Genomic DNA, 60,948 nt, shown 5'->3' on the forward strand with positions numbered 1-60,948 from the left:
AGAAGCAGAGCTCTGGATGACCACGCAGTAACAAAGTATGGAGAAAAGTGAAGAGAACACACACACCATCCCAGGTGGCATGTCAACTGTTCTGAGAACAAAGAGGAAAAAAAGTAAATGAAAAAAAAAATTTTATGTGAAAATTACATTATAACAATAACCCCAATTATTTAAACATCAGTGTAAATATTGTAAATGTTATTAAAATAACATATCCCATTAACACAAATCAAATAAATTATGTCACAAATGTCATATCACAACATGTTACAATAAGACGTCTGAAAAAAACTGTTCTAGTTTACTGTAATCAGAGAAAGAAAACACTTCTTACCAGGGTTTGATCTGCAGGGGCGACATGCATACACACAAAACAGTCAAATACACGTCCCCATCAGCTAAACCTAGAACGCATACAGAAAGAGAGGGAATTTTGTTTAAAAATTACAAAAATTTAACATTCACAGCACTTTAGAGTGTTTGCATTTGGCAGGAGTATCTTGAGGAGGTTTAACATTGTGAGAAAATTACAAAATGTTACAATTGGAATTAGCCTTTTTCACACTTTCATGTTTCTGGCTTCCGGATTGGCACTTGCAGGGTAAACATTTTTCCGGTGACAGCAGTGGCCGTACTTAAGAATAGTAAGTTTGGGAATCAAAGTATATTTTTACAAAATAGATACTATGTTACTATGATGTATGCCAGTGTTTTACTCTACAAAAAGCAAACATTTCTTCAAAAACTTTTTGGGTCAGTTTTGGGTCATCACAAATACTATGTTTATTTAATTCTGAATGTTGGCACTTATAATTCAGTACATTTTTGAGTTTTGCCATTCTGTCTATTTAGTGCTGGCTGTGCATTGACTCTTCACGTGAAATTTTTTCACGATTATTATTATTATTATTAAAAGAATATTGTATTTTGTACTTGCTCTCCTTTGCATTATTAACATGACAGTGTAAATGTACGTTGTATAATGTGCCTAGGGATAAAAAAATAACACATAATACATACATATTAAAATAATACTAAACAAGAGATGACTCAGATTAATGGCTTTATTCCTATTGGATCAGTTTATGCATCAACCGAACTCCGAATTGTTTAATTTATTGGATATAAATCAAATGTCAAATGCTGTCATAATTTATCATGAGGTAGTGATCCATATATACTGGAGATGGAAAACAGAAACTATCCAGTGCTATGTTGAGCATATTATTTTGACGAGTCAGCAGTGGCCATATAAATTACGTAAATTAAGTAAAATGTTGTTTCTTTGTTGATTATATAACAGTTTGGAAAACAGACAAAACAGAAAAGGTACAAAGCATTATTTGAGGCAAGGACATACTAATATAATAGGTGCAGACCTGTAGCAGAACTAACTAAAAGGCTAATTATGTGACTTTGGCTAAGATTCTGCAAAACAGTAAATGGATTGTTGATGTGACATGCCATTTTCACTATCCCACAAGATAAAAACGAATATAATTAATATTGTCGTTATTTAAATACAGTAAATCGTTAAACATTTCTTTGTCCTACATGGCCCTGTTGTTATAAAAGCTGCAGTGTTATTTGATTGAGCAAAATCTCAAAATTGTCCTATGGTGTGACTGTTTCAAGCATGGTTCAATAAATTATTAAATTCTATACCTGGTGTCTTCATAATAAGCTTATTATGTGAATGAATTCACTATTTTTCATTTGTTTCAGTTACCTTTTTCACTTATATGCCATTATTATGACAGTCATTAAGACAAAGTAATGGTGGTTAACATTAACAGAGATACCAAGAAAAAATGGTAATCATTGAATCTTATGCAAACCAGGTACCTAAAGATCTAATGTTAGCACAGACCCTACAAAATCTAAAATTCACAGACCTTAATCCACAATCCTTTCTGTATACCAAACTACCAAAATACTAAACACCAGAACTAAAATCCCACAATCCCAGAAGAGTTACTAGAATATTTTTACAGACATACATAAAGCTAAGACAAAGAACATTTAACTAAATAATGTGCATTTTTATACAAGAAGGAACTTCGAAAAAGAGAACTGGAAATGGGAACCTGATTAAACTTTTTAAACATTTGGCATTACTTGGCAGATGAATACAAAAAAAACTATGATGCCACAATAATAGACCTGCAATAGCCCATTCAAATAGCGGCACAGCAGCCTCTATGAAACACTGTATAAATAATAAAATAAAAAGGTCTTTAAAGATTCAATTCAATGTGCGAGTGAATTGACGGTGAATGAACAATCTATGAGGCTACTTTCAGTACAGTAATGCTCTGAGCTAGGAGTTCTGTAAACACAACATGTCTAAACCTGAGTATTCTGTCTTAAATCTCTAAGAAATATCTGCTAGACACTGGATAGCAGGACAACTATAATAGTTATATCTCTTCCTGCCAGCTAAACATTCCTTAAAGGTCAACATGAAATGATGTTCGCAACACATTTTACTTCCTAACGTGACATATTCCAGACTGAAAAAAAAAGTCAAGAGAAAAAAAAACACTGCAAACTTTAATTTGAGTGGCCTAGCCTCAAATATATATCAAAATATATAATTGATTTGAGGACTGAAACTAACTGTTGTATAAGAGGCATTAAAAAGCACTAGAAAAGTAAAACTAAATGGATTTTATGTTCACTCTAAGACAAAAAGAACACAACACAGCCCACAGCACAGCCCAGTCCTCTAATACTAAGAGCAACTCAAACACAAATTTTTTGATCTTCTGGCCAAAAACATGCACATGCTTGCCCAACACACCTCTAGGGTGACATACACACTTAAGTCCTTCAACCAAAACCTCAATTTTACATTGATTTCCCACTGTCCAATATCCTAAAAATATCTGTGGTGTTGGTGACAGAAGTTTTAGATTGTTTAATTAAATGTTACCAATTTCTAGATTAATAAACTGGTCAATTAAATACAAAAGTATACAAATTTTTAAATACAAATTTGTCCCCAAAATATGAATAAGTAGGTCCACATAGGTAAATATTAACACAGACAAAGGCCAGACTAATGTGTGTGTACCTTTGAACCTGAAACACCCAACTCCTGACTAATGATGTTGTTATATGAAGAAAAAGATCTAAACTATAAACCAAACTACTGTAACACTTTAGAAGACACAGGTTTTATGGACTGATTTTACAATGCTTCTTGCAGCTTTACAGACATCACTATGGTCACTATGAGCTGTCACTGTGTAAAAAAAAAAGTGAGCAGGAACATTGTTCAATGCTTCCCTTTTGTGGTTCACAGAGAGAATATCATCATACAGGTTTGAAAAAAAAAAAATGATCTAGTCTCTCCACTGAGACTCGATTTTGATTATGTTGAACTTTAACTACAAGCTCTACACATACAATTTTGAACTTTTAGACTAAATTTAGCCCAACTGAAAGCATAAGGCGTTGAAATGCAACAAAAAAAGAGCTTGTGGGGAAAAACAATCAGAAGAAGATCTGAATAATATTGTGATGAGGCCACACATGCCCTTACACACTCTCAATTACATGATTAAAATCTCTTACTACAAACAACTTCCACCACATTAAAACAGGCCTGAGTAACTGCACTCCTTAAAAACCCACCACTTAACCCTACCGCAGGAATGAGTACAAATAAAGTGGTAGATTTATGCTTAATCATTGTCATTATGTGTATTCCAACGCAAAAAAACAGCAACCTAACCTAGCACTGAACGATAATTTTATGGCTAAATTATCAGAAAGCAGCACTGTGTTCTCTCTAATCTTCTGAACAGCTTCCTTTGTTTACATTTTCAGAAGCAATAATAGAAGCTAAACCCAATATTCAGTCAGCAATCAAAGAGGCATTCCAGCATCAGGCTGCATATGGAAATCAATCAACAGAAGTTCAGAGTTTTTTTCCCTAAAATAAATATTCTAAATTGTACAAAATGTACTTTTATACAACTTAGTCAAATTGGAAATTGGCAAGTCTATGGACCAGGGAATGCAGCAACTATACTGTCCCAGCAGTAGAGGCAAATTACATAGCCTGGAGACATTATCCGGATATTTTTTAAAAACATATTGCAGCAGTGTGCCATCATCAAAGAGTGTCTTGTCAGTATTACAACTGATAACCCTGCCAACATGGAAAAAGTCATTGCAGTCTGGTATTAGTATGTAACATTTACAGGTACAAAAACTGTTTTTCTATGTTAAGATAAATGTGTTTTTGACATTGAGGCCAGAGTCAACTGCTGAATCAAGGAAGCTTCAAACAACACCACTGTATTAGAGAGTTGCCCAGGCCAAAAAAATGTCCATCCCACTTCTGAGAAAACAGTGAAAAGGCTTGGCCAACATGCTCAAGAAAATCACCTCCACAAGGTGCAGGTGAAGGCAGCAGCTTCCAAGTCAAAGGCTGAATCTGAGGTAAACGTGTACCTTTCTGTGCCAACAATAAAATCAGAAACAATTCCATTGCAGTGGTGGAGTTTGCTTGCTTAGGAATTCTCTCATCTTGCTGCTGTGGCTCAAATGTTTCTCTGCAACAAATGTTCCTTCAGTGAGAATATTTGGTCCCAGGGACACATCCTTTCACCTCACCATTTAAAGCTCAAACCAGAAAAGTAAACATGTTCATATTTATGCACTTGACTAGTCCAGATCAGATGTTCTGATTCTTTATTATTGTTCTATGTGTTCTTTTAAACTATAATTCATTTGAAAAGGACTATGCCAGATTTTTTTAGTTTTAGAAATAATCAAATGGTTTGACTGTTCATAAGTGAAATGTTAATACTTTTTTAAATTTCAAAACACTGACTGACAGTTAAAGCCTATTCACAACAAGGATGAAATCTATAACTATATAAAGACAACAAAATCACAGCTAAAATGTCACAGAAGAACAACATTTTTGGAATCAACAATTTCAAGAACGATAAAAACATAGATATCCAATCAGAATCCAGTCTACTTTAAAAAACTTGAGCATTTAAAGTCGCAGACACAAACTGCAGTGAACTTATAATAAACAAAATATCATTGTGTTTTTTTCTAACGTAATTAAATAACTGAGATTATACCGTATATCAAGATGAAAGGTTCAGAAATTATTGTGACATAAAAATTTGACACAGTGACATGCCTACACTGAAAATTAAATGGGAAGTGCATGTTCATTGTCACATCACATTGTCACATCTATATGTGGAAAAACTGCAGACCCTGGGCTATATGGGTCACCAAAACCATTCAGGCTCGTAGCCAGAACAGTGAGTTCCACCAGTTTGTACCCGAGCCGCAGTTGATTGAACTCTAGTTTCAATGTACATTGGGCTAGAGAGCACCATACTGAGTCTGCATTGTTCGCTGTTGCTTATAACCAAACTATCACCTTTAATATTTAGGATTCTGCATTTTGGTGAACCAGTGCTACTACTGCATAACATAAACCACAATAGACAACAACTATTTTGTCATGTTGTTGCGCATAACCATGTAAATAACTGTAGATTGCTTCACTTAATTTTAACATATCCAACAATCATAAATGGCAGAAAGGAGAATTGTGTGGTCTGAGAAAGAGACCAAATTTTTATCAAAGGGTCAAGAGTTTACAAGTTGAGTCATGTTGTTCACACCTCAGATTTGGCACAAGGCTCAAGAAACGTGCACAGAAAGCTGTGGAAAGGTGGGAGGGAAGAGGAAGAGGGGGAGCATGGGAAGGGAATCAAGCACAACAACGGACCAAAAGCATACTCATTATCGTGATGAATGAACATTAAAATGGGAGTGGAGACAAAGACAAAGGAGTTGAGGCACTTTCCTGTATCGCTTGTAGGACAAATGCATAAACACGTGACAGGACAATAAAACCGTTTGTAAATTGGATTGGATAGCTGGGTCAAATTCGAGAATGCAGTCACTTACAGCACTCCACATTAACAGAACTGGGACATTTGAAATATTTAGAGAGATTTATGAATAATATGCCTTTGGTGCCAAAATAGCTCATCACTATCTAATCTTTAAAGATTAAATCCCAAATGGCTCCCTTATCATAAGAGCCATATAGCCAACAACTATTACAAACACACTCAATTATTAATAAGATATATTTTAACATTTCATTACTTACTAATCTTTAATCAGGAGGAAGAACAAATTTTTTTAAATATTTGCATCACTTTAAACAGCATTACAGGCCCTGAACAAGATACATATCGGTTTAATACATCTTCTATACATTATTTGAATTTTCATTTTTCATCCTTATATTGTGTATGTGTGAATAAATGGCGCTGCTTCATGTTTGAAGCACTAGAATACATCCAGAGAAAGCTTAAACATACTAGCTAGGAATGTTTTAATGTTTTTTTTTTATAGTTGATACCACTTTCTTCATTGATTTCTATTTCTTTTTGACATATTATATTCCTTTATTGCCTTATTTACCAGTATGTGTTAAATCCAAAACCAAAGGATTCTTTTCAATTGACTATGTTGGTCATGTTGTCCATGCCCGCACATGCTTTGACTCTGATTATTGCTGCATGCAGCTGTATTTCACTTTATTGTCCTCAATTGTTGCACACCCTGTTTACCCATGGCACACCCAAAGCCTTGTCCCTGGCTATGCTCCTTTTATGACTTTTTTTTTTTTTTTTTAACTTGACTATGCCTGATGACGGTATGCTTTCAATCATTTAAAAAGAGCAGTGTGAGCTTTTTTAAAATGTTACCCCTTTGTGTTCACAAATAAAAACTCATACACATTCAGAATGGAAAAAAGGTGAGGAAACGATAAAAGAATTCACATTGTCGAGTGAGCTATTCCTCGCTTATCTTCTCTAATCTCTTAATAAGTAATTTAATGAGCCCTTAATCCAGAGGAAAAGGTGAATATAGGTAAAGTGGTAGTAGTTAAAGTCTAGTCAATCAATCATTGTTAATATTCTTCCATTACTAAAAGTCAACTTCAAGTAAATCCTAAAATATTATTTGAGGACACTGATATAAGCATTTGAATCACTTTTTAAAGCAGCAGAAATTATGACAAAGCACTTCAAAAGGTCTCTCTTACTATGCAGTTCGGCAACAACAGAGAAGTGCTTTGCTTTCCTTTGTGTATGCCAGTCCTTAACCAGTATTGTGGCAAGGCATGTTTGATGACACAATCGAATACTATAGATAATGGGCTCTCAAGAAATGAGACAAAGTTGAACTGATTATTTATAAAACTAAAAATAGCCTTTGGCTAAAAGGAGATCCAAACAGTGCAGCAGGAATAGAGGCATTATGGTTAGAGGCCAGACATGCCCTGAGGAAATTATAGACTCAACCAAGCATTCCACAATGTACCAAAGTATTTGAGAATACAAGGCCATCTAAGGGGATCTTGTACAAACACTGAAACAAGTCCACTAAAGAATGTCTAAAGCAACGTGAAATGGTCATTTCATAACCCTCCAAAAGCAAGACCCAGCTTTAAGACAGAAAATTCTATAAGCCTGCACAGTCTGCAGGTTTGTGTTACATGCAACAAATGTATCCTTATGTAACAGCATGTTCCGAGGGAGAGTGTGTGTGTGTGGAGATGGGTGGGGGTTTGTTCCCACTAATTCAGCAAGGGGAAAAAAGAAAAGAGGGGTAGTTCCCAGGACAACCAGAGACCCACCAGAGTTTTCCAACAAGAGGCAAAGAATTGCCAAGGGACTCCACTAACTGTAAGGAGTTCTTCACACATATCCCTAAATGTATGCTTGCTTACACTTACACTTTGAATATGCATTAAATATAGAATGCATCTTTTATAGTTTTTGCCTCCACAACATCAAAGGGACTATTGTAGTATGAACCTATATATATTCCCTACAAACAAAAAAGGCATTTTATATCTGCAATGACAAAGAGCCAACAAAACTCTTGTATTTTTAACAGATCAAGAATGCTTTTACTAGCAGCGCTGCATCAAGGAATAAAAAAGGAGAAAGATCTTTATTAAAGCCCTAAAAGACAAGAAGGTCTGGTCCAACATTCATGTTCTCCTCACCATGGCAACTGCTTTTCCCAGGATAGAGACAATCTCAAGAGTAGGAATGTTTATGAGTGTCCCAGGAAGAGTTTTGAGGAGTTGTGTGTGACTGCATCAGTCAGAAAAAAGAAGAGAAACAAAGCGCAGAAAAGATCGAAATTACCTATTTGTTCAGAGTTAGGTTTATCTTTCTGAATTACTGCTATTAGTGAAGTTAGTATCTGAATTTAGAATACTCTGATACTCTGATGTATACATGTTTGTAAATCCATACAATGCATATAAATTGGATGTTTTTGGTTAACTATTGTCTCCCTGCAATACAAACCAAATGATAAATTATTCTGTCAAGTATACAGTTTAATTAGGTTTTTATTAAAATACTTATGCACACCTTACAAACTCCAGCATGTCTATGCACTCATTCACATATTCAACAGTTACTCACTCACCCCTCCCCTCCATCTGCAACTCTCCCTCTTTCTCCAATTCCCCCTCTTTTCACTGACCTTTTAAATCTCCACTCCAACAAAAGAGACAAAGGGAGCTGGACGGCTTTCTCTCTTTCCCCCCTGCTGAAGGGGAACAAACACACATACACAAGACTACAGGCCGTCATTCCACAGAGACACAGGTCCGAAGTAGATGTACAGATTTGCACCACTATATCACTGTATAATCTAGTTTTTTCATCACTATTGTTGTTTTATAGTAAGAATCCATTTTAGGTGGCAAAATTATACTTTTACAATCAATATCATTAAAAAATAAAAATACTTCTGATAAAGCAATTAATGCTTATAGGACTAAAACGTGTCTGAAAAATGATTGTGAAATATTGAAAATAACATGTTCAACTCTTAAAAGTGGCAGTTCTTCGAAAAGGCCAATAGCCTCAGTTGAGTATGTGTCACTGCAGCTGGTTCATTCACCTTTGTCTACAAGTTTGTTTTTGCATTACAATATTGGGTTGGTATTTAATTCAATGACAAAGACATCTTTCTGTTGTTCCCAACCCATAAGACCTTTGCTCATCTTTAAAACACAGATGGAGATTTTTAATGAGATCCGAGAGATTTGTGTCGACACAACCAAAACTTTTATGGATCAAAAAGTTTCCCGTATGAAAAGGAAAAGTAATCCATATGAAACGAAAGGTTTAACCTAAGTCTTCTGAATAGACATGATATATGATAAACAGAACATGCTTGTGTGACAAGAGTATACTTCATTGGTTCTCTCATGTCACTCTCAAGTAGGGTTGGGTATCGTTTGAATTTTATCGATTCCGATTCCATCGAATCGAAACGAGGAATCGAAATTTTAATTTTATAAAAGAATCAGATTCTTTATCTTAAGTATCCGATTCCAGAATCGGAATCGATTTTCGATTCCCAACCCTACTCTCAAGTACTTTTGAGCTCTAGTTTACTATATATTTTAAATGCTATTGTAATGATCCATATTTATGTGAATATATGCCTACATTAAATCCGTTCTGTCATGACAACTCTTGGAAAAGTTTACCATGGTAATGGATATGACAAAGTTAATGTATTTGGTCTTGGCGGAATAGATCTGCAACGCTGCTGCTGCTGTTGGTAATTGCTGTAGTTGTAGATTATTGCTGCTGTTGCAAGCAAGTACAGAACTTGCTACTGCCAAAGCATATGGTGATACGGTGCTGCGAGTATTAAAGACATACTGCTGCTGCACAAACAGCATAAAATAACTATAGCAGATCTATACAGGTGGAGCTGGGGAAGGTGGAGGGTTTCAGAGGAACTCTAAAAGCGCGCTGCAAAATGCCCAAGTGAATGCTACCAGCCATTTAAATAGCTGCAAGCTCACTGGTTGCGTACGCAAAACATGAACCAATCAGCTTGTGCCAAGTCGTATAACTCTGTGATATCATCAACAACCCGTCAGCCTGCGTCATCTAGAGTTTCATGACAGAAGTAGGTATTTTAACATATGACGCAGGACCACAAAATCGGCCATAAGGGTATATTTTAGGGATGCACCAAATATTCGGCCACCGAAAATAGTCGGCCGAAAATGGCCCAAAAGCGAATTTTCGGCCGAAAGACTTTTATCACCGAAACAACACGGCCGAAACAATACATTGACGCAAACAGAAACCGCAGCCTGCACGTGCTTGTCTGAAGCAACACATCTGCGGTGTGGACGTATATCATATATCCGAGAAAGACCCACGGATAGCGATTTGCAAAACATGTAATGCCGAAATTTCAAGAGGGGGTGTGTCTGCAGTCGTGCGTGCAGCCAGTGATGAGAGCAGAGACAGAGACAGATGTAGCTTTCAGTGAGTGAAAAACAATGGCTTTACGTTGGTGTTACGTCACAATATTTTAAAGATATGTCCTTTCTATATACTGTATTTTTATAAATATTTATGTTTTAAACCATGGAGGTGAGCCAGTGGATATCACACAAGCAACGTGAAAATGCGCAATATGTTAAAGTGAAAGTGAAAACTGACAGTGCTTTCTGCATCTGACGTGCATTCTCTCAGAGACAATAAGAGGCGATTATACTTTATATGCTGATATTAATTTAGTCGCCTAATATTTTTCTTGTGCCCTGAACATGGTGGGAAAAAATAAAAAGAAACGTATTTTGTGTAAGTTTTGTTTTTTTGAAAGACTTAAATAAAGCTCTTAATTTTCATTGATGACTGCAGTTTTATTTAGGGGTTAAAAAAGTCTTAATTATAATTTCAGGTGGTCTTAAATGTGGGGACTGAAAGACAAGAATTGCGATGAAACTTCAAAAGGCTATCCATTGAATAAATATGAGCGCTGCACGTTTCAAAGTCATTTGCTGCGCTGCTTTGTGTAATATTATTCTGAAAGCGCCTCCTGCTGGAAGAGAAACGCATAGAGTTGTAAATGTGAACTGATGGATCCACAAGATAATGTGTTATAAAAATGTAAACAAATAACATATACATATATTTTACTGCCTTTGTTTAAATTAAGTAATATAATATTTGATTGATAACAATTGTTTAAATTAATATAATTGATTTATTCTTTGAAACTTTAATATTAATTTATGCAATTGCAATGCTTTGATTTTAGTAAGATTAGTACACAGTCATAGCCATAAATGCAATGGTACTAATAATTGGCATAATTCTTTCAGTTTTCGGACAAGAATTTTCATTTCGGTGCATCCCTAGTTCAGTGTTAAATATTTTGAAATTGTATTTTTGTTATTTGATTTATTTCTCTGAAAAGCAACACAAAATAGTAAAAAGCTAATTTTTACTATTTAATTATTGTAATGGTGAAAAAATTGGCTAAATAAATGGGAAAAAAAATGCGAAACACCGCGTTCGGTAGTCGGCCTTCGGCCAAGCATTTCATTATTATTCGGCTTCGGCCAAGAACTTCATTTCGGTGCATCCCTAGTAAAAAAATTTTAAATTACGATACATACATCATCTGAATAAATAAGCTTTCCACTGATGTATGGTTTGTTAGGCCAAAACAATATTTGGCCGGGATACAACTATTTGAAAATCTGAAAATCGGCTTTAAAGTTTTCTAAATGAAGTTCTTAGCAATGCTAATGCTATACTATATCAAAAATTAAGTTTAGATATATTTACGGTACGTAAGTTACAAAATATCTTCATGGAACATGATCTTTACTTAACATCTTAATGATTTAAAAGAAAAATGAAAAATCATTTTGACATACAATGTATTTTTGGCTAATTGCTACAAATACACTATGCTACTTAAGGTTTTGTGGTCCAGGGTCACATATTAAGTAATTGTGTTTCTTCAGAAGACTTGAATTAAATGAATAGGGATTACTTTTCCAATGTTTTCATAGGGCTGGACAATATATCGAACGATATTGTGAGGCGCGTTTAGTCAATGAAGCCGGTACTTTGATTAGTATGCGATATTAAGCTCGATATGGCGTAGCTTGTCAGAGATTTACGTCTCTGTGTATTAATTGCCGCTCCAGCGGAACCTGAGCGGAACGCACGTGATGGAGATTTACTACTAATCAAAGTACCGGCTTCATTGACTAAACGCGCCTCACAATATCGTTCGATATATTGTCCAGCCCTATGTTTTCATGTACGTTTTAAGCTTAAAAATGTCCCACACTTTCAATGGATGGACAAAAGATGATAAGAGAATATAAAAAAATATCTTGATTTGTGTTGCTAAATAACTGGCACCTGCAAAATGACTGACAGGCAGAAGGAGCACCAAAATCTGTTTGACTGGCTAAAGAAAGAAGTGGACTGTGACCACTTTTCATTTTATTGTTTACAAAGCCTTGGGGTGCCACAGCGATGGCGTCATATCTCTGGACATTTATTTCCAAGTTATGTTTTAGGGAAGTACGAAAATATTCTATTCCACAAAGACTTGGCAACCCTAAAACACCTAGTAATTGGCTAGAACACCCTAGTAACCAGCTAGAACCCCCTAGTGACGCTTAGCAGCCAGCCAAAACAGCCTAGCAACCAACTATAACACACTGGGAACCAAACAGCAAAACACTTCAGCTATATTTCAGCCAAAAAAAAGAACATACAGACATGGTGCTTAGCTCTCTTGACTTGAGGTTGTGTACTGAAGCTTCATATAGGATTCCTGATGCCATACTGCTACCAGAATGTCACTTGGGCCAGCATACTACAGTGCAGTGTTTTCCAACCTTTTTTCATAGTTTTCATAAGTAAACAAAGATAGAAATAATTTTTTATTTTTTTCCCAATAATTAAACAATGTGTCATCAGAGTTGGTATTTTAAATTTATATATGATCAGGCAATTAACATTTTCTGAAAATCATTTTCAAATTAAGTTAACAAGGTGCATCATTAGAACATCCACATCTGTGCCAGTAAATTAATTGCATTACTTTTTCACCAATTTTTTGTTTATTGTTTCTATTGCACTCACTTTTTCTTGTTGTTTAATACATTTGGCCAAAATCTCATGATATAAAAGATGAACTATGCAGGATATTTAAAACATGCAAAAGCTTACTGGTTACAACTAGACGGTAAATACTAAGACATCTGTCTTCAAACTGTGTGCTGCATCCAATTGTGTTACGAGGTTTAGTCACAAGCTCTATTGAATGCTTTTCAGTGGTTAAATATTTGTAAAATCCACAAACAGGCAGACATGATTTAAAATAAGCTCTGATTTAAAATAATAACGAAATATAAGAAAGACAGGAAGTTTCTGATAATTTTCCATGGCACACCCGACAATCTGTCATGGCACACTAGTGTGTGTGTGTGCCGTGGCACAGTGGTTGGGAAATACTGTACTGGTATACTAGTGCTGTTTTTCAAAACATGATGCACGGTATTTTCATCCAATGTCATGTCACTATATGAAGACACTCCATTAAAAATTTAATGTGATAAAAACTATCAGGTCTTCAAAACGACAAAGGTCTTCAAGACAACCCATCTAATTAAAAGTTTGGATTGACTTGAAGAAATTTTGACAAATCTATTTTTCTGTTGAATATCCTTCTCAGTGTATTGAAGGCACAATAAGTTTTTGCCGTTAGAGGTTGCATATTTAAAACAAACAAATAACCAAAGGTGTAGTTTGATGACGCAGTGATTGAGCGTGGAATCATGGGAGTTGTAGTCTTCATCCCCACAGCCGATGCAATTAGTCGGGATTCGGGCAGAAATCATGTTCATGGATGAGCTAATGTATTAAAGCGATTAGCGATTGCTAATGAAGGCTCGAAAGCAGCAGAGATTTTATTATGCCACAGTCGACCACTTCTGCTCCTTCTGGTCATGCGCATGTAGGAAAAAGCATTGCTGTTTTTTTTGTTTTTTGTTTTTATCATACTAGATAAATTTGAGTCTGTTATAATGCTACTCAGTGTGTTTGTAACCCGTCTAATAAAATGCATAACATATTATGCATATTATAGTTTCTTTGGGGTTTCCATGTTTTCTACAAAAAAAAGCAAAATCAAGGGTGTATGACATCATTTGCAGGCAACGCAATAACACGGTCCGTTACACTAGTTAAAATTGCTCACTTCTGGATTTAAACATTCTTGGAAACATTTAGGATAATGTAAGTACACAAGTCAGCTAAAATATTTAACACTGTTCTAGTGGTTTTTGGATATTTTCATTAAAAAAATTGTACATATTGTGGCTTTAATAACAATTATAATAAAAAATTATAATTCATTTCACTCAAAATATTTTTCTGAATTTAATCGATGAGAACTGCTCAATTAAAGCATTAAAAGGGAATCAATAAAAATGTAAACAGAAATCACTGTATCTGGGGGGAAATGAAATGGTATCGTCAACAGCTATCAGCCAAAATTATTTGAAAATATCGGATATCAGCAAAATCCAAAATCATGCATACCTAAATTTAAACATTGAAATGGAATTCAGAAAAATGATCAAATAGAATCCAGAAAAACCCTTCAAGACCCCATCCTATGCACCACAATATCACAAAGAAATACGGACAAGCTCTTTTGGTTTGGAACAGTGTTCTAAGGCTACAAATGTAACCCATGATGCTGTTGGGAACGTCAAAAAACGTGGGACTGAAATAGTGATGACCAATGTGAGGCCAAGCCATATCTTGGCATCATAAAATTGTCTAACTAAAAGTCCTGTATAAATTTTAAACTAGGCTTTGTTAAGCCTTCATCAACATTTGTCACTGACATACAGTACTTAACTTCTAGTTAACTCTAGTTATTTTAATCAGTATACAGCGACTGAAATTTATTCAAAAACTGTATGCAACTACAGAGAATATGAATGTTTAGACTGCGCTCATGAAACTACATTGATGGGGGGAAAAACCTCTCTGGAAAGAGACTTCTACCTTGAGTATCTCCAGTTACCTCTCGAAATGTTACAAACAGTGATACATAATGTTGCTAATCTCACTACTCACAGGCCACAACAACCTTATTTTGAGGGTCTTGGGCAGCTCTTTTGAACTTGGCATGATGGCCAATCAAATTCCTATGTTGATAATCGACTAGAATAGTTCACCTATGTTCATATAATGTGACCTTCCACTTTAATTTAAAAAATAAATAAATAAATGCTTCTGGTGGCATTATATTAGAAAGTAAAAGACAGTATATTTGGTTGCAATTCATGTTTGGAAACTCCGCATTGCTTCCTCTAAAACGTCCCTTTATTTTGCATAATTTAAACATAAAGGTCTGTGCTTTTGTTTAAAATTACTGCATTTTGCCAGAGTTTATTGCTGATTCTGAATGATATGGTACTCGCTATCAGGTGTCTGTCAGATGAGAGCACTGAAGAAGTGAACTGAATGAAACTCATCAATCACACGCACAGTAACTAGAATTTAAAACCCTGATGAAAAGAACTGGTAAACTGCTGAATACATGCAATACATTAGGTGTTACGCACACACAATATCTCTTCTCTTTGTGCTTTAAACTTTTCATTATGGTGCAAGGGTTCACCTGTGACTCAAGAAAGAGAAGTTGCTGTAAAGCACACCATCATCTGTAAAACACCCAGAATGTGCAAAAAATGCTTTTGCGCCACTCTGCATTGGAATACTATACTGTTTTTGCAATAAAAGATAATTAAAGCTACACTATGTAACTTTTCTGTATGAAAAATATGTAAATATAAAATTTAAATAATGCACAAATCTATCAGCAATTGTTGGGACGGATTTCCTGGGAAACGGCATACTATCATAGTTTGTCTGTGTGTGTTTAACATCATATCACTCCACTTCTTTTTTATTCTTTATTTAAATGGAAGTGAAAATCCAATCCCCCAAAAGAGTAAGCTATTACTTTTGATGAAATTTGCCACAAGCTATTGGATTCATCCACACAGAATAGCAGAGGCAAACCACAACTCACGTAATTACCAAAATAATGTTCCTCAACACGCAACTTGCTTTAACCACAGCCTAAAGTTACATAATGTAGCTTTATTGTTTAGCCTATATAACTGTTTTATTGTATGTATCATGTCTGTTGTATTTTACAATACAAGTTATTTTGTTACATTAAATATTATATATGTAATATTTCATGTATTTTTGTTTTCTCTTCATTTATAACGAAGCAGTGTTTTAGCAAGTTAATAAGATATAGATATGAACTGAAACTGAAAAAACTGAAAAGAAAAAAAACCCCACAATGGATTGGTATTAGCAGATACTCAAGGTTGCAATATCTTTATGCAATATTCATGTTTTGTTACTTTTTTCATTGAAGCTACACAAATCTCTACAATGTGTAGATACATTCTAAGTATCATTTGTCAAATCTTTTTCATATTAGTGTTGGGCGATATGCTCAATTTTCATATCATCCTATCGTCAGCCTCTGAGATCGCCGATACACGATACTATCGTGCTAATTTATTTAATAATATGTGAATGTGTCAATATGTAATAAATTCCTTATTTGTTTTGTAAGGGTAGTGCATGTGACTTGTGACACAGTTGTGCGTGTGTAATTCACGTGCATATGTTTAGCGCCATTTTATTGCATCTTATTCTAGTTAATGCATACAGATGTTACTGAGGTGAATGTTTGTTTACTATATACAGACAGATTCTGATATATCGTATTTATTTCAGCCTAAACCACATTTTACTACCTCTGTTATCCTAATGACTGTCTACACTTAAGTCTACACTTAATCTATGTACACTCACTGTATGATGAATAAATCTCTTACCCATTTTCAATGCACACATCAGCAGCGCTATCTACTCTATGCTTGTGTTTATACCGCGGCAAGTTTCTGAGGCATCCTAGAACTGACTCTCCGCACTGTATCGCCAAAGTTAGGTGCCTTTTTGACGGATAATAATAATAATCATCTTACTATCGTCAAAGGCATCAGCAACAGGCGATATCTCTAACTATCGTCGATACACGATACTATCGTCTATCGGCACAACCCTATTTCATATTGTATAATACTTTGTTTAACAGCATGCACAACACACTCTCTACGTTTACATGTGCACCAATAATGTGATTATTTTCAATAAACAGAGTAAGGGCAAAATCACAGTTGTTTACATGACACGAGCAAACCTCTTCACTCCAGTTTACATTCAATTTTCATTATTCTAATTATTCGCTAAGAAGTATGGATATTTACATACTCCACATGACAAATTATGAACTTGTGCTGTGTTACTGGGCACTTATGTCAAATATAAAATATGACTTTCGACATATTAGAAGGTTATTCGGTGCCGTGATGAACATCACAGTGTCACAGTCTCACAAAGTTCCATTATAATTAATGAATCTATTATTTACATCACTTCTACACTTTGTTTGTTATAATGAGAGGATTTGCGAGCTTGCGTAACTCACAGGGCAACTGTACAGGGGATGCTTGAACTTAAACACCTCTTATTGGCCACTACGTATAGGAAATCAACAGATATGTCTGTGACTGGCTACACTGCACAACACTGCAAAAACTTGTTGTAAAAAGAAACCTTGGAAGCTCTCCTGAATGCAAACAAATACATATTGGAGTGTTTGCCAAATGTGTTTCACCAATATCTTTGCTTTCATTTGAGGGTCCTTAGCTAGACGTGCACTTATTGAGCGTAACAGATCACTGAAAAAAAATTTACAACAGGAATTATTCATTGGTTGCTGACAGGATTTTGAGAGCAGACATTCAAATAAATGCAAACTTGCAGTCAACTGTGGAGGGGCAGGGTTTAAGAGGACAAAATTACTGGAGAAGTCTGGCATACACCACAAGTGAGAAGTCTTTCATTTTCACCATAAGATTGGGTTTAATTTAACATTTTGGTTAAATATTATGAGAACATAAACCATATTAAATGAAAAACATACTTGGATGAATCATTCACAATAAGGTCAATAACATAATTTAACAAATTTAATAGAGTGAATTTTCATTTCATGCCAAATTTAGTTTAAATTGCCTTTAATAATATGATAGAAAGTTTATCTCCCTTTTTGGGTATATATCTAGCCCCCACCCAAAACCGCAAATAGTTCACCCATGCAAGAATGGAAATTCTATTATTTACACACCCTCATGTTGTTCAAAAAGCATGAGAGTTTCTCTTCTAGGGAACAAATTATGGTAATATTTTAAGAATATTGTTATTTATATGTGTTCTTATAACTAAAGTGAAAGTGGACTAGGTCTGACCAAAATTACATAAAATCACAATAAAGACATCATAAATGTGGTCCATATGATTTATGCCCTATATTCCAGGTCAAACACATCTGCCTGTAACTGTCCAGTAATTCTGAAAGCTGGTTTGATTTTTCAGGTATGTTTGATTAGGGATTGAACTAAACTCTGCAGAAGAAACCAGGCAGAACCTGCACACTTACAGTCTCAGGGCCTTTCACACGACTTTGCACTTGACTATGTGTTGTCACAAAATTTATAGGCGTTAGCTTTGTGTGAAAAACAGAATTAAATTTCAGTCATTATTCAGTACTCACAGAATTTTACTAGTGATTAGATCAGCTGAGATGAATGACAGTGCCAAATGTAAAGAGGATGTGTAAGACCACTGTGGTTAAAGGAAGAGTAATAACATTAGTGGATGTAGAGTGGATTTTATCATTAATGCAAACTGTCGCTAGCAGGACAACAACCTCAACAATTCTCTCAATTTTTTTTGTATCATATAATGCTTTAGCACCACCGAATAGACTACTATGTGTAGCAGCAAATATGGCATAAGACAACTTTTCTTCCCTAAGGCGAAGAGGTGCATAGGAATGCATCGTTCTGATTTAAAAGATTATTAGTTTGTAGTAAATATGTTTTAGTTTGTGGTAAATATATCTCATCCTAAACACTAGTGCTAAAAAATAAAATAATAAATACATCTGAAATAAAGTAAATTTATATTATGCATATTTTTGACATCTCAGATCACTTCTTCATTTCCATGCAATATTATATATCTTTGTGGCACACTTCTGAACAAAGTTGCAACTTCAAGAACAACGATATTTAACAAAAAGATAAATTGCAATGTTTCCCAAACAATATTTTGCTTGTATTTTGCATTTTAACCTGTGGCAAACTCATGAACTGCCTTAAGTCTATTTTGAGAAGAGGACAATATGCAATACTTTTAAATCACTATTTGTGCAATCAAAAGGTAAATCATCTACGATTTAAAGTCCTTGAAGAGTCTCATGGGTTCCATTAGACCAGCTACTTTGTTTAAAGCCCATTCACAACCGGAACGAGTAACTCAAAACTTAAAACAAATCACCTTCACTTCAACATGATTATAACGACTCGACATTTCTACACTAGTCTATAGTGTAAAACACTTACATAACTGTTATTATAGCGCATACATGTGTAACTCACTCACCTTCTATCCACGTTACTCCGCTTTTGTGCTTGGAAAAAGTTTATCCAACTTGGAAGATTATGAACAACGCAAATTCGCACGCTGACCACAATGTCCACTGTGTGATTTACTCGGTTTGAGGTACAAAAAAATATATAAAAAATAAAAAGTAAAGCAACAATATTGATGATTATGACATTCCGATTATGTTTGATTGCACAGGTCGGTCGCTTGGTTTGTAGTTAAAAATTATGTCCATTTATAAATTAGTGCTTTGCAATTTACTGGCCCTTTTCACAGTCGGCATATCGCGCTGCAACAGCTTTTCAAAGTGAAAAGGTTTCGTATACAGAAATGAATCACTAGAAGGGAAACTAGCGAACAGCATCGGTTCCATGAGAGGCGACCCGGAAGTAGTTTCTAATTGGTCAAATAAGTTGAGGACGCCATTCTTTTTTTTATTCTTAAAAGTGTACCAATTTTGACAACTCTATTCACTGACCAATGTCTATTCATGTGTATTAGCTTTTTCAAGTAATAATAAAGATAATAAAAAAGAAGACCAATCCTGAATAGAGCTAAGATATCTTTACCTGCTTCTTTTTTTTAAATAATTAATTAATTTACATCGAATAGAAAAAAAAATTCTTAAAGAATTTTCTGCAACAAAGTTGTAAAGGGATAAACGGCAGCAAATTAAATGATTCTAAAATAATTTGTTGTTTATTGTTGCCCCTTAAACTAGCTTGCGTAATTTAATGACAGTATCTTACCCAACTGCACATTTGGTCATCACATTTTGTATTAAAATCTGATAAAATCACATTTATATATCAGAATTCTCCCTAGACAGATACATAAAGCAATCTTCTTACACATGCAAAGTTAATTATTTAGAGTCAGGAATTTTCCTGCTTATTAAAAAAGCACTAATTTTCATTATGCAACGAATAGTTGTTGGAATCTAAGGGCCACTATCATTTATAATTTAGCTCCATCTCTAATCAAACACATCTGCCTGTACCTGTTTAGTAATTCTGAAAACTGGTTTGATTTTTCAAATATGTTTGATTGGGGATTGAACTAAACTGCTGAGCAAACCAGGCAGAACCTGCACACTTTGCACTTGACCGTTTGTTGTCACAAATGTACAGGCGTTAGACAATAGCTCAGGATCAACCTTTATTTGAGGAAGAAGAAGGAATCACAGAGATTAACAAATCACAGAGACAAGAACCAACAATAAGTAAGGAGAACATGATGTATTTCCTGTATTTGGCCCAACTGTAAAGTAAAGTTTATACAGAGCTTTATTTACATATTTTGCACTTTGAACAATAAATTAACTTCCAAATGTCTGATGAGTGATAAAAAGCAGTTTTTAAAATTACACTCATCTCTGCACCAATAAAATGTGCAACATGTTATGTTTTTAATACCAGATTTTTTTTTTATTCTATTTAATTATAATTAAAACCAGACACTATCTAGTAATTGCAGTCAAACTAAATGAATCCAAACTGGGCATCTTGTTTCTGAACAAGAATTTGTTTCAGGTTGCATGTCAAAGGGTGGAGGATTAATGAATATGTGACTGACGACAATTCAGTTCTACTTCCAATTTGTATGCCCTTCTCTCAACAACTTCTTCTTTTCTTTTCTTTTGTTGTAAATAATAACATAATACTAAACTGCCCATGATGTAAACCACAGGGAGATCAAACAGTTGTCGTGTGACTCTCATTCATTCTCATTTACATTCGTTCATTTTTTTATTAGTATCACAATACTACACTGTAAACAAAATCTGTAGAAATTACAGTATTACTGGCAGCTGGTTGCCAGTAACTTACTGTAGATTTAAATTTATGCTATTTACTGGCAACAGTTTGTTCAAAGTTAATTGAACATTAAACATTAACAAGTCTTTATCTTTACAGAATAAAACTAAAATAACAGCCTCATGCAAAGCATTCTGGGAACCAAAATCTGAAGGAAAAAAACAGAAAAAGGTTGATGAAGGTTTCTGGTTCCCAGAATGCTTTGCAGTAGGTTGTTATTTTATAGTTTTATTCTGTAAAGACAAAGACTTGTTAATGTTTAATGTTCATTTAACTTTGAACAAACTGTTGCCAGTAAATAACATAAATTAAAAATCTACAGTAAGTTACTGGCAACCAGCTGCAGAACTACAGCAAATTTTTTACAGTGTACAAATACAACAAATAATAATAATAATAATTGAAGACTGGCAAAAACCAATAAATCCATCTGAGATTTATTTTTTTAATTAGGGTTTTCTCAGGCTACTATGTATAGGTTTAGTCATTTCTCCTTACTGACAACGAAAAGGTTATTAGTCAGTTATCGAGTGCCTTATTTTCAAAAATGTCCAGTGATATTTTCATAGGAGCCTGGTTAAAAAGCTCATTTAAAAAGAAAAATCTCAGACAGATGTTTTTTTGCATTTGAAGTCTTCTATTATACATTACTCTCATGGCAGTAGTAACGGAAAAAATAAGGAAAATATTACAGTGTTACTAGCAATTCACCATATTTGCACCATAACCATAATTGTAGAGACATAATCATACAGATGCTTACATAATCATACAAATCATACTAAAATGTCTTATTCTAACAGGGTCTAGCTTGGAAGCCTCAGAACGACTTTTGGGGGGCCTTCAGGAAGAGTGTCCATACCACTTGACCACTATATCGCTTACGTTGCATGAGTGGCCACTACTGGCGGAACCCATGCAATGATTTAAAAAAGAATGCCCTTGGAGTTTCACTCCTGTTCCTGGAGATCTTCCTGCCTTTCTGCAGTTTAGCTCCAACCCTAGTCAAACACACCTGAACCAGCTAATTAAGATCTTCAGGAGCACTTTATAATTACAGACAGGTGTGTTGAGCAAGTTTGGAATTTAATTCAGCAGGAAGGATGAGCTCCAGGAACAGGATTGAGCACCTCTGCTCTTGGAACCTACTATGGAACTGATTTATTATTTACATTTTTCCCTTCTGAATGAGTTCTATGCACCATTGCAGTGTAGATTAAGTGCAGCTGAGTTGCCACAATCAAGTTGTATAATGGGAGTTGGAACTGACTAAAGCATTTGTGTGGATTCGTTATCTGGTCAAATATCAAGGGGTTGAAGGTCCGTCAGTCAAATCTTGTCTCAGCCTCTAAATTTATAACAGTGGTAGGGATTCCATGAGAGAAAAAGCTTAATGCAATGTAGTAAAATGCATCCAAAACCCCTCATCATTCATTTGAGATGTAGGCTTAAAAGTGTTTGATTAAGCTTTATAATGATTATTTGTGACAATTTGTCAAATTTGACAGCATTGTACTGGAATTATTTATATACGTTTTTACAGTTTATACATTTTCATCTTTTTAGATGAAGGTTTTAAGGCGTATGATTAAGCTTTTAGGTAGTAATTTGTAACTATTTGTATATTATTGTACGAGAGTCATATTGATATTTCTCTTTGTTACAGTTTATGCAGCCATATGATTAAATATGATTTATCATTTGAATTTTATCAGAAAAAAAAAATTCAAATGTCTGTGAGCCCTAGTAGGTTCATGTTAGAGTTGACTAAGAAATTGAAGGATCTAAGTATAACTAGTTTCAGTTTAACAAATCTATTAAGTTGTGCTTCAGAACAGTCAAGAGTGCAAAAAGAAATACTATATTATCTCAAAGTTACAGGATTGGAAGGAAGAATTTAGTTTTTTTGTTGTTGTTGTTGTTGTAACCCCCGTCGAAGCTTCACACTCCAGTCCAGTTGGTGGCGGTAATACACTATAAGTTGGCTTGTCAACCGCCAATAAACGATACAAGAAGAAGAAGAAGGTCCATGTTAGCAGTAGGTGGCGGTAATGCACTATGTCAGTTTGCGATCCGCTGTTTAACGAAACAACAAGAAGAAGAAAGAGGTAACTTCTATTGCTTAATATGTTTCTCGGTATTTCACTATATTGATGGTGTACTGTAACTGTAGAGATCTGTTACTGTAACGACTTATCACTGCTCCGGCCTTCAAATGCTCCCATAGCTTAGCAACAGGCGAACGGAGAACAAGCTTGATTTGGTTAAATTATTAGTAAAAGTCGATGTCTAAAGTACTTCAGGTTTTATAATATTTTTTGAAAAAAAAAAATCCACCAGTAGCAGTGTCGGTTGTATTTGCATTAATTTGCTCTATTGCAGTGTATCTGGGGGTTAATAATGCAGGAGCTTGATCAGACTGTCACAATCGGAGCGACTGTTCCGACAGGATTTGAGCACACTGCAGCGGAGGAGGTCCAGGAGAAACTCGAGGCCACTGCTAGAGTCAGCAAAAACAGAGGAAGAATTTATTTTGACATAACAACAGATAAGCTTTTTAAGGTCAGTGGTCCTCTTGTTTGTTTCACATAAAGACAGTTTAGTTCTGAAATCAGCAAGTGTCTGTTTGAATAGGCTACTAACATTAGTGGCATGTGTATAAAAGTACATGCCGCTAGTGGAACATCCGGTTTTCAGTTAACATGTGCCACTGATAGTGCTGTGGCACTTTTTGGTATTGAATGAGACGCTGTATTTTTCAGCAAGTACGGACAGAAATATTTCAGTAAACATATTTAGTTTGTTTAAAACGTGTATTTTCTTTTTTTCCCCCACAGGGATTAAAAACATTTTGTTAGTTATAAACCATTAACAAACTAACCACCTACGAGGTGAATCACGACATTACAAATATTTGAAGCAAATAAATATAACTTCACAAAAACACAAAGTTAAAAGACTCTGTCCTACCTATGGCCTTCTTTGAAGAAATGAAACATTGCAAGCAACATAATTTTTTGAAAATTCCAAAATTTGTCAATTCCACTGTGGAGACAATTATTTGGATTTTTATGTCTTGAACCTGACTGTTGCAGTCAATTATCTTGAGGGCATGAGTATTAAGCCTTGCACACACACACACACACACACACACACACACACACACACTCACACAACAATAAAGCACTAACAGATTCTCTGTGAAGTGTGTGTAAAATTATTAAAAACTCTATAGGCTGATGTGTTCCTTCCTTTTTTGTTCTTGTTTTTTTTTTTTTTCTTCCCCAGCTTGATTTTATTAAAAACTTTAATGATGCATATGCATCCTTTTAAACTCAAAAGCCTTAGACCATGTTCTTTGTAATTGCATGGTAATAAATGACAATTTTACTTTTTTGTTTCATGAAGAAATCATATTAGTTTGAAACAACATGAGTGAATAAAGCAGCACAGTCTGTTTGTCTGCAAATTGCCATGTGATTTTCATATTTATTGATTTATATCCAAAGGTACATCAGCTGAAGTCTCTAGACAATCTGTTTGTCGTGGTAAAAGAATATGACGATTACCAATTTAAAACCACAAAGGTATGTGCAATATTTTAGTAGCTATTGTCAGTTGTGCCAAATGAATACTTAAGTTTGTATAATACCTCTTTTGCATGCGCTTTTTTTGGTTAGTTTGTTTTTGGGTGATTTTGTTAATAAAACAATGCTTGAAAAAAACTCATGTAAAGTTATGCAAATTTATGTAAAACATTAAGAAGCATGTGGAATGTGCCATTTCATTCACAAGAGGCCTCTAGTTAACTCATAACACAAAGTTCAATGGGGGGGGGGGACTATGCATTTCTCATTTATGTGCTTCCCAGATTCTTTGTAAATTTATCAGATTTACTGTAATTGTTCAGTGGAGATTTGGAAAATTTGTTACTCCAAATATATTATTTTAGCATTTGAAATAATTTACTGTTTAATGCTTATTTAACAGGAGGAAGTGCAATTGGATTGGCAAGAACTGGCTGCAAAGCTGCCTTGGACCAATGCCTTAGAAGTCTGGAAGTTGAACAATTCTATAAAAAAGAAAAGAGGACGTCGGAAAAGGCCTAACCCCACAAAATCTGATCAGTGTGCCAATGTTAGCACCAAGTCTACTGATACTGTCCCATCAGATCCAGAAGAACTCTGGGTAGATCTTGAGGCTCTAGAAGTAAAGGACAACCAAAGAGATGTTTCTTCTCAGCCAGAAAATGACTCGGAGGAAGAAAAACACTCTGAAAACCAGGATCAGGAGTCAGGGGTGACGCCTCTTAAGTTTCGAGTAACATGCAACAGAGCCGGAGACAAACACTGCTTCACCTCAAATGATGCTGCACGAGACTTTGGAGGAGCTGTGCAAGAATTCTTTCAGTGGAAAGCAGATATGACTAAATTTGATGTTGAGGTAAAGCTCAGGGGCTGTAAACACAAAACATTTTATCTTATCATATTCAAATAAAGATTTAAAAATAAAAATGTTGGCTTATTCAAATAAAGTTTTTAAAATGTCTGAAGTTTTAAAAAGTGCCACTAATTAAGTATATGTCTGTCTTTTATAAACAATATGCATATAAGCAGCCTTTTATGGAACATACAGGAATAATCATGGCTGATTGTAAGCTGTTGTGCAAACATAAAAGGAAACCATTTTGAACAAAAGAATAGCTCCTACCTCTTGCACAATTTGTACATTAAAATTCATAATTAAATTTAAATTAAATTAAAGGGAAATTATTGTAAAAACTTTCTAAAATGTTAATGTTTTGAGGCAGACATTTAATGCCGGCAGCAGACATTTTAGAATTGTTTAGATTTGGACTTAGTGACTTGGGAGTCTTCTTGACCACTCCTAACTTTTCAATTTTGATTTAAGAGCTGGATGTAGCATTAAAACACTTTTTGAAATACTCCTAGAACATAAATTATTTTAAATAAGATTTTTTGTGAATACACCCCCAGAAATTCTGCAACAAAAATAGACCTTCTTGTTGTGTAAAGTAATAATATAAACAAAGAAAGAGGTTGTAACAAAGATTACATGTGTTTCTCTCTTATTTACTAGGTGCTGTTGAATATCCACAACAATGAAGTTGTTGTTGGGATTGCTCTTACAGTGGAGAGTCTACATAGGAGAAATATCACTCACTTTGGTCCCACCACTTTACGTTCTACGCTGGCTTATGGCATGCTTAGGTAAGCAACATTCATGTAAAGCATTGCTTGCAATCATTACAATAAGGTTGTCACAATGTCATAATTTTACCTCAAGGTACTATATCAGATAAAGTTGACTTGCGTCACGATTAATTGGTCAGTTACCCTGATGCTCGGCCATATCAGATACTTGGATGTAAACACACAGCATGGATTGCACGGTTAATGTACTACTGAATACGTTCTGCTAATTTATGCCATCTAAACCATGTTAAAAACATGTGGAAGCTTCTAAATCATATAGAAAAGGACTTTGTAAGCAGGAAAGGGCACACTTTTTGACAAACTAAAGTTAATAGGTGGTAAAGATAGGTACAAGCAGTATTAATGAATATATTAGCCTAATATTTCACCTACCTGACCAGAAAATATAAGAACAAACACAAAGGATTTGTTATAACCTTTGGCAGTCTATAGTACTCCAAATGTTTTTCCAGGTCTGACCCATTAGTACAGCCCAAAACATGACAATAATTGACCATTTTTAGAAGCAATAATCAGCTAAATATGTGAGCTTTGTTCGGTTCAGTGGCATTGTTTCATCAACGCAGCAGCGTGACCGTAATATTGTGAAATATTACATTTTAAAAGAACTGTTCTATTTGAATATATTTTAAATATGTTTTGTCCCTGGAATTACAAAGCTGTATTTTCAGAATTCATTACACTAGAATTTAGTATGATCCTTTACAAATCATTCTAATACATTTTTAGGATTCTTTGATGAATATTAAGTTGAAAATTATGGCATTTTTTTAAAAACAGGAATATTTTATAGCATTTTAAATACATTTACATTTACATTTATTCATTTAGCCGACGCTTTTATCCAAAGCGACTTACAATTGGGAATACAACAAGTGATTCATCCTAAGGAGGCAGATCAACATAGGAAGTGTTCAAAAATACCATATATCAGGCGTTGTTAGAAGAGTGCAGGCTAAAAAGGAGAAGATCAAGAAAGAGAGGAAAAACAGGCTAGAAGGGAGGATTTTTTTTATTTTTTTTATTTTTTTTTTTATTTAGTCAGATAGTGTCGAAAAAGATGGGTTTTCAGCAGTCGTTTGAAAGCTGTTAAGGAGTCTGCATTCCGGATAGGGGTGGGAAGATCATTCCACCAGGCAGGGACATTGAACGAGAATGTTCTGGACAGTGATTTAATACCTCTCTGTGGTGGTACAATGAGGCGTCTTTCACTAGAGGATCTCAGTCTTCTGGAAGGAGTGTAGATGTGTAGTAGTGAATGGAGGTAGGCAGGTGATGATCCGGTGGCTGTCCTATATGCCAGCATCAGTGTCTTGAATTTGATGCGTGCTGTAACCGGTAGCCAGTGCAGGGATATGAAGAGAGGTGTAACATGGGCCTTTTTGGGCTCGTTGAAGACCAGTCGTGCTGCTGCATTCTGAATCATTTGTAGAGGCTTGATTGTACATGCTGGAAGACCAGCTAAAAGAGCATTGCAGTAGTCCAGCCTGGAAATGACCAGGGCCTGGACGAGGAGTTGTGTAGCATGCTCTGTTAGGAAGGGCCTGATCTTTCTGATGTTGTACAATGCAAACCTGCAAGATCGAGCGGCCTTAGCTATGTGGTCTTTAAAAGTCAGTTGGTTGTCAAAGATAACACCCAGATTTCTGGCTGAAGTTGATGGGGTAATTGTTGATGAACCTAACTGGATGGAGAAGTCATGCTGTAGAGATGGAGTGGCAGGAAAGATAAGGAGTTCCGTCTTTACTAGATTGAGCTGTAGATGGTGTTCCTTCATCCATGCAGAGATATCCGCCAGGCAACCTGAGATCCGTGCAGCTACCGATGGATCGTCTGGTTTGAAAGAAAGATAGAGCTGTGTGTCATCAGCATAGCAATGGTAGGAGAAGCCATGTGCCTGTATGATGGGGCCCAGAGATGTAGTGTATATGGAGAAGAGGAGAGGTCCAAGAACTGAACCCTGAGGAACCCCAGTGACCAGTTGATGAGTTTTGGATACCTCGCCTCCCCAGGCCACTCTGAAAGACCTACCAGAGAGGTAGGATTTGAACCAGCGAAGTGAAGTCCCTGTAATACCCAGCATTGAGAGGGTGGACAGGAGGATCTGGTGATTCACAGTGTCAAAAGCTGCAGATAGGTCCAGCAAGATGAGTACTGATGATTTGGACTCAGCTTTTGCCGTCCGCAAGGCTTCAGTGACAGACAGTAGCGCAGTCTCAGTTGAATGGCTGCATCTGAACCCTGATTGGTTAGAGTCCAGTAGATTGTTCTGTGAGAGGAATAAGGATAGCTGGTTGAAAACAGCCCGTTCCAGTGTTTTTGCTATGAATGGAAGGAGGGAGACAGGTCTGTAGTTGTCTATGAGTGAAGAGTTAAGTGTAGGTTTTTTGAGCAGTGGGGTTACCCGGGTCTGCTTAAATGTAGTGGGAAAAGTGCCTGTGAGAAGAGATGTGTTGATGATGTGTGTGAGCGCCGGTAGGATTGTAGGGGAGATTGCTTGGAGAAGGTGTGAGGGGATAGGATCTAAAGGACATGTCGTCGGATGGCTGGAGAGGAAAAGTTTGGTTACTTCTGCCTCCGAGCAAGGACAGAAGGAGAAGTGGGGAGTTCCAGCCGTGATTGTGGTCAATTTTAGTTCCTGTATGTGTGGAGCTGAGAACTTATTATTGATCGATGTAGTTTTGTCTGTAAAAAATGTGGCGAAATCATCAGCTGTTATAGAAGTTGTGGGAGGTGGTGGAGGGGGACAAAGCAGTGTATTAAATGTTTTGAAAAGGTTGCGTGCGTCCGGGGAATTGTTGATCCTGTTGTGGAAGTATGAAGATTTGGCTGTATGTACTTGGGTAGCGAAAGATGAGAGCATAGACCGATACGTACTGAGGTCGGATGGATCCTTAGATTTGTGCCATTTTCTCTCGGCTGCCCTAAGTTTGGAGCGATGCTCACGAAGAACATCGGATAACCAAGGGGTTGTCGGAGCAGATCGTGCTGGCCTGGAGGAGAGAGGGCATATAACATCTAGACAGGAGGTAAGAGTGGAGCATAAGGTGTCAGTTGCTGCATTAGTGTCCAGGGATGAGAAGTGAGTAGGAGAGGGAAGGGAGGAGGATACTAAAGAAGAAAGATGGGAGTGTGAGAGAGAGCGTAGGTTTCTTCTAAAAGTAACCGGTAGAGGGGTTGGGGGTGCACAAGTAGCAAGATGTAGGTCAAATGTAATGAAGAAGTGGTCAGAGATGTGTAGGGGTTTGACCGCAATGTTGTCTGAAATACAATTTCGCATGTAAATGAGATCAAGTTGGTTGCCAGATTTATGAGTGCATGTAGTGATAACACGTTGTAGATCAAATGAAGCTAGAAGTGAATTGAAGTCAGCAGCATAGGGTTTGTCAAGGTGAATGTTGAGGTCCCCAAAGACTAGAAGTGGGCTGCCATCCTCTGGAAACGAGGACAGCAGCCCATCCAGCTCTTCTAAGAAGATGCCAAGTTGAGTAGGAGGGCGGTAGATTACCACAATGTGGAGTTCGATAGGAGATGTTACAGTGATTGTATGAGATTCAAATGAACTATAATTGCATAGAGGAGAATGGGTTGAGTATTTCCAGTTGTTAGAAATAAGAAGTCCCGTCCCCCCGCCCCTTCCAGTGTGACGAGGGGTGTGAGAGAAGGAAAAGTTATTAGAAAGAGCAGCTGGGGTTGCAGAGTCTTCTGGACGAATCCAGGTCTCAGTCAAACCTAGAATGCTCAAACCAGATTGCACAGAAAATGCTGAAATGAAGTCAGTTTTGTTGACAGCTGATTGACAGTTCCAGAGTCCAACCGTGAAAGAGAAAGGTTCAGTGGAAGAAGTGTCGATAGGGCGCAGGTTAGATATATTGCGTCGACGTGTGCGTGTGATATTAGTGCGGTGTGAAGAGACCACCGGAATGAGTTGGAAACACATGATAGAGGAGGACAGAAAGAAGAGTGAAATAAAGGAGAGGAGTACTTAAGTGCGTTGTCGGTGTCGTTGCTCGGTTAAGTCGCGCAGGAAAAGTCGCAAGTCTTTACTCTCGTCGGTCTTCACGCGAGGAGGCTGAACGCTTCCGCTGACGCTTCAGCGTCAGCTGTTCTGACGCAGTTAAATAGACAACCAAACAGTGCTTCAATGATAAAAGCTAGGGACGCCTCCTAGGCTCAGTCAGCCGCAAATGTCTCGCCCGCACGCAAAATGGCTCAATCGAAACTCAAAAAGCAACAGCTTCGCACTTGTAATAGCTCCAGAAGGGAACGATATGACAAAAACAAAAGCTTCCCTTGGCCGTACGCTCAGTTATCAATTTTAATGATTGCAATAAAAACTAGAATTTAAAGCAAAAACAATCGCAGGACAAATAACAGAAGAACACTCCTTTTCTAACAGTGAATAGATGTAAATAAAACAAACGAATAACTAAATAGAACAACAGAGTACTTTAAGAAGCAGCTCAAAATTTAATATTAACGAATAAGTGAATAGAAACTACAGAGTGTGTTTTAGAAGCAGCTCAAATTTAATATTAACCAATAAGTAAATAGAAACTGCAGAGTGCGTTTTAGAAGCAGCTCAAATTTAATATTAACCAATAAGTGAATAGAAACTACAGAGTGTGTTTTAGAAGCAGCTCAAATTTAATATTAACCAATAAGTAAATAGAAACTACAGAGTGCGTTTTAGAAGCAGCTCAAATTTAATATTAACCAATAAGTGAATAGAAACTACAGAGTGTGTTTTAGAAGCAGCTCAAATTTAATATTAACCAATAAGTAATAGAAACTACAGAGTGCGTTTTAGAAGCAGCTCAAATTTAATATTAACGAATAAGTGAATAGAAACTACAGAGTGCTTAAGAGAACAGCGGCTTAAAATTAATACTTAGGAATAAGTAATTAAACAGAAACGACAAAGTGCTTTTAGCAGCAACTCTAAGTAACGACCGCCTAGCGAAATGGTATTAAAGTAGACACTTACGCGCCGTCGTTCTTTCTCGTCTGAGGACTGAACTCACTTTCCCGCAGTATGGAAAGTAAGCAAACTATTTAAGCAGTATTCTCGCTAGCCACGCCTCCTAGGCTCAGTCAGCCGCAAATGTCTCGCCCGCACGCAAAATGGCTCAATCGAAACTCAAAAAGCAACAGCTTCGCACTTGTAATAGCTCCAGAAGGGAACGATATGACAAAAACGAAAGCTTCCCTTGGCCGTACGCTCAGTTATCAATTTTAATGATTGCAATAAAAACTAGAATTTAAAGCAAAAACAATCGCAGGACAAATAACAGAAGAACACTCCTTTTCTAACAGTGAATAGATGTAAATAAAACAAACGAATAACTAAATAGAACAACAGAGTACTTTAAGAAGCAGCTCAAAATTTAATATTAACGAATAAGTGAATAGAAACTACAGAGTGTGTTTTAGAAGCAGCTCAAATTTAATATTAACCAATAAGTAAATAGAAACTACAGAGTGCGTTTTAGAAGCAGCTCAAATTTAATATTAACCAATAAGTGAATAGAAACTACAGAGTGCGTTTTAGAAGCAGCTCAAATTTAATATTAACCAATAAGTAAATAGAAACTACAGAGTGCGTTTTAGAAGCAGCTCAAATTTAATATTAACCAATAAGTGAATAGAAACTACAGAGTGTGTTTTAGAAGCAGCTCAAATTTAATATTAACCAATAAGTAATAGAAACTACAGAGTGCGTTTTAGAAGCAGCTCAAATTTAATATTAACGAATAAGTGAATAGAAACTACAGAGTGCTTAAGAGAACAGCGGCTTAAAATTAATACTTAGGAATAAGTAATTAAACAGAAACGACAAAGTGCTTTTAGCAGCAACTCTAAGTAACGACCGCCTAGCGAAATAGTATTAAAGTAGACACTTACGCGCCGTCGTTCTTTCTCGTCTGAGGACTGAACTCACTTTCCCGCAGTATGGAAAGTAAGCAAACTATTTAAGCAGTATTCTCGCTAGCCACGCCTCCTAGGCTCAGTCAGCCGCAAATGTCTCGCCCGCACGCAAAATGGCTCAATCGAAACTCAAAAAGCAACAGCTTCGCACTTGTAATAGCTCCAGAAGGGAACGATATGACAAAAACAAAAGCTTCCCTTGGCCATACGCTCAGTTATCAATTTTAATGATTGCAATAAAAACTAGAATTTAAAGCAAAAACAATCGCAGGACAAATAACAGAAGAACACTCCTATTCTAACAGTGAATAGATGTAAATAAAACAAACGAATAACTAAATAGAACAACAGAGTACTTTAAGAAGCAGCTCAAAATTTAATATTAACGAATAAGTGAATAGAAACTACAGAGTGTGTTTTAGAAGCAGCTCAAATTTAATATTAACCAATAAGTAAATAGAAACTACAGAGTGCGTTTTAGAAGCAGCTCAAATTTAATATTAACCAATAAGTGAATAGAAACTACAGAGTGCGTTTTAGAAGCAGCTCAAATTTAATATTAACCAATAAGTAAATAGAAACTACAGAGTGCGTTTTAGAAGCAGCTCAAATTTAATATTAACCAATAAGTGAATAGAAACTACAGAGTGCGTTTTAGAAGCAGCTCAAATTTAATATTAACCAATAAGTAAATAGAAACTACAGAGTGCGTTTTAGAAGCAGCTCAAATTTAATGCTGTCACTTTTGATAAATTTCTTGCATCCATGTTCAAGTTTGTTTTAGTAATTAAAATCCCAAACTTTTGAATGGTAGTGTGTCACATTTTCCCCTAAAATATTAAATAGCACAACTATTTTCACCTTAAATGTTTCTTGAGCAGCAAATCTGCATATTAGAAAACTGGGGTATTATTGCATTAGGACATACAGTATTACAGTTTGCATGTAAAGCAAGACAAGCTACTAAGCAGCATGGCTCTCGTCACAACAAACAATTACAAAACAGATTCTTCTATTAGGTGAATAAGATTCATTCACATGCCGAACTGAATGTACATGCCCCTTTACAAAACATAGACTCTTAGTGATATTTGTATGTTTTTAATTTAAAAAGTGCACCTGTAATAGTTATAGATTGAAGGAAATGCAAGGAAGAAGGCTAACAAACAATTATGTCTCACCATATTGATTAATTTTGACATTTGCAGACTTTGCAAGCCACAAGTGTCAGATGTGATCATAGATCCCATGTGTGGAACTGGAGCAATACCTTTGGAGGTTTGTGAAACTGATTAAACTGGTAAATGTTCAGTCTGTATGTTTCTGTGTCACAAGAGGTGAATTACATGATTTATTTATTTTTTAATCAGGGAGTTATGGAATGGCAGAATTCGTTCTTTGTAGCTGGAGACAACAATGGCACAGCAGTCAGCCGATCAGTCAATAATATCAAGCATATTCTAAAGAGAACACAAAACGGAGAAGGGTAAGGAAGCTTTGTGTCCTGTCAGCCTTTTTGCAACAATGTTGTTTTAGTACTATTTATATACTATAGTAGCATTTATGTTTTGTATTAAACTAGTTTTAGATTTTTTTTAGGTTTTCTTTTTAATTTTAGTTTACATTTTTGTTAATTCATTTAATGTGTATGTAGCTTTACTTTTATTTCAGTTTTAGTACCACAACCTAAACTTTTGATTTGAGTAACTCCTATTTCAGTTAGTTGTCAACATTTCTTATATCCTTTTTTATTAAAAATACATACTACAATGGGGCAAGACATCGACACACATATATATACACTATATTTTATTTATTAATTTTTTTGAGCCCTGTTCAAACGTTCTCAGTGTTTCATGTTGTATTTGTAGCTCTCCAGGTTTGCCCTTAGACATAGTTCAGTGGGACTTGTGCAATCTACCCGTGAGAAGCAGTTCAGTGGATATCATCATTACTGACATGCCTTTTGGAAAAAGGTACTGACAGACACCTGGAGCTAAAACATTTTAGAACTATGCCAGTTTATTATTGCAATTAATAATCCTATTACAGTAACATTATATTAATTATTTGTTGTAATTTAAATTGTTTGTGTGTGTGTGTATTGAAGAATGGGATCCAAGAAGAAGAACTGGGAATTATACCCTCTGTGTCTTCGAGAAATGGCTCGAGTTTCTCAACCTGGTACAGGAAGAGCTGTACTGCTGACGCAGGATAAAAAATGCTTCTTGAAGGTATGCGATTTCTTATAATTCATAGTGAATTCTTATCATTCATAGTTCATAATGTGGTTCATTAAAAGCATCTTGGAATGAAAATATAATGATTATTAATACATTTTCATGGGACCCAGAATTTTTGTTTGTTTTATGTTTAAGCATATTATGAATCTTATCTATGGCCTTATCATGTGTAATGCAGAAAGTCCATTTCTCCCCATGATGGCCTGACTCTTTTAACTATCTTTTGCAGGCATTGTCACAGACGGAGGGCCTGTGGCGGAAATCGCTCACTGTTTGGGTGAATGTGGGGGGACTGCATGCTGGCGTTTATGTTCTCAAAAGAACAGCAGTAGTTTTTGGCACCACTTCTGAAGATGTAATGGAACCTCATACAGCAACAGGATCACAAAAAGAGAAAATGAAGGATGCAAGTCAGTGAGAAGCCTGACAGACAAATTAGCAGATGCCTTTGTGTTCCTCGTATTTTGTGACAATAACATGCCAAAGTTTGTCTTTCCTGTCTTTTTTCTTGATTAGTTATTATTTAAGATAAATCTCTGGCTATCCTGTTTCCAAGATAATAAAATGTTTATGTTCAAATCGAGGTATGATTTATTTCTTTGGGAAAAGACAATTTTCCTAATTTGTTCACTCTGCATTAGACCTGCCATATTTGTCTTTATTGCTTTAAATGCAAAGCGATGTTTACATTTTTAGAGTGTAAGCAGAGAGGTACATAGTCATCTAATACAGTGGTTCTTAACTCCAGTCCTCAGGGCCCTGCTCTGCACATTTTGTATGTCTTCCTCTTTTATCAGCTTGTTAGGAGAAAGATCTATGAACTGAACTGAGTGTGCCAGATTCAGAAAGGTGTTGAGAACCATTGATCTAATACATCGTACACATACACATGGTTGAGTGAGCCAAATAAGTCCAAGCAATCAAAGCATAAATGCTTTATTAATAATGTGAAAGCTTTTCCAGATCAAGACATAATAAATATAAATTCCCATCCCTTGAAAATTTTCAAATGACAAAAGGATATCACTGGGAAACACACCAATTCAAATTCACTTGATTAATTGTTCAAGTGAAATGTACCGTTATCAAACTAAGTGTGGTTGGACAGGGCAAGAACAAAATTAAATGTTATTTCATTTAGTGAATGACTTGTAAAACATAAATGCCTCATCTAGTAGGTGTCCGTTTTTAGGAGTGCTAAAAGTGCAAGCATTATCTGGGCTGTTTTAGCACCTGCTTTACTAAATAATTATGCATTGTTCTGCATACTTGATGTGTTTTCTCTTAAGAGAATGTTTTACTAAAAGACTGCACTTTCATAATCAAATATAGATGTGTGAAGTAATCCCTATTAATGTACATACATTTTAATCCTGTGATTGCATTCAGACATTGCTTTTTCACTTTCCCACGAAAAAAAGCTCTTCATCTAGCACTGTTCTGAATGCATGCAGGATTCCATGCTATTTCTGTGGCAAGAATGACAAAGATTTGTATAGCAGAAACCTAACCTAACAGAAATGACTTGTCAAACTATCTTAAAGGCTTGTAAACTAGCTAGCAGTAATGAACACATTGGCAGGTTATGTGACATGTGGTGCATTGATCATTTAACTGTCATTTGCAACATCTGTTTTTGGAGTGAAGGAAAAATAACGTAAACTACTCCTAGCTGGTTTGCTTGTATCAGATTAAACCAGGTAAAACCAGCAAACCAGTTTAGGCTAGGGTTTTACCAGTAGGGCTCTTCAGATGTGCCTCTTTAGTCTACTGAAATCCCCAAAATAAACTCTTATAAATTCTAAAACAAAATAGAGCATCAAACACTAACAATCGTGTAGGTTTTATTCATATGATTTTCAATTTGAAACGAAATAAGCAGATGGCAGAAATCAATCACCGTCAAGGGGTTGGTGTTGTGGACTTTTGCTCTGCCTCCCTCATTTCGTGCACCAGTACGAAAGTCCACAACACCAACCCCCTGACGGTGATTGGTTGGAACACTGTTTGTTTTTCTGTGGAATGGTTGGTAGCACCAATTGTTTTTTGGTATATCTCGGACCCTAGGCTGACCACTGACCACAGAGACGCGTTTTTTTAATCGCTGATACAGTCTTTAATTATTTCTTGAAAAATGTGTTAGGTATGGCGTAATCTCTATACCGGCCTATCAGGATAGGGCACTCATATGTGAAGGGCGGAGCTTTCATGAGCCGCTGCTACAGGGACACCAAGATGGAAATCCAGGGGCTTACTGACACCAAAAACACTCAGTACCAACATGGCGTCTCGCTCCATACGACATTCTCTCAGCAGACAACAGCTTCTGGGATTCATGCGAGAACACGTCTAACTGATAATGCGATCTCTGGTCTTTCGGGATCGCTGGGTTTAGAAAGCGACGCCAACAACAACCGGGCCAGATCCTCACCGCTTCGAGTTGCGGAAAATGGCAACGGCTGCGTTCTGTCTCTTCAAAACAACCATGATAAGAAATATGATGTTCAGTCCGCAGATGCAGAACTCGGTGACGTGAATGCGTCTAAACAAAAGGTATTTAATGAATTAGAGTTGCTGCCTTCCGAGTTTGAGAGGGCAGATGAGCATGATGACAGTGATCTGCAAATGGCGCTTCCTCTTTTGGACACAGAGAGCTGTGAACAAAGACACACGACAGAGAGAATTCTAAGCAACACCTCTACCTCTTCAAGCAAGAGCCCAGAGGAACTGTACGTTGTTTTTAACATAGTGCATAAAGATGATGACAGCAAAGAACGACAAATGAGCTTTCAATACAAGGCTGAAGAGAATGGATCATCATCACCCAAGTCAAAGACTCTCAGTTCCACAATAGATTCAGATGAAAACTTCAACAGAACATCAAAATCAGGACATTTGTCAAGCCACAGTAATTTAAATTCCAGATCTGAGACGACAGACCAAAATGTTAGACATGAAATCTGTCTTGTGGCAGAGAATAGAGACCCAATATTATCAGAAGACTATGCTGGGAGCAGTCAAGGGCCAAAAGTCTCTACTGTAGAAATGCTCTGCAATAATTTAGTTGAACATTCAACAGAAGAACTGATGCAATGTATCACAAAAAATAATAGCCCTGCATTTGTACCAGAGAACAGGGTTGCAACTGAAATGGCTGAAATGAATATCATGGATTATGCAAATCAAGAGTCCAGCAGCAATGGGGACTGTGGTCCTGATGGGACTCCAATACCTGTGCATGAAACCTTCTCTGGGACCATCATGATTAACAATCAGAGTATCATTGTTACGATTGAAAATGGAATTTTGACCCTAGCCACCCCACCGGAGGGCTATGCTTACAAGGAGGACGGTATGATAAGTTTAAAAGAACATTTGGGAATGAAAGACAATGAAGACCTTGTGTTGCTCAATTATGATGGGGGAAGTAAGTCCATTGGGAAAATTAGCAATGTTACCTCAAGTCTACAAGATGAGCCTAAAGCCACATTCGCTGGCAGTGATTCAGAGTTGACTCTAGCTGATGACTGTTCGCTATCAGAAATAGGTGTTACTTTCGACTCTTGCTCATCAATTAAGCAAGAAGAAAGAACCATTTGTACTATAGAAGATGTTAATAGTATTTGCCAAAATTCAAATAGCAAACCAATTACTTGTGAAGAACTACAGCCAATAAACTTATTAACGGTGTCAGGTTTGACGAAGAAAGGCTCAGTAGTAAAGTATAGATGTCCCCAACCAGGCTGTTCCAGCACCTTTGATACCCGGCAGAATCTCAAAATCCACTTGGTTCTACACACAGAGGACCAACGTCCCTTTAAGTGCACAGTGGAGGGCTGTGATTGGTCCTTCACAACATCATACAAGCTAAAACGCCACCTGCAGTCTCATGACAAAGTGCGGCCTTACAAATGTGAATGGGAAAACTGTGGTCGCCGTTTCACCACGGTCTACAATCTTAAAGCTCATGTTAAAGCACATGACCAGGAAAATGCATTTATCTGTGAAGTATGCAGTGAGAGGTTTCGCACCGCCACGAGACTCACTAATCATCAAAGAACACACTTTGAACCAGAGAGACCACATAAGTGTGAGTTCCCAGGTGAGTTGAATTTATATCTTAACAAATTTTCTAAGCCAAAGTTGACAATAAGCAATATTGCAGATAGTAATACCCACCCTGATAGTGGTGTTTCTGTGCCTCCTCAGGATGTGAGAAGACCTTCATCACTTTCAGTGCCCTGTTCTCCCACAACAGAACTCACTTCAGAGAAATGGCTCAGTTCACCTGCACCTATCCTGGCTGTGACAAGCGATATGACAAGGCCTGTCGGCTCAAAATACACCTCCGTAGTCACACAGGTGAACAAATAAGCAGATACTTGGAATAAAGCAATATTGCTTCAGTTTTCTAACATTGACCTCTCATTTTTTTTCTTCCCAGGTGAAAGACCGTTTGTTTGTGATTCTGAATCCTGCGGTTGGACCTTCACAAGCATGTCCAAATTACTCAGGCACAAACGGTAAGAAGCAGACGTTTGTCCCACACATGCATGCACGTTCACTGTAATTCCCTATTACTCCATTCCTACAAGTTTTTTTGTAATTATAAATAATGTGGTTTAACATATTTTTTTATAAAAGCCCACCACAAGTAACAGTAACATTGTGCCCTGAGTACTTGAAAGTTTCTTATTTCAAGTCATAAGCCATAGCCACATGAACAGCACACTGTCATATAGCCAGCAGTGCTTGGGGTGACCTAAGTTTGAGTCCCATCTTGTAGTCTTTTCCTTGTACCACTCCCCTCTCCTTTTGCTTCCTGTCTTTTTCTATTCTCTCAAAATAAAGACCAAAAATATAAATTTTCAATTGATCTTCATTTACAGGAAGCATGATGATGACAGGCGGTTTGCATGTCCAGAGGAAGGATGCGGGAAATCCTTTACGCGGGCCGAGCACCTGAAGGGCCACAGTATCACACACCTGGGTACCAAGCCATTTGAATGCCCTGTAGAAGGTCAGTATTTAAGTACAGAAACTGACTGCTTTTAATGAGCTAGTGCTTACGAATACATATGATTTGTGTAACTGCAGCAGTTGGTTCACCCAAAAATATAAATTCTGTCATTAATTACTCACCCTCATGTCGTTCCAAACCTGTAAGACCTCAGTTCATCTTCAGAACACAAACTAAGATACTTTTGATGAAATGCGAGAGCTTTCTGACCTTCCATAGACAGCAAGGGTCCTTCCACATCCAGAAAGGTACCCAGAACATAGTCAAATTAGTCCATGCGACATCAGTGGTTTAACTGTAATTTTATAAAGCTACAAGAATACTTTTTGTGTAAAAAAAAAAAAAGTAAAATAATGATTTTACTCAATTCTTCTCTGCGTCACCCTAGTGCCATATTGGAGAGTGCATAACGTAAACAAGGCGTGGTGCACACTTGTTCTGTCAAAAGCATTTTATTTTTATTTTACTTTTTTGCGCACAAAATGTATTCTCATAGCCTCATAAAATTACAGACTATTTTGACTATGTTCTGGGTGCCTTTCTGGACCTTGAATGCGAAAGGAACCTTGCTGTCTAAGGAGGGTCAGAAAGCTCACGGATTTCATCAAAAGTATCTTTGTGTTCCGAAGATGAACAAAGGAATTACGGGTTTGGGACTTCATGAGGGTGAGTAATTAACAACAGAATTTTCCTTTTTGAGTGAACTATCTCTTTAAGATTTGGGCTTAGGGTCACATGTTTTTCATTGCCAGTTAAAGGAAAAAAAAACTTTTAATTTGGTTTCTTCAGAATTTGCAGGTTTGGTGCAAAACAGTGACAGTTTGGCCTTAGTTTATCAGCTAAAAAGATTTGTTTTGTATTGTACAGTGGGTTTGAGTCATTTATAATCTTTTTTCAGATTCTCTATCACTTTTTATATATAATGGTAGTATTAAGGTGCCTACCATCAATGTTTTTCAGACCACTATTTCAGATTGAATTAATCATTTTGTATGTGAATATACAGGTTGCAATGCAAAGTTTTCAGCTCGGAGTAGTCTCTACATCCATTCTAAGAAGCACAAGCAGGATGGAGTCAGTCTGAGGAGTCGTTGTCCTGTTGCCGGTTGCACCAAACACTTCTCATCACGCAGCAGTCTCAAGACACACATGCTTAAACACCACAACCTCAGCCCAGGTACGCACACACAACTAAAGTTTTATATTATGTAGTAAGACATTAGGCTTTAGGCATTAGGCTCTTGTTCATTTTAACAGATGTTTAGTAGAACATCCATGCTGCTCAATCACATAGAGCAAAGTAAAAATGACTGCACTTTTATTGTATAGTAATAAGCAGAATAAATATTGTAGAACCTCTTTTTTTGTGTTTTGTAGAAGAAAATCAGTTTAGTATGTCTTTAGTTTGAGCTTACTGGAAAGTCATTCTGGTAATTTCTCTTGACATAAATCTAGTGCTGGGTTTTATTTTAGCATATATTTAGCATGTTCTGTCATGCTGAATATCTTCTGTTCTTCTTTTTGCAGATGTGTTAAGTCAGTTGGACGACACAGCCACTCTCACCCCTAGCAGTGAGCTGGCAAGCACTTCGCAGGCTGTCAGTGCTCCATCAGGACCTGCCGGAGCAGAACTCAGCAGTCTGGACTTGTCTTCTCTGTTCTCCAGCATCCCTGCATGTCCTGGGACCACTGCTGTCTCTGTAGGGAGTGAAGGCAGTACTGGGGAAGGATCCTTCTCCATGGACATGCCCCTGGTTAACACCGGAATCCTCACAATAGATCCAGCATCAGTCACCTCGGCCCTTAATGGGGCAAAAACTGTGGATCCTCTCATTTTAACAGCTGGACAAGATATGGGTGTACATGTATTAGACACAGGATTGGGTGCCGGAGGAGGTGGAGGGGTTTTGCCCCATGCCACGTTGCATTTGGATGATGTGCAAACAGTCAATCCAGAAGAGCTGGGAACTCTAACTGCTCTGGCTATTCGAAGTACTGCATCTTCAGAACAACTCCACACTCTGAATCCCTGCAATCCCTTGACTGTGGAATCACCATCTACTCTCACGCAATCTCTTTCTTCATCGCTCACTCAGTCTCTTTCCTCACTGACGTCGGCTCTTCAGCCAGCCCTCAGTTCCTCTTTAGTTCCTTCTCTCTCCGCCCCACTCTCCTCCATGGCTCTGGCAGCAACCCCTGTACCAGAATTACTCTCTGCGCAGGGAAAGGCTGACCTGCCAGGCAGTGAGACAGAGGTCGGGCCCTTGTTGGCTCAGCCAGATGCCAGTAAGGGGATGTGTCAGTTTGTGTTCCCCAGCCACAGTGGATCCTACAGTGGACAGAAAATAACAGAGTTGCCCTCAGTCACTCCCTGCCCCGTTATGGTTAGTAGTACAGTTGATCTTGAACTTTCTGAAACTGATAGCTCTAAAATAGAATTAAAAAATAGCTTTATATTTGTCTAAATATTTGTTCTTCAGTACTTGAATTAGACCTAGAAGTTTAAATGCGTTCTGTTGTTCTTCCGTTAGGAGAGCAGTGGATCAGCACGCACAGACTACAGGGCAATTCAGCTCGCCAAAAGGAGGAAACAGAAAGGTCCAGGCTCTTCCACATGTGCCTCAGAGAATGGCCAAAGAAAGACTAAAGGATCAAAGGGCACCAGCTCTGCTCTGCCGACTACTTCAGGTGCTCATTTCGGAGAAGGAGCTGCTACAGGAAATAGTGAGCTACCCATCCGGGATCCGGTGGCAGGTGCACAATTTGTACAGATTCAGCTGCTGCAGGTGAGATGAGAATTTGAGAAAAGATGTGAAAATTCAAAATTTATTTCAGTACATTGATTTGAGTGTATTTTTGTAGGATGACCCTGCTGCTGATGGAGACTTGGCTTTCCAGTTGAGTTCACAGACCTCGTGTTCACACTCTCAGCTCACTGTGGATCTGCCTGTCAACATCCTACAGGTTCATGTTACTATTCCTCATAATCATTGTGAATTTGGTAATTGTTAGTTTTACATCGTATACTTTAAACTAATCTAAATATTATCACTTGTAGGAACCTACAGTTATGGCCGAAGATGAAAATGGGTCTGATAACTCCCAATTCACTGGGAGCACCATCAACCTGCAGGACTTGGAATGATGCTACAGGAAAGACCGTCTACTCAAAGACCGTCCTTGTCTCTCGTTCTCTCTCTTTCTCAGCTGATCTTACACCTTTTTTCAGTGCCTCCACTGATTTTATCATTATCGTCTTAAAGAAAAAACATTGCATTCATGTTTAATACATGAAGTCAGAGTAGTACTTTTTCTCATACAGAAAGCTAATTTGACCAAAAACAAAGCACATTTAGTTTTCTGTTTAATTTTGATCATGTGACTTGCTTGATAAATGCTTGATTTTTCAAAAGTCTGTATTTCAGTATAATGATTTGTGAGCACACAGAAGATAAATGGCAGTGAACATCATTACTGATCTGTCTCTTAACTAGAATAAATACTATTGGTCTATGAAAACATAACTGTTTATGTCATGATTGTCATGAACTGTTTATATCTAGTCTGATTTAACCTTAACTTATTTGCCTGATTCACCGCTATAAAAGTTGTTTTGATGCCTATTTTTGTATGGCTTTGTAAAGTGCAGATATAGTTATGTTTCATGTTTGTGAAAAAGAAGTTTGTTCTACTTTTTATAAAATGATGCTGTTGAAATGTATTTATTAGGTTTGGTTTACTTCAGATCAGGTTAATAAAATTTTACATTTAAATCACACTTATGGCTCCAGTTTGTGTCAGCAAATAATTCCTTTTTTTTATTATTTAACAAGATTTTGCATGTTCATATTTCATACATTCGTTCATGTTCTTATCCTTAAAAAATAAACATTTTAATTGCAAAAACAAGAAATTAAAATATGCTTGATGTTGCCTACTGGCTACACAAATAAATTTGTAATTATATTCAGGCAATTATCAACATGTTCATTTTAACTCAAGAAATACAGGAATTCTTCTTTTTCCCGGTCCGTAGCTTCAGTGTTTTTGTTTATCTGACGTTTGCGGACAGGAGGCTGAGAACGTGGCATCAGCTTCTTGACAGACTAAAAGAAAGCAGAAGACATGTTCTTACTTGTTTGAAAAGTAATATCATGTCAATGTCATTTAAAGTGATTATTTCATAAAAAGATATAATTTGAGAGAAAATCGCTTTATGTATTATGAAAGCATCCCCCCCATTGAAGAAGTTAATTGAAACTGCTATAATAAAGTTATCACTCATTCTGGATTTCACAAACCCAAACAGCTGTGATTACCGCATTAGAAATGCAGGTGTTGTTTGACTTGTCTGACTTGCTCTGATGTCATGCCAGGTAGTATTAAACTTTTTAAACCCTCATAAAATTGTGGAAAAACAAATATGTTCTTACAGTTTTCTTAATCTCAGTCTGAGATCTTTCCAGTGCTTTTTTCTGTCTTTCCTCTTGTTGTTTCATCTGCAAATATATCTTCTCATCACGCAGCCTAAACAGTAAAAAGAAGTTGAAAAACATCCTAAATACAGATGGTTCTGTTGCTGGTATAATGTAGATGATATGTAAATGTAGATCTGGATGTAGTCACCTCATTCTCCTCTCTTTCTCTTTTGCACGTTCAGCTATATTCATTTGGTCTTTTGGAATCATATCTGCATTTTCCAGAAGCTCCCCCAATTTTTCCTCAATGGCTGTCAGCATCTGCAAAGTGGTCAGGTTCGCCTCGGTTTCTCCCACACAGGAGTGGTACACCTCCTCCACCTTATGGCTCAGTGTGTCAAGAGTCTTGTCCTGTGGACAAGATACAAGTAGTTGTATTCTTAGGTCACTAGATATGTTTTTCAAATGAAAAGAAGAAATTGTTCAATGATTTATCAATGCAAAGATTGTAACTTGTTTTTTTAGAAGAAATAAGTAGCACTTATGTTTTATTAAAATTTAGATGAGAAGAAATGACTTTAGACAAGTATTTAATGTCTAAATGTATTATTTCCCTCCAAATTCTACAAACAATACCCCATAATGACAACGTGAAAGAAATTTGTTTGAAATCTTTGCAAATTTATTTAAAGATAAAAAAATCACATGTACATAAGTATTCACAGCCAATCAGCTAATCAACTCAAAACACCTGCAAAGGTTTCCTGAGACTTCAAAATGGTCTTTTAGTTTGGTTCACTAGGCTACACAATCATGGGGAAGACTGCTGATTAGTGATGGGTCGTTCTTGAACGATTCGTTCATTTTGAACGAATCTTTAATGTGTCTCGGGAAGAACGAGTCGTCTCGGGAGTGATTCGTTCAGTCGCGCATGCGCAATTGCGCAACTATGAACGAACGACTCAAACCCGAAAGACTCGAGAGATGAACTAATCAATTCTGTTTCAGGCTCAGGCAGCATAGGTTAAGCGTATGGGGCTGTCACGTGATGAACGAACGACTCAAACCCGAAAGACTCGAGAGATGAACTAATCAATTCTGTTTCCGGCTCAGCCAGCATAGGTTAAGCGTATTGGGCTGTCACGTGATGAACGAACGACTCAAACCCGAAAGACTCGAGAGATGAACTAATCAATTCTGTTTCCGGCTCAGCCAGCATAGGTTAAGCGTATTGGGCTGTCACGTGATGAACGAACGACTCAAACCCGAAAGACTCGAGAGATGAACTAATCAATTCTGTTTCCGGCTCAGCCAGCATAGGTTAAGCGTATTGGGCTGTCACGTGATGAACGAACGACTCAAACCCGAAAGACTCGAGAGATGAACTAATCAATTCTGTTTCCGGCTCAGCCAGCATAGGTTAAGCGTATTGGGCTGTCACGTGATGAACGAACGACTCAAACCCGAAAGACTCGAGAGATGAACTAATCAATTCTGTTTCCGGCTCAGCCAGCATAGGTTAAGCTTATGGGGCTGTCACGTGATGAACGAACGACTCGAACCCGAAAGACTCGAGAGATGAACTAATCAATTCTGTTTCCGGCTCAGGTAGCATAGGTTAAGCTTATGGGGCTGTCACGTGATGAACAAACGACTCAAACCCGAAAGACTCGAGAGATGAACTAATCAATTCTGTTTCCGGCTCAGGTAGCATAGGTTAAGCTTATGGGGCTGTCACGTGATGAACGAACGACTCAAACTCGAAAGACTCGAGAGATGAACTAATCAATTCTGTTTCCGGCTCAGGTAGCATAGGTTAAGCTTTTGGGGCTGTCACGTGATGAACGAACGACTCAAACCCGAAAGACTCGAGAGATGAACTAATCAATTCTGTTTCCGGCTCAGATCGCGTTAGTTAAATTAATATGGGGCTGTCATGTAACGAACGAACGACTCAAACCGGGACAGATAGAGGCGAGGGAGCTAATCATCGACTGAAGACCCAGGTAAAAATGAATTAATCTTTTCTGTTTCTAATAGCATTATAGTTTTGTCTTGTTTGTGTCTTTAGTGTGATCAACGTTTGTATAAGCAGTACATGTGTTATGGAAGTAACACGTAGCTTTTTAATTATATTTTGGTAAATGAACGAAATGACTCGAAAAAAGATTCGTTCATTTTGCTGAACGAGACTCAAAGATCCGAGTCGGTAAAATGATCCGAACTTCCCATCACTACTGCTGATCTGACAGTTGTCCAGAAGACAATAATTCACACCCTTCACAAGGAGGGTTTTTTTTCCCTCGTTCTAAAAAAAGTTCTGTAAACACGAAACCACTGAAAACGGTGTAGTATATATGCCAGACCAGTATGGGGTGCTGTAATTCTGCCATAGAGATACACTATACACGGAGAAGAAGACTTTGAGCATGCGCATAACCTTGCGCGCTGTATACGAACTAAGAAGAAGAAGACGAAGATGCGAACATTATCGCTTGTTGCTCATAACAGTTGCATAGAAGCAATAGATTTTGCTGTGATAAAGCTAGTAGGCTTAGTAGCAACACGAACACAATCATGTAGTCCGCCAATATTGTTGTTGCTGTTACGTGTGACACAGCCGACACGTGATGTGATGACATCATCGTTTCACAAAATATACGGATTGGCTGTACACACAAAACCGCGAGGGTGTCGTTTTCAGATTTATCCACTTTGGGACCCGGTTTCAAAAAATAGCGGTTTCAGTCTCCTAAAACGCCAATACGATAAAAAATGTATACGTATACAGCGAAACGCATCTCTGTGTGGACAGGCCCTCAGTGTGCTGTATCCAAGCATGTTAGCAGAAAGTTGAGTGGAAGGAAAAAGTGTGGAAGAAAAGGATGCACAACCAACCGAGAGAACCACAGCCTTGAGAGGCTTGTCAAGCAAAATCGATTCAAGAATTTGTGTGAACTTCACAAGGAAAGGGCTAAGGATGGGGTCAAGGCATCAAGAGCAACCACACATAGACGTGTCAAGGAATTTGGCTACAGTTGTCGTATTCCTCTTGTTAAGCCACTCTTGAACCACAGACGTCAGAGGTATCTTGCCTGGGCTAAGGAGAAGAAGAAATGGACTGTTGCCCAGTAGTCCAAAGTCCTCTTTTCAGATGAGAGCAAGTTTTGTATTTCATTTGGAAACCAAGGTCCTAGAGTCTGAAGGAAGGGTGGAAAAGCTCATAGTTTGTGTTTTCCACAGTTTGTGATGATTTGAGGTGCAAAGTCATCTGCTGGTGTTGGTCCACTGTGTTTTTTGAAAACCAAAGTCACTGCACCCGTTTACCAAGAACTTTTAGAGCACTTCATGCTTCCTTCTGCTGACCAGCTTTTTAAAGATGCTGATTTCATTTTCCAGCAGGATTTGACACCTGTCCACACTGCCAAAAGCACCAAAAGTTTGTTAAATGACCATGGTGTTGGTGTGCATGACTGGCCAGAAAACTCACCAGACCTGAACCCCATAGAGAATATGTAGGGTATTGTCAAGAGGAAAATGAGAAACAAGAGACCTCAGCAGTGCCACAGACTGATCACCTCCATGCCACGCCGAATTGAGGCAGTAATTAAAGCAAAAGGAGCCCCTACCAAGTATTGAGTACATATGTGACCCTGGACCACAAAACCAGTCTTAAGTCGCTGGGGTATATTTGTAGCAATATCCAAAAATACATTGTATGGGTCAAAATTATTGATTTTTCTTTTATGCCAAAAATCATTAGGAAATTAAGTAAAGATCATGTTTCATGAAGATTTTTTGTAAAATTCCTACTATAAATATATCAAAAAGTAATTTTTGATTAGTAATATGCATTGTTAAGAACTTAATTTGGAGATCTTTAAAGGTGATTTTCTCAGTATTTTGATTTTTTTGCACCCTCAGATTCCAGATTTTCAAATAGATGTATCTCGGCCAAATATTGTCCTATCCTTACAAATCATATATCAATAGAAAGCCTATTTATTGACCACCTTTCATATGATGTATACATCTCAGTTTTGTAAAATTTAACCTTATGACTGGTTTTGTGGTCCAGGGTCACATATACATTAAATGAACATACTTTCCAGAAGGCCAACAATTCACTAAAAATGTTTTTTATTGGTCTTATGAAGTATTCTGATTTGTTGAGATAGTGATTTGGTGGGGTTTTGTTAAATGCGAGCCAAATCATCACAATTAAAACAACCAAAGACTTAAACTACTTCAGTCTGTGTGCATTGAATTTATTTAATACACAAATTTCACGATTTGAGTTGAATTACTGAAATAAATTAACTTTTCCAAGACATTCTAATTTATTGAGATGTGCAATTATTCTAAAAATAATTTTTATATCATACAAAAAAATCAGCCTGAGTAAATTGTACCAGTATACAACTGTGACTGCACAAGTAGTGTAGTAATTTAGGAGTTAAGAAATACTGTGAAATTACATACATACAAATGGCAAAAAATTTGAAAGCATAACAACTGAACGTCTGTGAAACGTCAGTCAATTACATTAATTTGCATAAAAAGAATGATTAATTATGATTTGAGAATTTGCTATTCATATGGTATGGTGGTCATATGGCGTATGCCTGCAAATACAGGACAAATTGTGTTATAGCTTTCATACAAGACGCTTCTTTGATGCCTTAAATATGGGCATCCATATTTCAACCCCAGTGGCATGACAGCAACGGTCCTCGTGGCCAAAAAAAACAGACTGGCCCACCGGGAATTCTCCCGGTGCTCCCGATTAATCAATCTGGGCCTGTTTGTATCATTCTCCTACCTCAAGGCGATCGTTCCCTTGAGGACCACAGCCATGAATTTTTGGATCTGGCTCATCAAATTCATTAACCTGACAGTGTCCTCACTACATTTAATCAAACTGGATTAAATGAACAGTTCAAATCACTATTCTCCATTGACTGTCTTCTTGGGAGTTCGTAGAGCAGCACTAAAATTGAGTGGATATATTATAAGTATATAATACAATATAAGTGTCTAAATAATTTTTACAATCCAGACACTTTCCGCAATTTATGTATCAGATCTAAACGGGCTGCCAAAGTTACTATGTTAGTGTGTGAGATTATTTAAATATTAAATATAATTAACACTGCATTTTTTTATAACAACAGAGTTCTGGCGGCTAGTGGTAAAAAAATGTTCTATTTATTATTCAGAAACATGAAAAAACATGATTGTTTTCATCAACAGGCAGTTTGTTTGTAAATGCAGTTACAAAGAAAATGACAAAGTAAACACACAAAGTTTATTTCTTCATACCTGGTCCTCTGGTTTGTACTGTCCAAAGCTGAACAGTTTGGCTTTCATTTCCAGATCTGCTGATCTCTCTTTCTCCCTCTGAATGGTGTCTGTCATTATATCAATCTGCTCTTTTAGCTGCTTTGACTCAGACTCCCTGTATATACAAAAACAAATAGCATTTTTTGCTGGAATAAATCTTTAAAAAAGTAATAAAAAACAGTGTTGGTGCACACAGTTACACACATGTTTTTGCGAGTCAGTTCAGCATTCTGTCTGAACTCCTCCAAAGCTTCTTCTGTCTCTCTAGTGTTTTGGATGAGGGAAAGGTTCTGCTCTTCCAGGTCAGTCATTAGATTCAATAGATCCTGAGGTTCTTTGAAGAACATCTCTGGGTCCTCCTGAAAGAGACATCACAGTGGTCATTTCAAACAAGGAGGTCTATACTGCCTAAAAACAAAAAACAATCTGTTAGCATTCCGGTTCTCTTCGGCAGTTGCTTGAATGATGCAAGACCTAGAAAAAACTGTCAGTTTACACATTTATAGTGTAAGTTTACAAATTTATAAGTTCTTAAAAAAGAGTGAATTGGGCACTGAAAAAAATAACACATACAGCAGTATACATGCTGCCTTAATAGCCATTAATGGAGAAAGCTGCTTTTTGCTGGCAGATGGTGTAGTTACGGCATTTACCAGCCGAGGCTAACAGGAGCATGATAATGAGGTGATACCTGACACCTACATTTTCAGGGTTAGTAGGTTTAGGCATAAAATATAAATATGTTACATTTTACAATGCATATAATGTAAATGGATAATGAATTTGCTACTTAATTCAACAGTAGATAGTAACCTCATAATCCGAGCTGTCATTCCCGGGGGTAGATCTAAAGTGAAAACAAAGTATTATTAATAAGTCATAAAAAACATGCAAAGCAATGCACTAAATGTTATGGTTATATACATTTTGCTGCTCTGATGACTGGACTTCACACTTTGTTGAGATGAAGCCCTGGTCTCCCTAGAGGATAAAAAACCACGAGCCACTTGTCTTTCTCCACCTATATGTTTGAATACATTTAAATAAAAGAAAACAAGTAATCTGTCAAAAACCCTTAGCAAATATATGACAAAATGTAATATTTATAGATCAGTGTCTTCTATGAATTTTTATACTTCGCACTTTACTCTTAAAAAAAACGTCATTTTGAAAAGCTTTCAAAGTTGCCAACATACGCTTGCTGCCTTCTGCTGTCTTTCTGTCTTTGTTCTTTTTGATTTTTTCTGTCTGTTTTTCATCCCTCTCAGCATTTGTGGAGTCAGTAGAGTGCCTGCTCTTGGACCTCTGTTTCTCCTGCCATTCTGGGGGCGACAGCATCAGTAGAAACTCTTTATACTTTTTATACTCCTTCAGGATGTCGTCATACTTAGAAATGTCACTAAAATGCAAGGGTAGAGAGAGAAAAAGATAAACAAACCTTTTTCAAGGATTACGGAAAGCTTCTAATCGTGCAATTTGTTTTTACCTCTTGATTGCCACCATTTTGGAAGTTATCTTCTTGATCTCAGCTACTTTCTCCAGCTTCGCCTTGGTCTCCTGCTCAGCACTGAATAGTATTTGATAGTTTTATTACACATAAGATAAATGTAGGCCTTTTAACATTTTCTTCAAGCATTGTACTTTAAGGTAGCAACACAATTGTAATGACAGTACTTTTGTTTTGTTTTTAATAATGTTTTATTAGAGAAGTTAAAGTTTCTAGGACTGGTACATTTTGATAGCCTCCACTGAATTCTTGTCATTTTCTTTCAGGAATTCTTCAAATAAGATGGCGTCATCTTCCAAGAACTTCTCAGCTTTTGTCAATTTCGCCTCTTCTTCTTCAGCCATTTGCTCTAGTAGCTGAATCTCTCCTTTCTTTACTGCCAGAGAATACTAGAAAAAGTGAGTGAGAGAGATTGTGTGTACAAAAACAATCAGAAGAATAGAGGACAAAAGAAAAGAAGAGTAAAGGTAAAGAAAAAAACACAATGGATACAAAGAAGACATTGAGCAAATGTCTACCTGGCTAGTGGCCTGAAAACTAGAAAAACAAAATGGCATCTTACCTCCAGTAAGAAGAGCTCACGTTTCTTTGTGATATATTCATTCATGCCTCCTTTATCAATGTTAGGGTCTAAGCAAATCAGAAGAGCAATGGTACTTTTAGGCTAAACCTAGTAGCAAAATGTTCTTTTTCTGAAATGTGCATGCCTTTAACTCAAGACACATTAAAGATATCTTAATATGATTTTAGATTCTGGTTCTTAAGAAACTTTTCTTTTGGAATCTATTTTTAAGGCACTATATGGTTCAATTCGATATGGAGATCTCAATGTGTTTTGTCCAGCCGCTCCATTTACACAGTAAACTACATAGCTTCAGAGGCTGCTAAAATGAACAAAATCTCTTCTTCCAAATATCCCTGAAACTGATTCAAATATAGAATCTCACGATTAGACTACTGATAGCAAGTAAGTGTGCCTCAATTTGACCATTTTTGACAGACAGCTTATGTTCAATGTAATTGTTTTAATAGAAACACGATACAATTCTAGTTTTAACATTTGTTCTTCTGACATTCTTCTTTAGAAGAAAAAAGTATAAGCTGTATGCAAAGTGGCATTTAACAATTTAATCTCGGAGCCATACTAACATCCCAATATCTCTAGAAATAAATCACAAAGGGCCCTAATTAAAAATAAATGTTTGTTAAAAACCACAATCTGAGTTAAAAGCGTGCAAACTTTGGGGAAAAAAAATTGAAAAGTGCTTTTTCAGCATTGGCATAATGCAACATCGATTGCTAAAGTCAACAGATTTTACTAACTGACTAACTTTACTAATCTCTGTGTAAAAAATAAAATAATGATGCTGCCATCTTTCTAAAGTCATATATACTCCCCTGTAATCTGGCTCCAAAATTTAGGTGAAAATTGCCATTTTGACCCCTCCTCTACAAAATAGTGGATTACTCAGTAAATATACATCCATGACATTTAACATTAATCACAATGTATGTTTGTCTTTCTTCTTCTTCTTCTTCAAAAAATGGAATGAGCATGGTGTGGCTCACCTTTCATAGATACCCTCCATGCGGGCGTAATTTTGAGCTGTTCATGAGTATGTGTGATGGTATTCTCCTCTTTCAGTTCCTTCCTCAGTCTGGTTTGTCCTGCCCTTGTTCTGCCTGCAAATGTCATCTTCTCATGGACGGGTAAAGCCAATTTGCTTTGGTGGTCCTGCCGTAACAGAGTAAAGAACTTAAAATTATTTTTTTTTTATGTATGTATGTATGTATGTATGTATTATTATTAAGTTTTTATTCCTCTTGGACAAATTATGTTTTTAGTGTTGAGCAACTGCAGCTTGTGCTCTTAACTTCACAGCACATCTCTAGACTTCAGGTAAATGCATCAGAATTATGTAACCCAGTATTCAAAATTGTGGTGACCAAATATTGAATTACCCATTTTTAAAGAGTAGGCTATGTATTGTATCAGTGTATACAAACCAGCATCCTCTGAGATTTTTCTTTGTTCCTCATCTGGAAAAGATCGTTGTGTTCAGGGATTTTGAAAGGGTTCACTTCATCACTGCTTTCTAAATCGGACAAACACACACTATCATCACAAGGACATTTTATTGACATAATAGTTTTTATACAGAGCGAATTATATTTTCTGTGTTTTCATTGTATATTTTCCAAACAGCTACAACGCATTAATTAATGATGCTAGCCTAATCATTGCTAATATAATATAACGTTAGGCAAGTATAATACAGGCTATTTAAAAGTCAAGACATGAAGATATAGTTCCATCGAGTTCCCTGTAGATTATAACCACGTTAGAATTTTGTAAACAGAAAATTATTTGACAAAATAACAAAATACACCAATAATTTAACGATTTAACGTATTAGTTCTTACTGCCTGCTCATAAAAGAATCACCCATGTATGAAATTTGTATGTCTTACTTTGTGCTGATGATTCAGGTGAGGACATGTTGCTCCTACGGCAAATAACTATTTAAATCTATGAAAACCTGCGTTTCCTAAAGTGAAATCCCAAGCTTTTGTTCTGGATAGTTTAAACCCTCTGTCTGTTTATGTACTATAGCTAACTTGCCCAGAGCGTTTGTAAAGTACTGATTTTTAGAACTGAATGATCTATAGCCCTAACCCTGCAGATGGATCAAAGAGAGTAAAGCAGCTCGGATGAACCAGTTTTCAGAGACTTTTCCCTTGTTGCGTTTTTGGTTGCCCTGACAACTTATATTTGAACATTCTTTTCACGAAAAGTAGGTGGCAGTATTGCACAAGATTCATCGTTCTGGGTGTACGCGCGCCTCCAGGTTAGATTCAGAAGAAAAATTAATAGAAAACATGAAAACTGATCTTCACTAGATTGAAGTTTCTTCTCTTACATTTACTATGATCATGCCGTTGCAAACCCGTATGAATGTCTTTCATCTGTTGAACATAAAAGATGCTATTCTGAAGAATATAAGTAACCAAAATCTAAGTCAAAGTTTATTTATAGAGCACTTTTAAAAACAACGTGTTTACCAATGTGCTGTACAAACATAATCAGAAATATAGCTGCAAGCAGCAATTACCGGGGTTCGAGTATTTAAGGCCTTTACGGCTTCTATACCGTTAGGGTGTTGGCCAACACGAAATATATGGCTGACACCAGAACATATCCATTATGAAGAATTCACTCACAAACAGAAACATACACAGAAATGAAATGGTTAAACTATTTTGTTCATTAAGCATGATTACAGACACAGACAGACGCACACATATTTTGTTGCACATAAGAGATTTGTACAATAAATGATAAGTGACAACATGCTTAAAACTTGTGTTTTTAAGATTTGATATATCATTGTCATGTTTCACTGTAATCATAATCATGTGTAATTGTCAAATATGATATATCTGTATAAATTAAGTTTTAAATTTGGCTAAATGTGATTTGAAAAGCTATAACAGTGATTTAGTATCACTTACATATCAATTCAAAACTACATAAAGCCATTAAACCATACAAAGCACTGTTCTATTAAAATGTGTAAGCCCATTAGTGGTATTCTACTGCCATCTAGTGGCTATAGTTGTAATTTTGTTGAAATAGAGGTGCATTTTTTTAAAGCTTTATAACTACTAAATTGCCTTTTTTTTGCTCAGTGTCCATGAACATATGCTTGTTTTGAATCATATGATACATAATTTTACTTAGGTTTGTGAATTTTTGTTTTATGTAAGTATTTGTAGACTTCTAATGTACACTAGATAAAAAGCATATTATGAAATGGCCCTGTTATAGCTGTCCAAATGCAAATGTTCAACATTTTTTTGATAATTACTGACCAAGAGAGTCTGGAGAATCGTACTGCACTGATTGTATTGAGTATGGGTGGAAAACCCAGGATGAGTTCACCAAAGTATGTTTTTTAAATGATCTCATATATTAAAAGAACAGTTTGATTTACAACAGTGGTCCTAGAGGCAAAGTTGTTCAGAATGAGGAGATCTATCATGTGATATGAAGATATAGTGTATATTTGAAGATATTGACGTTTAATTGGGTTTTAAGTTCTTTATACAATAGAAATATCATGTTTTTGACACCTTTTTAACTGTTATAGCGCCACCTATGGTCCGATCTTCATGAAACTTTGTATGCTTGTTCAGGGTCACTTGGTACATGTTGACACCCATTTTTGTAAAGTTTTGAGTTTTTGTTTAGTTTTTATAGGCTTTTGAGTATGTGTGGTCACACCCCCTTTTCTAAATTAGCCCATTATAGACAACCAAAAGACAAAATTCAACATTTTTTTGATAATTATTGATCTAGACAGTCCAGAGAATATTACTGCAGTGGTTTGATCCAGATCGGTCAAAAAACCTAGGACTAGTTCGCAAAAGTAGGTTTTTAACATATTTGTGAATAATTAATGAACGATTTGATTGACAGCAATGGTTCTTGAAGCAATTTTTCTCGACATGAGGAGATCTATCAAATGATATGCATATTGTGTGGATGTGTGAAACGCCGCGCGATTACAGAGCCAAAAACTCTCGTTGGCGCCAACTAGTGGCCGATTTCTTTCAAAATTCTTACAGACCTTTAGGGCCGTGAGTCGAACATGCCCACCGAGTTTCGTTCTGATTGACCTCCGTTAACCTTGTCAAATAGGTGCTCAAAATTCATTGGCCAATGGCGGCCATGTTTTTTGAGATACGCCAATGTCCTCATAGACACTTGTGCCCCTTTGGTCCAAGAGACTGCATACCAATTTCGAAGTCGATCGGACTAACGGCTGTGTATTTATAGTCAATAATATGTTTTTTTCGTTTTATAGCGCCACCAAGTGTTCAAGCTCCGCAATTTTTTTGATTTGACCAAGGATCGAGCTTATACACATGTGTACCGAGTTTGGTGAAGATATCTCATTCCGTTCAAAAGTTATAGCCATTTTAGTAAAAGTGGCCCCGTCGGTTACGGACGTTTTGGTGGCCCTTTGCGACCATGAGTCAAAAATTCCACTTTTTTTTGATAATTATTGATATTCAGTGTGCAGAGAATATTCCTGCACTGGTTTGGTTCCGATCGGGCAAAAAACCTAGGACTAGTTCGCAAAAGTAGGTTTCGGACATACGTCCATTTTGCGGGAAAACGGTGCGTCCTAGAGAAAAAAAGTCGCCTTTGCACTTTTGTCCGGGCTGACCCAAGGATCACAAGGATGTAAAGTTTTTGAGTCTACGGCAAGCGGTTTACGAGAAAAAGCCAAAAAACTCAAAAAATTTAGTTTTTTGCGCTGTAGCGCCACCTTTAGTCCGATTGGGGCGAGTCTTTGGATTATCCATTCTGGCCGCAGTCACCACAATCTGACCAAGTTTCAAGTCTCTAGGCCTTACGGTTTGGGCTGCACATTCAGTTTTAGGGCAGAATAATAATAATAATAATAATAATAATAATAAAAATCCTAACAAAAACAATAGGGATTCAGTGCTACGCACTCGAACCCCTAATTAAAGCTGCAAGCAGCATTGAGCGGGGTTCGAGTATTTAAGGCCTTTACGGCTTCTATACCGTTATGGTGTTGGCCAACACGAAATATATGGCTGACACCAGAACATATCCATTACGAAGAATACACTCACAAACAGAAACTTACATTGAAATGAAATGGCTAAACTGTTATGTTCATTAAGCATGATTACACACACAGACAGATGCACACAGATTTTGTTGCACGTAAGAGATTTCTTTAATAATATAACAGGTCCTTTTAAGAGTTTATATCCAATTTTCAGGTCTCACTGTAACCAAAATCTGGCTTAACTGTAAAAACAAATGTCTGTATGAAGAAAATGGTAAATTTTGATAGCAGTGATCCTAGAGACAAAGTTTTTTAGAATGAGGCAATCTGTCATATGATATGAAGACATAGTGTATATGTGAGTATATAGACGTTTTATTGTGATTTCAGTTCATTTTCAATCGAAATATCATGTTTTTGACACTTTTTAACTGTTATAGCGCCACCTATGGCCCGATTTTCATGAAACTTCACATGCTTGTTAAGAGTCATCGGGTACATGTTGTCACCAATTTTTGTAAAGTTTTGAGTTTTTGTTTAGGTTCTATAGGCTTTTGAGTATATGTGGCCACGCTCCTTTTATAAATGACCCTGTTATAGCCAACCAAAGGACAAAATTCAACATTTTTTTGATAATTATTCATCTAGAGAGTCCAGAGATTATTACTATTGTGGTTTGATGTAGATCGGGCAAAAAACGTAGGACTAGTTCGCAAAAGTAGGTTTTTAACATATTTGTGAATAATTAATGAACAATTTGATTGACAGCAATAGTTCTTGAGACAAAATTTCTTGGCATGAGGAGATCTATCAAATGATATGAATAATGTGTGGATGTGTGAAATGCCGCGTGATTACAGAGCCAAAAAAACTTGTTAGCGCCAACTAGTGGCCGATTTCTTTCAAAATTCTTACAGACCTTTAGGGGCATGAGTTGAACATGCCCACCGAGTTTCATTCCGATTGACCTCCGTTAACCTTGTCAAATAGGTGCTCAAATTTCATTGGCTAATGGCGGCCATGTTTTTTGAGATACGCCAATGTCCTCATAGACACTTGTGCCCCTTTGGTCCAAGTCACTGCATACCAATTTTCAAGTCGATCGGACTAACGGCTGTGTATTTATTGTCAATAATATGCTTTTTCCGTTTTATAGCACCACCAAGTGTTCAAGCTCTGCAATTTTTTTGATTTGACCAAGGATTGAGCTTATACGCATGTGTACCGAGTTTGGTGAAGATATCTCATTCCATTCAAAAGTTATAGCCATTTTAGTAAAAGTGGCCCCGTCAGTATTGAACGTTTTGGTGGCCCTTTGCGACCGTGAGTCAAAAATGTTACTTTTTTTTGATAATTATTGATATTCAGAGTCCAGAGAATATTTCTGCACTGGTTTGGTTCCGATCGGGCGAAAAACCTAGGACTAGTTCGCAAAAGTAGGTTTTGGACAAACGTCCAGTTTTCAGGGTCAAGCGTACGTCACAGCTCAAAAATTTTGCAATACACTTTTGTTCGGCCTGACCCAAGGAACGCAACGATGTAAAGTTTTTGAGTCTATGACAAACGGTTTACGAGATTATGGCCAAAATGTCAAAAAATTTGTTTTTTTGCGCTGTAGCGCCACCTATGGTCTCATTAGGCTCATTCTTTTTTCAGGATGTCCCCACAGGGAGCTCTACCTTCTGGCCAAGTTTCAAGTCTCTAGGCCTTACGGTTTGGGCTGCCCGTTCAGTTTTAGGAAAAAAAAAAGATTAATATAGCGATTACAAATAAACAATATAGCTGCAAGCAGCAATTAACGGGGTTCGAGTATTTAAGGCCTTTATGGCTTCTACACTGGTAGGGTGTAGGCCAACATGAAATTGATGGCGGACACCAGAACATATCCATGATGAAGAGTACACTCACAAACAGAAACTTACTTTGAAATGAAATGGTTAAACTGTTATGTTCATTAAGCATGATCACACACAGACAGATGCACACATATTTTGTTGCACATAAGAGATTTGTATAATAAATAAGTAACAAAATGCTTAAAACTTGCGTTTTTAAGATTTGATATATCATTGTCATGTTTCACTGTAATCATAATCATGTGTAATTGTCAAACATGATATATCTGTATAAATTAAGTTTTAAACTTTGGCTAAATGTGATTTGAAAAGTTATAACAGTGATTTAGTATCACTAACATATAAATTCAAAACTACATAAAGCCATTAAACCCTACAAAGCACTGTTCTATTAACATGTGTAAGCCCATTAGTGGTATTCTACTGCCATCTAGTGGCTATAGTTGTAATTTTATTGAAATAGAGGTACATTGTTTGTAAGCTTTATAACTATTAAATTGCCTTTTTTTGCCCAGTGTCCATAAACATATGCTTGTTTTGAATCATATGATTCATAATTTTACTTAGGTTTGTGAATTTTTGTTTTATTTTAGTATTTGTAGACTTTAATCTACACTAGATAAAAACATATTATGAAATGGCTCTGTTATAGCTGTCCAAAAGCAAATCTTCAACATTTTTTTGATAATTATTGACTAAGAGAGTCTGGAGAATTGTACTGCACTGATTTTATTGAGTATGGGTTGAAAACCCAGGACGAGTTCATCAAAGTATGTTTTTATATTTATTTCACGTATTAAAAGAACAGTTTGATTGACAACATTGGTCCAAGAGGCAAAGTTGTTCAGAATGAGGAGATCTATCATGTGATATGAAGATATAGTGTATATGTGAAGATATTGACGTTTAATTGGGTTTTTAGGTCTATATTCAATAGAAATATCATGTTTTTGACACCTTTTTAACTGTTATAGCGCCACCTATGGTCTGATCGTCATGAATCTTTGCATGCTTGTTGAGGGTCACCTGCTACATGTTGACACCCATTTTTGTAAAGTTTTGAGTTTTTGTTTAGTTTTAATAGGCTTTTGAGTATGTGTGGTCACACCCCCTTTTCTAAATTGGGCCATTATAGCCAACCAAAGGACAAAATTCAACATTTTTTTGATAATTATTGATCTAGACAGTCCAGAGAATATTACTGCAGTGGTTTGATCCAGATCGGGCGAAAAACCTAGGACTAGTTCGCAAAAGTAGGTTTTTAACAAATGTGTGAATAATTAATGAATGATTTGATTGACAGCAATGGTTCTTGAAGCAATTTTTCTCGGCATGAGGAGATCTATCAAATGATATGCATATTGTGTGGATGTGTGAAACGCCGCGCGATTACAGAGCCAAAAAACTCGTTAGCGCCAACTAGTGGCCGATTTCTTTCAAAATTCTTGCAGACCTTTAGGGCCGTGAGTCGAACATGCTCACCGAGTTTCGTTCTGATTGACCTCCGTTAACCTTGTCAAATAGGTGCTCAAAGTTCAATTGCCAATGGCGGCCATGTTTTTTGAGATACGCCAATGTCCTCATAGATACTTGTGGCCCTTTGGCCCAAGACACTGCATACCAATTTTCAAGTCGATCGGACTAACGGCTGTGTATTTATAGCTGTTTATATGTCTTCTCCGCCTTATAGCGCCACCAAGTGGACAAGCTCCGCAATTTTTTTGATTTGACCAAAGATTCAGCTTATACACGTGTGTGTCGAGTTTGGTGAAGATATCTCATTCCATTCAAAAGTTATAGCCATTTTAGTAAAAGTGGCCCCGTCACTTTCGAACGTTTTTGTGGCCCTTTGCGACCGTGAGTCAAAAGTTCAACTTTTTTTTGATAATTATTGATATTCAGTGTCCAGAGAATATTTCTGCACTGGTTTGGTTCCGATCGGGCGAAAAACCTAGGACTAGTTCGCAAAAGTAGGTTTTGGACAAATTTCAAAATGGCGGAAAAATTTGCATACCGGAAATGAAATCGGAGATAGCCATTTTGTTTTGATTGAGCCAAGGATTCCAGTGATATAAGACACTTGAGTCTAGGACAAACGGTTTAGGAGTTATGATAGGTTTCGCGTTTCTGTTCGCTATAGCGCCACCTATGGTCCGATTGGGCTGATTCTTTGTGAGGTTCTCCTCGATTTTTGCTCTATCATCTGACCAAGTTTCAAGTCTCTAGGCCTTACGGTTTGGGCTGCCCGTTCAGTTTTACGGCAGAAAAATAATAATAATAATAATAATTAAAGCTGCAAGCAGCATTGAGCGGGGTTCGAGTATTTAAGGCCTTTTTCGGCTTTTACGCTGTTAGGGTGCAGTTCAACATGAAATAAATGACATATCATATGAAGATGTAGTGTTTGAGTGAATATATGAGCATTTTTTTATTGTAGCAATTTCAGGCCATTTAATATAGAATTTTCATATTTTGGACAC

The 60,948-nt window shown here is 36.7% G+C and overlaps 4 protein-coding genes across 5 annotated transcripts in view; 2 read left to right on the top strand and 2 right to left on the bottom strand.

Annotated features, from left to right (window-relative positions):
* plxnb1b (plexin b1b) overlaps nucleotides 1-406 on the bottom strand; it is a 29,744-nt gene extending 29,338 nt beyond the window's left edge. Inside the window, exons 1-2 of the mRNA XM_073852519.1 lie at nucleotides 335-406; nucleotides 1-91 (exon numbers count right to left, since the gene is read on the bottom strand). The exon at nucleotides 1-91 is cut by the window's left edge and continues 1,056 nt beyond it. Coding sequence (XP_073708620.1) covers nucleotides 1-81 — 81 coding nt within the window. The 5' untranslated portion in view covers nucleotides 82-91; nucleotides 335-406. The remainder of the gene's footprint in view (nucleotides 92-334) is intronic.
* Nucleotides 407-23,320: 22,914 nt separating this feature from the next.
* On the top strand, nucleotides 23,321-35,294 carry thumpd3 (THUMP domain containing 3). Of its 2 annotated transcripts, XM_073852216.1 has the most exons (10): nucleotides 23,321-23,415; nucleotides 23,690-23,869; nucleotides 24,817-24,894; nucleotides 25,298-25,750; nucleotides 26,408-26,538; nucleotides 33,681-33,750; nucleotides 33,843-33,958; nucleotides 34,344-34,448; nucleotides 34,583-34,706; nucleotides 34,945-35,294. In XM_073852216.1, exons 2-10 carry the CDS (start codon nucleotides 23,708-23,710, stop codon nucleotides 35,131-35,133), a joined length of 1,428 nt encoding a protein of 475 aa, XP_073708317.1. In that variant the 5' UTR covers nucleotides 23,321-23,415; nucleotides 23,690-23,707; the 3' UTR covers nucleotides 35,134-35,294. The 2 variants fall into 2 exon arrangements, with proteins under 2 accessions (XP_073708317.1, XP_073708316.1); XM_073852215.1 differs by lacking the exon at nucleotides 23,321-23,415 and having other exon boundaries at nucleotides 23,449-23,869.
* Nucleotides 35,295-36,945: 1,651 nt separating this feature from the next.
* LOC141347258 (zinc finger protein ZXDC) lies at nucleotides 36,946-43,513 on the top strand. The gene is made up of 9 exons (XM_073852268.1): nucleotides 36,946-38,817; nucleotides 38,925-39,077; nucleotides 39,160-39,238; nucleotides 39,605-39,735; nucleotides 40,742-40,912; nucleotides 41,263-42,119; nucleotides 42,267-42,521; nucleotides 42,598-42,699; nucleotides 42,794-43,513. The coding sequence occupies exons 1-9, from the start codon at nucleotides 36,951-36,953 to the stop codon at nucleotides 42,878-42,880; spliced, it is 3,702 nt and encodes a 1,233-aa protein (XP_073708369.1). The 5' UTR covers nucleotides 36,946-36,950; the 3' UTR covers nucleotides 42,881-43,513.
* A 133-nt stretch (nucleotides 43,514-43,646) lies between these two features.
* Nucleotides 43,647-53,679, bottom strand: cfap100 (cilia and flagella associated protein 100). The gene is made up of 14 exons (XM_073852269.1): nucleotides 53,476-53,679; nucleotides 53,011-53,099; nucleotides 52,573-52,738; nucleotides 51,566-51,633; nucleotides 51,229-51,392; nucleotides 50,983-51,063; nucleotides 50,693-50,895; nucleotides 50,421-50,517; nucleotides 50,310-50,343; nucleotides 49,701-49,855; nucleotides 49,476-49,611; nucleotides 44,362-44,564; nucleotides 44,169-44,262; nucleotides 43,647-43,841 (listed from the first exon to the last, which is right to left on the bottom strand). Exons 1-14 carry the CDS (start codon nucleotides 53,501-53,503, stop codon nucleotides 43,728-43,730), a joined length of 1,632 nt encoding a protein of 543 aa, XP_073708370.1. The 5' UTR covers nucleotides 53,504-53,679; the 3' UTR covers nucleotides 43,647-43,727.
* Between the last annotated feature and the right edge of the window lie 7,269 nt (nucleotides 53,680-60,948).

Source organism: Garra rufa, chromosome 12, assembly GCF_049309525.1.
Source record: "Garra rufa chromosome 12, GarRuf1.0, whole genome shotgun sequence".
In the NCBI taxonomy this organism is placed as follows: Eukaryota; Metazoa; Chordata; class Actinopteri; order Cypriniformes; family Cyprinidae; genus Garra; species Garra rufa.

Bases quoted from the DNA above. Each gene is read 5' to 3' on its own strand.
- LOC141347258 (XM_073852268.1), top strand. From the start codon at position 36,951: ATGGAAATCCAGGGGCTTACTGACACCAAAAACACTCAGTACCAACAT. The intron at 40,913-41,262 runs GTACGCACACAC...TTCTTTTTGCAG, and splicing joins ACACCACAACCTCAGCCCAG to ATGTGTTAAGTCAGTTGGAC. The intron at 42,522-42,597 runs GTGAGATGAGAA...GTATTTTTGTAG, and splicing joins TACAGATTCAGCTGCTGCAG to GATGACCCTGCTGCTGATGG.
- cfap100 (XM_073852269.1), bottom strand. From the start codon at position 53,503: ATGTCCTCACCTGAATCATCAGCACAAA. The intron at 50,896-50,982 runs GTAAAAACAAAT...CTTGCATTTTAG, and splicing joins AAAATGGTGGCAATCAAGAG to TGACATTTCTAAGTATGACG. The intron at 50,344-50,420 runs GTATATAACCAT...TTTTCACTTTAG, and splicing joins AGTCATCAGAGCAGCAAAAT to ATCTACCCCCGGGAATGACA.
- thumpd3 (XM_073852216.1), top strand. From the start codon at position 23,708: ATGCAGGAGCTTGATCAGACTGTCACAATCGGAGCGACTGTTCCGACA. The intron at 24,895-25,297 runs GTATGTGCAATA...CTTATTTAACAG, and splicing joins ACCAATTTAAAACCACAAAG to GAGGAAGTGCAATTGGATTG. The intron at 33,751-33,842 runs GTTTGTGAAACT...TTTTTTAATCAG, and splicing joins CTGGAGCAATACCTTTGGAG to GGAGTTATGGAATGGCAGAA.